At 41.4% G+C, this 72,089-nt stretch overlaps 1 protein-coding gene across 1 annotated transcript; it reads right to left on the reverse strand.

Annotated features, from left to right (window-relative positions):
* Positions 1–14,525: 14,525 nt before the first annotated feature.
* Positions 14,526–37,699, reverse strand: LOC126175243 (peritrophin-44-like). The gene is made up of 2 exons (XM_049921884.1): positions 37,672–37,699; positions 14,526–16,122 (listed from the first exon to the last, which is right to left on the reverse strand). The coding sequence occupies exon 2, from the start codon at positions 16,120–16,122 to the stop codon at positions 15,211–15,213; it is 912 nt and encodes a 303-aa protein (XP_049777841.1). The 5' UTR covers positions 37,672–37,699; the 3' UTR covers positions 14,526–15,210.
* Positions 37,700–72,089: the final 34,390 nt, after the last annotated feature.

Consider the following 72,089-nt stretch of genomic DNA (forward strand, 5'->3'; position numbering starts at 1 on the left):
AGTTCTGTGACAGAATAATTGCGTTCATCAGGTGACAGAATGCGACTTGCAAACGCGACGTTTTAAATTACTGTACAACCATCTTCCTCAATTTCCTGAAAAATGTGTACGCCTAAAGCGGTGTTAGAACTGTCGGTGGCAATGAAAAAATTTCTAGTAAGATCTGGATGTGATAAAAGTGGTGCATTCAACAAAGCTTCTTTCAGATTCACAAATTCAGAATCTGCTTGGCTATCCCAGGACCAAATAGTGTTTTTACCCGTCAATTGACATAATCTAGGGGTGTCTAAAGCAGAGTAATGAATAAATTTACGAAAAATGTTAATTAATCCCACAAAGCTGCGTAATTGTTTCTTCGTCGTAGGAACAGTAATGTCACGTAAAGCTTAAAGTTTTTCCGGGTCAGGCGCAATGCCTTTTGCTGAAATTACATGTCCAAGAAATTTTATAGAAGTTTTGCCAAAGTGCGATTTACTGAGATTAACTGTGAGTCCATGTGCACGAAAAGTTCGTAACAGTTGTTCAAGAATCAGATTGTGTTCAGACCAGTTAGCTTCTGCAATAAGAATGTTGTCTACATACGTTGTGATTCTGTCTTTTAATTCTGTCGGAAGTATAGTATTCAATCCGCGAATAAATGCTGCTGAAGAAATAGTTAAACCGAACGGTAATTTACAAAATTGATAAGTCACCAAAACAGAGAAAAGCTGTGTACTTTCTACAGTTCGGATGGAGCTGAATTTGCCAAAATCCCTATTTCAAATCTAATGTGGAATAAATAGCAGTAACATGAAATTCTGTAGAAGTTCTTCTAGTGTTTGTGGGCGATCTGTTTCATTAATAATAATCATTGATGTGACGCGAATCAAGTACGAGACGAAGTGAACCATCCTTTTTCTTAACAACATGGAGTGGGTTTATGTAAGGACTAACTGCCGGTTCAATAATTCCTTCGTCAAGCATAGCTTGCAATTTTTTCTTAACTTGTTCTCTGTGAATATACGGAATGGGATAATGTATGGCTTTAAATGTGTCGTGCTGTTTAACTTGAAATTCATACATAAAACCGGACATAGTACCAGGGACGTTGTCAAAAACTGGAGCTTGCTGGTAAAGAATTTTGCGTAATTGCGTGCGTTCTTCGTCTGTATTTGCATTGCTCTGTTTAACTTTATCAGAAATCATTTGCATAACGTCATAGCCGGCTTCGTCTGGAGTATTATAGTTGTATACGTACGTATCTGTGAACAATGTGGAATGACAGTCTATGTTACGTGATGCGGAAATGACCTCTGTACGATTAATTGTTTGTTCTTCTGCAGATAAAGAGTGCTGAAATTCTAAAGCCAGTTGTACATTTTCATCCTTTAACATTAAATAGGAGTTTTGAAAGTCGTGTTGTACCAGAAAATTCGTACCTAAAATAACGTCTGTTGTCAGTAAAGGAACAATCCAAAAATTTGAGTGAAACGTCTGACCTGCAATACAAAATGATAAATGTGTCTGTAATTTTACATCTACTCCTTTACCAGATACTGCTCCTTTTACTTTAGTTTTGCCTAATGGTAACGTAGGATTGGTATTCTTTTTGTTACATTCGTTGAAAGTTTCCTCATTTATAACTGACATAGGTGATCCAGAATCGATTACTGCTGAAAATTTGGATGATCCAATCTTTACTTCAATGACAGGGTGTGAAATGGTTTTTTGAATAACTGGTCTTTCCTGCAAAAGGGTGTCTCGGATGTCGTCAAAAGTAATAACATTTTCGTGAACAAGATTCTGTTTGTCAAAAGTATTGCTTGCGTAGCTGGAAGATGCAACCTGTACTGTATCTAGTCAAATTCTATCTTACGTGCTATTATTTGCGGGAGGATGCTGTGGCATTTCGACTATTTGTACTGTTCTGTTATTTCTTCCTGACGTATTACGTTCGGCATGATATCTACTGTCTGGTTCATTCATGATAATCTGTTGTTGCGGATAATTTTGTTGCTGGTAAGACCGACTGTTACGCTGAAAACTATGCTCATTACATTTATGTCTGTCATGATTATCATTGCTATACGGCGCGTTGCGATAGGAGTTGAAATGGTGTGTTTTCTGTACGTACTGATTTCCTTATTGCTGTGCGTTGCTATATGGTGAGGCCGACACTATACATGTAGGCGGCGAAACATTAAAGCTTGGTTGACTTTGCTGACTACATTGTTAGTTACGTATGCTAACCGACTGGTTTTGTTGATGTTGTTGGGAAAAACCTCTATTGTTACCAAAATGTGTTTGCGACTGCTGAAAATTTTGTACATACTGATGATTAAAATTTTGTTTGTTATTAAAAATACGCTGGTAGTTCCTGTCATTTCAGGAGTGTCTAAAGAAAACTGTCACTTTCGGTAAAATTTGTCATATCAGGTTTTCTTTACTCTTTCTTAATCCTAGATAGATCGATAGTTGAAGAGCTGTTTTGATAGATATAAGGGATAGTAGAAGAGAAGGCAGCAGTGCAGAAAACTAAAGATGAAATAGCACTACTACGGCTCGGGGCCCTGTGCACACTACGGCACATATTCATCGAAGTGTAATGAATCCCCTGAGGTCGATTACGCGCTACAATTAAATTTTAGTTTCTGCGTTACAGGCAATGGCGGTGAAAATTCAAAAACAAATTGTCGTATCCAGTCCAATGCTAGTTTCTGCATTACAGGCCAAGCTGATGAAAATACAAAAGCAAATTGTCGTATCCAGTCCAAAGCGTGAATCTGTGTTCTGCCATTATTAAGTACCTTAAATTTTTTCACGGATAAAAATTGCTTATAATCAACGTCATCGTCTCTGAATGTGTGAACAGGTTCAGGATTGCATGAGAATCTATTTGTCCGTGTCTGTTCGGATTCTAAGTCACATAGTCTCTGTACATTACCTAAGTTACACTGGCTGTGTGAGTGTGACAAATGTTCGGAATGTGGCGTATGCTGTGACGTGTTAAAGGCTGAAACATTTTTCATTTCTGTCACTTTAAAACGTTCGTCAATTTGACTGAACTGTTGTTCAAATTTCTGATCGACTTCCGTATCCAGAGTGCGTGAAACTTCTGCTGACATTAATTTAAACTCGTCGCGTATCTGTGTTGCGTTTTCTGAACATTGTTCAGTGACTGCATTAATTTCAACTCTAAGTGATTCTGTTGTGGCTGCATGTGTATTATTTAATTCTTGTGCAACAGATGTAATTTCTTCACTACTGTTCCTAGCACAAGCCTCAATTTCCTCACGTAATTGTTCTTTAGTATCATGGCGTTGCACGGTAACGGCTGTAATCTGTTCACTAAGTTGTTTGTTCTGTTCGTTAAGGTTGTCGTGTTTTTCATTCGACAGTTTGAAACTTTCATTGAGTTGTTTGCACGATTCAGTAAGTTGTTTGAAATGGTTGTCGTGTTTTTCATTAAATTGTTTGTGCTGATTGTCAATTTTTTCATTTACTTGTTTCAAATGGTTGTCGAAATTTTCATTCCGCGGTTTGAAACTTTCATTAAGTTGTTTGCAATGGTTATCTAGTTTTTCATTCATTTGTAGTAATAATGCGATAACTTGATCCCAGCCAAAATTAGCGGCTCTATTCTCTGTACTGTGTGATGGTGTAGGTCACTACACCGGAATCAAATAAATCTGACGTATTCTAATTACACTGCTCATTTTCGTTAGAAAAATTTATCTGTTCGTTACGTAATTTTTGCAAACCGGGTGTGTCAAACTGGGCAGCGTTCATTGTAATGGAACGTGCCGCGTCATCAATTGTCGTTAAATTAACAGAGGGCACAACTGAATTTGTTTGCACATCATTAGAATTAAAATCATTACTAGTGGTCGGTACGCTCTGATTATCTGTAATTACGGGATTATCCTTATTACACTGAGCGTCGCAAGAATTATCGGTCAAGTTATTCGAGTCGGCTATTTCACTCATTACACATCGCGATGTATTGTTAACAGCTTTTCGCGGGATTTTCACTAATCAAAATTAAGCACAAAATGAAACAAAGACGAAGCAAAAATGGAACAAACACAATTACAACAAAGAGCAACAAATTGCCGATGATCTGTGAAAGAAAGAGTGACTAATTAGTAAATGCGTTGCGCCAGATGCAAACTACATTTAAGTAAATAAGAGCAGATATATGACTACTTCTCAGAGATTCACAAAGAAATACGATCCTGGCCGGATGTCGCCAAGTGTAACCTCCCCACAAAAAAATTGTAATTATAATATTTATTATGGATAGCGATTCTAATTTTAGTGTAACCTCAGAACAAAATTGTTTCCCATTTATACCCTCCCTACAGAAATTCATTTACATTTAACCTCCACACAAAATTTGTTTCCCATTTAATGTAAGCTCGAAACAGAAAAATTCCTAAACCTCGTAATAAAAAATAAATTCAGTAACCTGGTAGAATTTGGACGACAGCAGCGCTGCGTCATGGCCCTGTAAGAGCATTCTGAATAAAAAGGAAAAATTCTTACCTCAATAAAAACGGCGAATATATCTGCTCTTATATAAAATTTTTCCGGGACAGCTCTGTGCAATGTTGGCCGATAGATTTGTCATTTATGAGAGGAAGCAACTGATTTTTCTTTTGCAACAATAGGAATGATCATGGATTGAAGAAATTAGTAAATTCTTTAAATTAAAATGAATGTTTGTTAGAAATTACTTTATATCACTAAGATTATTATTAGGACATTTTTAAAAGATTTACATGGGACTTCACATAACATTACTAGATATGCGCGAGGCTGCTTTTTACCTTATACAACACTACTCAGGCTCCGGCATCGCTGCACCGCGACCGGTCCAGCCAACATGATACACCAGACTGTACTGACAAGCGCAGACAGGCGACTGCTCGCTAGCAACAACTTACTGCTACTGCTACACAGTTCGTACTGCAGTCAACACTGCTCTATGGTCTCAGATTCTCTTATAGCTTACATATCGCAGGCAGCACATACCTCTTACAAGGTATTAACTTAACGGCTACTTTCGATGACAGAAAACTGAACACACAAAGATGTAGGGTTTCTTGCTGTCCAGCTCATGTATCCCCTGGCTTCAACGGCTTTCCTAGCAGGAAGCTCAGTAAGACCATACGGCGTAGACACCTGTCGGTCTCGCACGTTGACCTCGCTTCGTCCGCCTGCTGGGCGCCTACCGCTCTCTCTCTTCTTGTTCGACTAATTTTTATGTCTGGTGTGCTTACCAGGGTCGGCTGCTTGAAACCTTTTACATAAAAGTTAAAAATTGTAGTACTGGGACCAATATAAGAAATATTGAAGTCGCTGCTTCATTGAGCTCATCTTGTTGACCTCAGCGCTCTGCTGTAAACGGTGCAGGTGAACCTGATAACGCGCAACTTAATTGAAACGAGTGAAATCTGGTGTAGACAGATGGGATGCTGTTAGCTTCTTCAGTAAATCTTGTTCGTGCTAATAGCGTAGGTCGTGCAGCTGGTTTAGCTGTAGTTGCGCAGCTTATTGCAGCTGAGTCTGTTCTATGAGTTTTGACAACGTTCCTGGTTTGTGGAAGTGCAAATCTCTCGACGTTACTGTTACTGCTCAACTTTGCCCGTTTGGTATCGGCAAATACACTAAGCACCAGCAGGGTCTGTGGTTGATTCTGGTAGTATAAGCTGATATGTAATAAGATAGGTTAAGACCAAAGGAGGATTAGAAGTCCATCTCAGTAGCTGAGTGGTCAGCGCAGCGAATTGCTAGGAGAAGGATCTCAGGTTCGATTCCCGGCCGGTTAGGAGATTTTCTCCGCTCGAGACTGGGTGTTGCATTCTCCTTACGTTCTCATCGTGATAATTAACATTGCACTATTGACATGGCTGAATGTGGAAGTCAATAAACTGAAGAAAAAAGGATGATTGGTACCGTACTACAATGAAGACCCAAGACTTGAACAGTTGTCGGGTATCCCACCGGGTAGCGTCGTAATTTCTCCACAATATTTCGGCAGACGTACATGCTGCCATCTTCTGGTGGTTCCTGACGAATGCTGTGCTCTTCACCGCAAGACCGCTACGGTCGCAGGTTCGAATCCTGCCTCGGGCATGGATGTGCGTGATGTCCTTAGGTTAGTTAGGTTTAAGCAGTTCTAAGTTCTAGGGGACTGATGACCACAGCAGTTAAGTCCCATAGTGCTCAGAGCCATTTGAACCATTTTTTGTGCTCTTCATTCCGGCGCCCTATATATACTAGCCGTTACCCCCTCCACCGTTCCTCTCCTGGTGTCTTTGGTGCGCCCGACGCGGTGGCTACTGGAGGTGGTGGGGGAAGAGGCGCCTGTGTCTGAACTGGGGTCTGCTGTCTCCGCATCTTTCTCTCCAGGCCGAGTGCAGGGTTCAAAGCCTGACTAAGTTGAAGGCCGCTGTCCTTATTAATTAGATCGTCCAGTAGTTGGATTTCGATGGCCTCTTTAGTAACGCAGTCCCAGAAGAAGGAGGATTGACAAAGTATTTTTGTTTTTTCATAGTCCATAGTATGGCCAGTCTTTATACAATGGTCGGCCACGGCTGATTTAGTGGCCTGGCGTAATTCGGTATGGCGCTTGTGTTCGCGACACCTCTCTTCTACAGTGCGGACCGTCTCCCCAATGGATGATTTTCAGCACTGACAGGGAATTTGATAAACACCTGGTTTTTGAAGGCCTAGGTCATCTTTCACTGAACGTAGTGGAGACAAGGTTTTTGCAGGGCGTTGTAATACGCATTCCGCCGGCCGGTGTGGCCGAGCGGTTCTAGGCGCTACGGTCTGGAACCACGAGACCGCTACTGTCGCAGGTTCGAATCCTGCCTCGGGCAGGTTAGCTAGGTTTAAGTAGTTCTAAATTCAAGGGGACTGATGATCTCAGAAGTTAAGTCCCATAGTGCTCATAGCCATTTGAACCAATACACATTTCACATTGTGTTTCACCAGGATTCTACCGATTTTTCTTGAGGTGTTTCCGACAAACGGAATCCACGCCAATGACTTGTGTTCTTCTGTTTCTTCATCTTGTTCTCTTGGCGCAGTCTAAGTGCGTGTCTTATTTGCATCTGGTTGTACCCATTTTTCCGAAATGTTGTCTCGAGGTGCTGCAGTTGTGCTGGAAGGCTCTCCTGATCGCAGATCGATCGTGTCCTGTGAACAAGTGTGCGCAAAACGCCTTCACGCTGGGATTTATGGTGGCAACTGAAGGCATTTAGGTACAAATTGGTGCGTGTAGGTTTTCTATATACACTGTGTCCCATCTTGAAGTCAGGTTTTCGTTTCACCAGGACGTCAAGAAACAGTAGGGCAACATCCTGCTCCACATCCATCGTGAACTGTATGTTGGGGTGCAGCAAGTTGATGTGTTCGAGGAATTCATTTGAGCTGTCCCGTCCATGTGGCCAAACAACGAACGTGTTATCCACGTAGCAGAAGAAACAAGTTGGGTTTTGTTTGGCTTGTTCTAGTGCCTTCTCCTCGAAATTCTCCATAAAAAAAGTTGGCTACAACCGGTGAAAGCCGGCATCCCATGGCGACGCCAACTGTCTGTTCATAATAATTTCCGTCGAACATGAAGTATGTTGAGGTGAGCACGAACTCGAAGAGCCTTGTTAGGTTGTTGAATTTCTTGCTTATCAGATCGATGGAGTCTTTTCAGTGATACCCTAGTGAAGAGCGACACTACGTCGTAGCTAACTAAAAAGTCACTATCCTGGAGCCGAAGTTCTTGTATACGTTGCACAAAGTGGATGGAATTGGGGACGCTACCCGGTCGGATACCCGAGAACTGTTCAAATTGGAAATACGCCGGGAAAACTTCAGTTCGCAAGAGCCAAGACATTTCAATCATTGCCCATGGCAAGAGTGTATACCGTCTCGTGATGGTGCGAGCAGTATAAAATCAGGGCTGAGACTTATGAGAAATTACTGTAGAGAGGGAAAGACCTACACATGTAGAAACCACTGACATGAACGACTTTCACCAAGGAGAGATTGTTATGACACGTTGCTTGGGAAACAGCATCTTGGAAGTGGCAAAGCTGGTCTGCTGTTCGCGGGGTAATGTTATGAGAATCAATGGCAAGTGGTTGAAGGACAGTGAAATTAAGAATAGGCGACAAGGTATGCACGTCCACGCCTCATCGCTGAACGTGGAGGATGAAGTGTTTTTCGCTCCGTAAATTAGGAATGGCAGTGATCTGGGACATAGTAACCATCTTATACAACCGCTCGCTCGTAGAAAGGTCCGTACCCAAAGACTAAAAAGTTGCTCAAGTCTCACTAATACCAAGAAAGGAAACAGTAGTAATCCGGTGAATTATGGACCTGTATCACTTATGTTGATTAACAGTAGAATTTTGAAACGTATACTGCACTCGAACATAATGAATCACCTCCAAGAAAAAGATTTATTGACAAACAGCCAACACGGATTCAGAAAATATCGTTCTTGTGAGACACTACGAGGTGTTTATTGTCACGAGGTAATGAGCGCTATCGACAGGGGACGTCAAATTGATTCAATGGTTTTAGATTTCGAGGAGGCTTTTGACACGATTCCTCACAAGCGATTTCTAATTAAATTGCGTATCGTCTCGCTTGTGTGACTGGATTTGCGATTTCCTTTCAGAAAGGCCACAGTTTGTAATAATTGACGGTAAAACAGAGGCAACGTCTGACGTTCCAGAAGGAAGTTTTACAGGCTGTCTGTGGTTCTTAATCTACATACATGATTTAGGAGACAATCTGAGCAGTCTTCTCCGATTGTTTGCAGATGATGCTGTCATGTATCGTAATGTAAAGTCATAAAATGATCGAAACGAACTTGCAAAATGATTTAGACCAATATCTGTGTGGCGCAAAAAGTGGCAATTGATTCTATATCTCGAAAAGTGCGGAGTCATCCACAAGAGCACGAAAAAGAATCCAGTAAATTTCAGTTCACGATAAATTACACAAATAGAAAGGATGTAAATTCAGCTAAATACTTAGGGTTACAGTTATGAATAACTTAAGATGGAACGATGATATAGACAATGTTGTGGCGAAAGCAAACTGAAGACTGCGATTTATTGGCAGAACACATTGTAAAAGGTCAACTAAAGAGACTGCTTACACCGCGCTTTTCCGTCCGCTTCTGGAATACTGCTGTGCGGTGTGGGATCCGCATAAGGTAGAACTGACGTAGGTCATCGAAAAAGTTCAATGAAAGACAACTAGTTTTGTACTATCACGAAATAAGGGACAGAATGCCATGGATATGATACACGAACTGGGGTGGAAACATTAAAACATTAAAACAAAGGCGATTTTCGCTCCGGCACGAAATTATGATAAATTTTTGTTCTCCTACTTCCTCCTGAGAACATAAAAAACATTTTGTTAACGCCCAATTGCAAAGGGAAAAATGATCATTTTAATGAAAGAAGAGAAATCAGAGCTCACACGGAAAAATGTAAGTGTTCGTTTTTCCCATGCGTTGTTCGAGAGTGGAACGTTAGAGAAATAGCATGAAACTTAACTGTGAACCGCAGAACAGTCGTGTAGATGTAGATTGTACGCGTACAGTGCTGGTACAGGTACAACTGTTTCCGAGCACAACGTCCAGCGCGTGTTGTTAATCAGGGGCTGCACAACAGAAGAACTATGCTGGCACAACGATGCAGTCAATTGCTGTTGCAGAGGGCACAAAATCATCGAAATAGGATCGTAGATCAATACAAACGCGTCGCCTGCTTGGATGATCATGGTAATATGAGGATATGATATCTTTCAAGCGAATCGCTGCTCAAAACAGGCACCGCGCTGCAGACGTAGGCCAGTGAGGTCAGTATCATGCTATGGCGGACATTCACCAGGACTTCAGTTAACAATCGCAGGCACCATGACAGCTGTGGAGAACGTGAACACTAATACGAAACGGCTACGGGGTCATCCTCTTGTAGGGAAGCAGCCTACTCACGTCGTAATAAATTCACATCAGTCTTTCCATTGTGTGCCAGCCGAGTCCGCTGTAACTAGCTCTGACGTCATAAATGTTGCGCAATACTTTAAAAATCAAGTAAATAACCTGAAACGTTTCTGGCATGTCAGGAGTAATACTAAATCAATATGTGTTGAATGTCAGTTCAATAACTTTAATCATTTTCAAAATTTGGACGTTTTTCTGTAAAAATCATTGGCGCAACAGAAAAGAGCTAGAGACTTAAAAATTTATATTTAGATTCCTTTTTCATAATAATTTAATAGAAACAGTACTTTGGATCTCACAAATTAAGAATTTAGTTGAAATTTAATATTTTCTGGTTTTTGTCTTAAAAATTAAGGAAGCAAGATAGATTAAGTAGGCTAATAAATAAGGCTAGGATGTTTATATTTAAGTAGAATGGAGATACGCTATAATCATAACGATGTGAGAAGTTTCAATTGAATAACTATATAACTATAGCGATAGCGTATCTCCAAAGGGCAAGTTCAGAGCTCATCTACTGCGTGTAGTGTAATTAAATTAATTCTCTCGCCCAAAATATTTTACTTAGCCACGTCAGACTTTTATTATGATTACTCACCTGTGTGCTGAATGTACATTTAAATTGAAAGCTTCATCGGCCATCAGCAAAAGAAGCTATGATTTATTTAATGACTTAAAGTGGTGCATTACTAGCCCAGCGACTAGTTGGGAGAGCCGATTTGATCAGGCGTTCCCTTAGCCGTCCGCACCGCGGCTTTATATATAAGAACGCTGCGCGAGGAAGCAAGGCCCCAGTTCTCTCCAGACGCTGAATAGCACACCATCTGTGTCGGGAGTCGCGTCGCGTCGCGTCGGTACCATTGCTATAAACAGCCTCGGGTGCCGTATTAAGTTACTCGGGATACGCGTAACCATGAAATCGTTTTCGAGTGAAGTGTAAATTCTGGGATGACTTTAATTATCTATCTTCAGTTTGCGTATGTCGTATTTTCACGTGCCGTCGAGGGACAGGCATTATTTAGCGTGGCGTTTGATGGGCATATTCATCAAATTATGGCGAGCATTCATTTAAACATTTAATTTGGACAGTTATAGTTGCATCAGCGCATTAGACTCTGAACTGCTCTGTTAGTCAGGTTGTGTGGATTCTTTTTTTTTCCATCTGTGACTTTCAGAATACAGAGAACGTTTTTTGACGATCGTTTTTGATTATGAATCCTAGACACTCTCCTAATTCCTCAGAGCTATAAGCTGTAGCTATAAGTGTATTTCTCAGATGAAGTGTGCACTAGGAATTCTAATTACAGGCTTCACGTTTTGCTAATCACTTTCTGGTTGCCAATATTGTAGTTAGAGAGCCAGTGTTGAGAACGGCAAAAGACAGCATAAATAATAGGAACATTTTAAAACAAAATAATTCCTCCCGCCACCCCACACTCTGTCTTGCGCTCTCATGCGGATGCTGTATGGAGGGTCATCTCACCGCAATCCCGCCAGTTCTGCAGACTTTCCAGACCGTGTAGCCACTACTACTCGGTCAAGTAGCTCTTCATTTGGCATCACGAGGCTGAGAGCACTCCTTACCAGACCTCACACTAAGGAAAAAACCATGGCAGCACCGGGAAACGAACCGGGTCCTCCGATTGGCAGCCATCTGCGCTGGCCACTCAGCCGCAGAGGTGAACTTTTGCAAGGAATGGACAAAAATATGGGAACACCAACTTTAGCACACCTAATGCGGTGTAGGAAAATATTCGGCATTCAAATCAGCTTCCAGTCATCTCGGAATAGGTAAAAAAGTACAGGTCCTGTATGACTTTCAAGGAATCTTCTACCATTCTTACTGAAAAGTGATGCCAAGTTGAGGTACCGATGATGGAGGTCCGTGGCGATCACTCATCCTTCTCTGCAAAGTACACCATAAACAGTGAGATCTGTTAACTGTGGTGGCAAGAGACACGCGATGAATCATTCTCGTGCTCACAAAACCAGCCCTGGATGATGCACACTGTATGAATAGGGCCCGTCGTCTTGGAACGCAGCATCACCATTGGAGGACAAACATTGTACTATGGGTCGAACTGATTAGCCAAAATGATCACGTAATCCTTGGCAGTAATAACACCTTTCAGAGTAGACGTGAGGCCCATGGAATACAAGATAAGGCTGCCGAAATCATCACCGAATCCCTGCTTTCTTTCACTCTTGGGACGAAACCTTGGCCGGAAGTTTGTAACATTGTGAAACAAAATTCATCCTACCAAATTACTTTCTTCCATTGCTCCATAGTTGAGGTTTTATGTCTTCGACGGAACGTTTTCCCGTTAAGGGCATTTCAGTGATGGTGAGTCGGTGTGGAAACCCAGCTCTTAATGCAATTCCCTACTTACGGAGCTCCCTTGGTGTTATTTTGGTGCTGAAAGGGTTCGCGAGAGTTCAGTTCTGCAGCAACTTTTGCAGCAATCGTCCCTTTATTTTTTGTCAAAATCCTCTTCGATGACCGTCTGTAACGTTCACACAACATATATTTTCGTCCAGAATGTGACTTAGCTTTCCTATCTGCCATATAAATCTTCGATTCTGTGGCTCTTGAAGCACCAAAAAATTTGTTACGGAAGGACCCACCATATGAGCACCAACAATTTGCCTGCGTTCGACTTAACTCCGACAAAACGCACTCACAAGTAGACCACCGTTCTTACAACATCTAACACTAGCAACATAGTGAGGGCATAGCACAGGCGCCGTTCGTCGTCAGATACAACAGAACAACCTGAAGGCTTGGACAGCATCTGCATTTATGTTCAAGCATGCATTTCTCACGCTGTTTGTATATTTTTGTCCATCCCCTGTATTCCGAAACGAAGACTATATCTTTCAGCAAAATAACTGTCCGTGTCACAGATAATTATCTTTCGACAATGATTTGTAGAACATATTAGAGAACTGAAATTGATGTAAGGCCCCCAAATTTGAAGTCTCTGAACACGATCGGACACATTTCAGACGCTATTGTGTGACAGGTTCGCGCCGGGAAACCGCCGGCCCATAATTGCGTGACCTGTTCATAGACATAAACGCCGGACACTTATGGGAACTTTCCACGCACTTCTGGAAAGCATGCCACGCAGAATCGCCGTTGTGTTGAGTTCCGTGAGTGGACCACCAAGTTTTTAAGGAGGTGACGATAGTTTTTTGGCTCATCAGTGCTGCCGTCTTCGCTTAAGACGTTATACGAATAAGAGCACAGCGCTACACTTGGAACTACAAAAGGTTATCACCCCGGCCTCCTCTGTCAAAAATATTGCAGTAAATTCTGTCATCGCCGCGCGGGATTGGCCGAGCGGTCTACGGGCGCTGCAGTCATGGATTGCACGGCTGATCCCGGCGGAGGTTCGAGTCCTCCCTCGGGCATGGGTGTGTGTGTGTTTGTCCTTAGTGTAATTTAGGTTAAATAGTGTGTAAGCTTAGGGACTGATTACCTTAGCAGTTACGTCCCATAAAATTTCACACACATTTGAACAAATTCTGTCATCGGATCTATTACTTTTCTTTTGTTTAAGAATGACTAATATCTGATCGACGTCGAAGTATCCTAATGTTTAATTGGGTGAAAATCGATTGTTCACTGAACACGTGGACGTTATGATTAGCTGCAGGTCAGTTGCGCACTAGGCAAAGACATTTCTGTTTACAAAAGGTCCAAAGAATCATTTTTCAAGTTCATAACGAACTACTCCCAATTTATAATGTGCCTCATAAAATAATCTGCGACAGGCTATTGATAAGCTGAAATGTGTTTCGTATATTCTGATACTCAAAAGTTTTGAATATTTTTTTCCAATACTCACAGTCAGCAGTGCTGTTTCCAACTGCTAAGCGGTCGATATTAGATTAAGCCAATAAATTATTTCATATGAAACTTAGGGAAGATGAATCCATATCAAAATACTACAGCATAACTTAGGTATGAGAGTTGATCTTCATGCTAAGAGAAGCGTCATAGCGCAAACGAGAACTACACGTAAATGTTCAAACTGCAGTTAAGATTCTTGCGTCAAATATGTGGGACAGTACGTACTCTTTTAAATCAGCAGTTGAGGAGAATCCAGTAATACTCTCAAACTGCCTCCGCCATGTTCATTTATTATAAGTTAGTAAACAACGGAAGCTCCTTGTTGAAAATAAGGTAGATATAAACATAAATTTCTTGAGACTTTTATAGGATTACCGGATATGAATAACTCAAAAATACGAACCTTTCTACATTATGTCATACATTTCCTGAGAACAATTTCTTCTGCAAGTATTAATTCTGTAGATTTCTCAAAAAAAGAAAAACAGTATAGCTAATAAGTAAGAGTATCGAACAGTTTGCGAATGCACAAGATCTAAGCGGGTGCATCTGATGTGGTGAAAATCAACAGTCAAAACAATCATCTAGAACTAATGTGGATTGAGCAAGTGACATAAATGAAATTCGGTCACAGAGATTAGAAAAGCTGATATGTCTCTCTTTTATTACTAAGGTAAACAAATTACATAATTTTTGTTACACATGTTACGTTATGATTTAGATTTATAGGCTAAGGCCATAAGATTGTACCCTGTGAAGTAAACTATGTCCTGCTAATCGAATTATGGAGCTGGAACAAATGGAAAATGAAAACATATTTTTGCTTAACAAAGAAAAGGAGAAGCAATATTGATATTTAAGGAAGTTGTACTGGCAGAAAAGGCAATGTAAATGTGAGTCGTGAGTCGTACCTACATAACTCATTCGATAAGAGGACTGTCTGCAGTAGGCAAGGTTCCAGGTTCGATCCCTGGTCCAGCGTACAGCTTTTTCTGCCAGGAAGTACCCCTACTTCCATGTATTCGTAGTTTAAAGAAGATCAGGTACCTGTGACGGAAGGTATAGGAGGCATGAAGAGAAAACTAGGATGTAGGAACAGGTTAAAATGTGGTTTGCATCCTCCAATGTGATAAATAGTTATCACATAAATTGTATCGTGTATATACAACGAAATCATATCAAGCCACTAGAATTGGCGTGCCTTCAGTCGCCTAAAGCTGGGTAGCTACAGAGTTACCACGTGCAATATGTCGTCATCAAAATTCCAGAGTAAAATCTATGCTTCCTGACGTTGCAGTGAACGGTTGGAAATAGAGCTCAGAGGTCCCAATTCAACGACCAGGAACATTCAGACCATCCTTTTGGAACAGCTACCCATCATGCAGCCACCGACAACACTATCAAAGTGGCTTCCGTCTGGACAGTCGATGTGCGTTGCTTCTAGGTCGCTGTCACAGTAATAGTATGAGCTACAGCTCAACGGATCCGCGAAGAAGCCGCTGGAGGGGCACCTGAAATCTGAGCTGCTGCTTCCGGGGCAGACTGTTGTGCACAATCCCATCACGCATCCTCCAACCGAGCTGTCAAAGTGACTACCATCCGGACACAGAACATGCGTCTGGACATAACCCGACCCATCTCTGGAGCAGTAATAGTATCGGGAACAATTGGCTGGGTCAGCGAACCAGCCCTCTGATGTGCAATAAAACCCGACACAGCTGTGGTTATATGACAAGTAGTACTGATCAGGACCGCATTCTCCCAGATCTGGTGTCGCACCTACGCCACTGCAGTGATAGAAAACGGAACAGTTTTTTTCATCTCCATAATAATAAGTACCGTTACAGCTGGAGCCCCCAGCTGTTGAATTATTAACTGGGCAGCTGACTGAAATATTGCAATTGTCACATTTACTAACATTGAAGTACGACCCTGTAGCATTAATAATACACACGAAATACACAGACGGATTTTCAGGCGAAATAGTTATAGCACCATTAATACTACAGGGAAAGGAACAGTTGGGTGGTTGCTGAGTGAGGCTGCAGTTGCCCTGGCACGAGTTGTAGTAGGTTCCGGCAGGACACGGAGTGATGGTCTGCGTGTAGCTGCCGTCGGCGTTGCTCGTGCAGTCCATGTAGTAGCCGCAGTCCGTGGGGTCGGGGAATCGACCCTCGGCCCCACAGAGGACAATCGAGAGCGCCTTGGGTCCTGCTAGCTGGCAGCAGGCGAACTCTGGAAGCGCCGCCAGCGCCATCATCTGTTGAGGACAAAGAATCTACTCAGGAGGGTTCATTGCGAGAGAAACGAATTCTGCCTTCTAGGTATGATAATAAGAGAACGGGACCTGTTATACAAAGTTACATCTCACACATAGCAACGATTACTCAATGATATCCATACAGCTGAGAACGATCAAAAAATGAATAATAATACGAAATAATACACTGACGGAAAAAAATCGCAATACCAAGAAGGGCTTGTGAGACATAACCTAAAGTTGGTAGGTGTGATTCAACATCTGAAAGATGATGTCTAAGCAGTTTTCAGGCCAGTCGGTTTGTAATGGCGTTATTAGTTCCAGTATGAGGATGCAAATCATGTTTGATTTAAATACACGTTGTAATGGTCATGAGCCTCAGTTACCTTTGAGATACGACGCGGTAAGTTGAGAATGTCGAATCGAAACACCTTTCAGGCGTCTAAATTTCCACCTGTTATTTTATTGTGAACCAGTTTCGGCTGTATATTACGCCACCTTCAGGTCTCCTGACTAACGTACAGGAGGATTTCCTCCACTGGTCCAGTCAAAGCAGGGACCAGCATTCAGTGACTCGTGTCCGTTGATTGTGGACGCTGTGACTCCAGCGTTCATCACTTGTTGACGAAAAAATGCCGTGATATATAGCCAAAAGTGGTTGCTCAATAAAATAGCAAGTGGAAATTTAGACGGGTGAAATGTGTTTCGATTCGACATTCTGTACTGAACAACCGAGGTCCGGTAACCATATGTGAAAAGATGGACATACAGTGATAAGCTGATGTCAGTCAAGAATGCCGTTAAGGCGACGAAGAGGCCATTATCAACACCCCACTAAGTCTGAATGTGCAATATGGCTACGAGACATTAGATGTTCCCGCTACAATAATGCAGAAAGATTTGGCAGGAATACAGCCATTGATTATGATTGCTGGCAGCGCTGGTCACGGGAATGTACGGTCGCAAGAACACCGGGCTTTAGGGGTCCACATGGCACAACCGAGAGTGAACATTATCTTGTTCGGTGTATGGTTCTGTTGCATCGTACTGAATCTACAGCAGCAATTTCAACAGCAGTTAGCACCAGAGGAACACAATAAACTTTACAAAACGGCTACTTAGAGGACAGCTCCGAGCCAGACACCCTGTAGCGTGTGTTCCACTGACCCCTACCACCACCATTTGGGACTTCAGTGGTGTCAAACGAGAGCTCCTTGAAGGGCAGGTTGTTGTGTTTTCTGTTGAAAGCTGGTTCTGCCTCGGTGCCATTGATGGCCGAGTTTTGTTTAAAGGAGGGCAGTTGAGGGCCTGAAACCAACGTGTCTGCGCGCTAAACGCACTGGACCTACACCTGGAGTTGGCCTGCGGTTATCCCACACACCCTCACTGAAAATCTCTGCGTCAGTCTGGTGACTTTACCTTTTGTGTTGCTATTCGCGAACAGAACTCGTGGGCGTGTTTTCAAACAGGATAACCTTGCCTAAATACCGCTGTTGTAATCCAACACGTACTACAAATTGTCTACATGTTTCCTTGGCCTGCTCGATCACCAGGTTCGTCTCTAGTCGAGCACATATGAGACATCATCGAATTACAACTCCGGGGTCATCCACAAACAGCATTAGCCGTCTCTGTACTGACCGACAAAGTGCAATAGGCATGGAACGTCGTCCCACAAACTGACATCCGGTACCTGTACAACATAATGCATACACGTCTGCATGCTTGCATTCAACGTTTCGTCGGTTACACCGGTTATTAATCTACTACCACCATTTCACATTTGCAATGCCTTACGACTCGCTTACAATGTTAATCATGTGTTACCTAGACAAATGTTTTCCCTAAATTTTAATTTCTTTTTGGTGTTGTGATTTTTTTCCTGTCAGTGTATATGCTGGATTTGATGAAAGCCAGTTAAAAGTATGTGAGAGCACAAAGTAAAAATTAAGTCTGAAAGTACTCCTGCCAAAGGAAGTTCGTAGTACGCGGCAATGGCCTACTAAGGAACGGTTCAAAAACTTCCCTGTAGTTATCGATGTGGCCACGCAGTCTGAGGCGCCTTGCCACGGTCCGCGCGGCTGACGCCGTCGGAGGTTCGAGTCCTCCCTCGGGCATGGGTAAGCGTAAGTTAGTTTGAGTTAGATTAAGCAGTGTGTAAGCCTAGGGACCGATGACCTCAGCAGTTTGGTCCCGTAGAACTTACCACAAATTTGAAACTTTCATTTTTTTAAAACCCATATTTATTTGAACCTGCCCACTGCATTGATCCCTTGATCCCTCTCAACAGTTTTTACCTCCAACACTGGAGCAAAATTCGTGGCGGGCTGCATCGAACCAACGAAAAGACTAATGACTCTAAAAAGAAAACTTACTATGTAAAAGGAGTTGATAATCTAATAATCATGCAGAACTGGAACGTGATAGTAAGAGAAGGAAAAGAACATAGAGTTATGGGAGCATAAGAGATCCACAGTGGAAATGCAAGTAAAAATGAAAGTGGAGTAAAACTAAGTTCTGAAAACAAATTTGTTTTAGTGATAGCGAATATACTGGTTAAAAATGACAAGAGGAGGAAGTAGGAAAACGCCCGAAGGATTCCAGCTGGATTGCATGATGGTCAGAAAGAATTTCTTAAATTATTTATTACATTGTAGGGCATATACAAGGCTCGGATCCCAATTTAGTAATAAAGAAGAGTAGGTCGAAATTTAGAAGAATCATCAGTGAAAATTAATGGGAAGGAAGTGGGATACTGAACAACTGCGGAATGAGATACGTTTAAAGTTGTCTACGGCTGCGTATACTATGATAATGAATACCACAGTATTTAACGGCTCGTGCCGGAGTCATCTAGCCACTTTGCCGAACCAGTCTGGAGACAAAAACTGTGGCTACAGTTGTATCCGTAAGGTATAAACAACAGAAGGATGAATATGCTTCCATCTGGACACCACTGCCCCAGTTTGTTTACACTCCAATACGACTGTGGCGTTTCATCACATCTCATCCGGAAAGAAGTAGCTCGACACTGTTCAGACAAGCTCGATATCTCAGCTGTTACTTCACACCATCAAATACCGACCCACTTTCAAAGAGTAGTCTTTCATGTGTAGATAACTCCACGGACTGCATGCCTACCAGCTTACGTGAGGTAGTTTCAAGCAACAATTCTGTGGTAACGATGCACTTAACTTTTGTGCCCATTGTTTTGTGGATTTTTGTCTAGTTTACAAGATTTATACCTGTTTCACCCCAATAACAAAAATTCATTGAGGCAAAAATATATTACACTTACAGTTACCATGAGCTATTGCGTGTTATAAGTTAAATAAACGAGACAATTTCTGACTGTTGCCTGACATCTTTTCTGTGACACGCCTGGCGCATCGCTGAGTCAATGAAAGCCTTTTTTGTTATGTTATCTATCTTTTACATAGTTGGGAGTTATGTTATTCGAATGTGGGGTAGGTAGTTTCTTAACCATCGGGTAATTCCAGTTAGTCTTTAACATCTGAATCAATGTTGAGAAGCTTGAACTAGAGAAACATCTTCCCTTAAACGGAATGTCGCTAAAGGAAACATGTAAATAGAAATGGTAAAAGCATTTTTAGAATTGTTGTTTACAGTTGCCCAGTGCACTGGTGCTGTATTTACGACTGGTATTTAGAGTAGTGGAACTAAAGACCAGTCCCAGATCTATGATCTATGTTATTTCCTATATCCTTTCCTTCCCGGGCCAGAAACTTAATAGTGGCAGCCCCCCCCCCCCCCCCACACACACACACTTTGTAAGTAGGCTGTTTATGTTTTCTTACTGGCAACGTTACGTAGCGCTCTGTACGAAAATCACAGGCTGTGTTGTGTGCAGTCTGTGGCTAGTTTGCATTGTTGTCTGCCATTGTAGTGTTGGGCAGCGGCAGCTGGATGTGAACAGCGCGTAGCGTTGCGCAGTTGGAGGTGAGCCGCCAGCAGTGGTGGATGTGGGCAGAGAGATGGCGGAGTTTTGTAATTTGTCATGAACTGCTATATATATTATGACTATTAAGGTAAATACATTGTTTGTTCTCTATTAATATCTTTAATTTGCTAACTATCCCTATCAGTAGTTAGTGCCTTCCGTAGTTTGAATCTTTTATTTAGCTGGCAGTAGTGGCGCTCGCTGTATTGCAATAGTTCGAGTAATGAAGATTTTTGTGAGGTAAGTGATTTCTGAAAGGTATAGTTTAATGTTACTCAGGGCCATTCTTTTGCAGGGATCTTTGATAGTCAGATTGCGTTGCGCCAAAAATATTGTGTGTCAGTTTAAGCACAGTCTTGTATAATTGTTCTAAGGGGACGTTTCATATGTCGACCCTTAGCCGAGGATACCTCACTGGAATCTTCTGATTTTTTCTTGTAGTTTGTGTAATTAGTGTAGATTTTGTTTATTGCTAGCACGTAATTGTAGAGAGAATCTCCTTTGTACTTGCAGCCTTTCATTGTTGTACAGTAAAACAGTTGTGGCATGCATGTAGATTTGCACCAAGTATTTCGCAGCTGCAATTAACTAGATATTATTTTCAGTACTATGTTAATGTGTTCTCTTATTTTTGCTCTTCAAATTGTGCTTTTCTGTGTTGTCGTGTGAAATATTGTGACAATAATGGCGTGTGAAAAACGTAATACTAGGCTCCAAAGTAAACTGAGAAATGACAGTGAAGACGAAAGCAGTGTGTTAGCGCCACCATGTAATGAATTAACTAATATTCAAAGTATTAATTTGGTAACTGTGCATAGGAAAATGGAGTGGGCGTCAAATAATTGTGTAGACAGTGAAACAGGTAGTGAACAGGGAAGCATTATCGATCGATCGGTCGGCAACAGCTCGCCTCAGGAATCGGGAATGACAGAACACAATATTGCAAATACTGTAGACTCAGGTTTTGGGTTCTCATCGTTTTCTCAAATGAGTCAAGACACATTTTCTGCTTGGCAAAATGTGAATGTTGCCGGTGCAAATTCACTGCCGAAAAGCACTGAGGAACATGTTTCAGACACCAGTGCACTGTTATTACAATTAATGCAACAAATGGGACAAAAGCTTCAAAAGTTAGACACAATGGAACAAAATCTTCTAAAGTTAGACACAATGGAACAACACCAGAGACAAACACAGCAACAGTTAGACACAATGGAACAAAATCTTCAAAAGTTAGACACAATGGAACAAAATCTTCGGAAGTTAGACACCACACTTGAACAAACACGTGAAGATTTAACTACTGAGTTACATAACATTGAATCGAAATGTCAAAAAGTCTGTAATGATGTAAAAACACAAATTTGTGAGCATTTTCAACCTATTTTTTCGCGGCATGAAAATGCATTACAGAATCACGAAGCAGCCATAAAAGAACTGCAAACCATTGTTCATGAAAATCATGAGACCTTGTGGGCTAAAATTGACTCAGTTGCATCTACCGATTCGGTTACGCAACTTGCAAAAACTCAGGAAAACTTAAAGGACACAGTAGATTCGATTTCAACACAAATGGACACTCTGAAACTTGGTTCAGAAAAAGACACTGAGGAAATGTGTTCACTATCGGAGAAAGTAGCTGAACTTTCGGATCAGGTCACTAACTTATCTGCAAAGGTAGATGATGATCTGAATGACACAAGACCTGTAGCCATCACTGACACAGAAGAGTATGAACAAATTAAGAAATTCAAACAAAATCAGAATCAAATTAATACGCAATACAAAAGAGAAATGCGGGAAGTACAAGATCAGTTGGCACAAGTAATACAAAAATTTCATATTTCAGAGGACACTCGTGCTCCAACACGGGAAGAGGAACTTAGAAATACGGAAAAGCCACAAAATAATAACACAGGGCATTTCGGAAATTATGAAAGAAATTGGCAAGGTGCACCAAATTTTGAGATGGAACCGCCGACACGACGTAACAATGTCCGATATGCTACTCGCCGTCACGATGATTTTGACTATAAGTTGTTCATTAGTACACGTAAATTCAAAACGTTTAAGAATTCTGCCAACGACATTCATCCACAAGCGTGGCTCCATCAATTCTCTCATTGTTTTCCTCCCAACTGGTCATTGGAGCACAGGTTAGAATTTATGTATGGCTACTTAGAGAATGAACCAGCTGTAAGAATGCGATCAGTCATTCACGATTGCCACAGTGAAGGAGAATTTTACCATGCCTTCCTCTCAGCATATTGGTCTCAAGCCACACAAGACCGAGTAAAACATGGCATCATAATGATGAAACATTTCGAACAATCTGAATTCTCCAGTCTTGTGAAATATTTTGAAGACATGTTGCACAAGAATCAGTACCTGTCAAACCCATACAGCCCCTCAGAACTCATCCGCATTTGCTTAATCAAATTACCTGAACATTTACGGCATATTATTTTAGCAGGACGTTGCAAAGACGACATTGAAGCTTTTCAGGGGCTCATACAAGAACTGGAAATTTACACTGACATCCGCGGAACGCGAAAACAGGAGCACAACAATTACAGGTCACATCTGTCACATTTCCGCAATAACAGAAATAATAACTGGACGCGACAAGGCTATTCTCATAACACAAATCGTGACCAAAACAGACACCACCCGTATGACAACCATTGGCAGAGTAGTAATAATTACAGGGAAAGATCACCTCTCAGCGGTAATGACTATCACAGAGACAATCAGAGAAACAGACAGTATGGGAACCAAAACAATTATTATTACGGGAGACAGAATAACTTAAGACGCAACAGTTCAGCGCGCAGTTACGATTCAGGGAGAAATTCTCCACCACTTAACCGACAAGAAAGAAACTACAGGAACTACTGACATGACGACAGACGATGTGATCGTAACGACAGACCTGAATTGCATCAGAACTGGCGGGATTTAAACATGGCAGGGCCCTCTCGGCAAAGTGAATTTGTAGAAGTTAGGTCTCCAAATCTCAATAACAACGCGTGCCAACAAAGAGACAATAGGCAATGACTCATACCGCTGGCAGCCACAAAACGTACGGTATGACACTAACGACGCAGCTGCCGTAGCTAGTAATTACGTGAAAAAGGAAGACATTAGGGACATCTTACTCCAGGAACACGCCGTAAAACACAACAACATTGCATATCCTGTGATTCACATTACTGTAAATGACGTAAAATTTACGGCAGTACTTGACTCTGGCAGTCCCATTTCAGTAATTAGTGGAACAGCTTTTAGCAAATGCAACAAATCGAATGACTGCCCCACACTTCCGTTACGTAAAATTAAATTACAAGGTGCAATCTTTGGAAAAAGTGTAGATGTACGCCAATAAACCAATTTAGAATTCTTTTGCCAAAGCCACAGTTTCTCTATGAACTTTCTTATTGTTCCATTATTGTCGACGGAAATTATATTGGGAGTAGACTTTTTGAATGAATACAAAGCAATCTTAAACTTTCACGATGCTGAAATAAGTTTAGAGAAGGAAGGTAAGTCAATAGCTTTGAAATTTGAAGATTGGATCAAACCATGACGAGGAAGTTAATCGGCTTTACCTTCTGTTACACTACAGTTCAGAATTTTCCACAGAACTAGACACTAACAATCACTCTGCAAGTACCGACAGGGATGATATCGACGGCATATTTGAAATTAATGAGTTAATTCAGAATAAAATTCAAACAATTGAGAATTGTAATGAAACTGATAGGCAGGACCTTTTTGAGATTTTACAAGCACATTCCACAGTTTTTACTCACAAAACAGGAACAATCAAGGGATGTCAATACCAATTTCGTGTTCGTGAGCATACTAAATTTTGTGTTAGACCATACGTAATTCCAGTACATTATAGGGACCGTGTTAGAACAGAAATACAATCTATGCTTGACGAGGGCATTATTGAGCCTGCAGTAAGCTCATACAACAATCCATTACATGTTGTTGAGAAGAAAAATGGATCGATCAGGCTTGTCTTAGATTTGAGACAAATCAATACTATCATTATTCCTGAAACAGACAGGCCGCAAACGTTGGAAGAACTTCTTCAAAATTTTAATGGTGTAAAAGTGTTGTCTTCCATTGATCTCAGATCCAGCTTTTATCAGATCGAACTTCATCCAGAATGTAGAAAATACACAGCTTTCCTTTGTTTCGGCGTTTGTTATCAGTTTCGGAAACTTCCTTTTGGTTTGAACATTTCTTCGGCAGCATTCATTCGCGGGCTAAATTCCATATTACCTGAGTTCTTAAAACGTCACATCACCTTATATGTGGACGATATTCTGATAGCAGAAGCTTCATGGGAACAACATAATCGCATCCTCAACAGTTTGTTACGTATTTTTGCAGAATCTGGAATTACAGTTAACTTGGAAAAGTCTGAATTCGGTAGGTCAAAGGTGAGGTTTTTGGGACATATTATTTCTTCTGGAGGCATTCAGCCGGATCCTGAAAAGTTAGAAGCAATCAGAGCCATTCCAGTTCCATCCACAAAAAAACAAGTCCGCAGTTTTCTAGGTCTCGTAAATTTTTACCGTCGTTTTCTGAATATGCAAATTCTAGTTACACCAAAACTTTGTTCTCTCACTGGAAAAAATACTATTTGGAACTGGGACGAAGAAGCACAGTTGGAATTCAATTCTTTGAAAGAAGCGTTACTTCACGCGCCAATACTAGCTCATCCAGATCTGTCACAAGATTTCTGCCTTAGCACGGATTCTTCTAAAGTTGGTCTTGGTGCCCATTTATTTCAAGAAGCCATAGAAAATGACATTACTGTTCAGAAAACCATTGCTTTTGCTAGCCGAGTGCTAACAAAATCTGAAAAAAATTATTCCGTTACTGAATTAGAAGCTTTAGCTATCGTTTGGGCATTTAACAAATTCCATTTCTTTCTTTCTGGTAAGCACGTAAAAGTATACAGTGATCATCGTGCATTACAATTTCTTATGTCTTCAAAATTAAATCATGACAGGTGAAAACGTTGGGCATTGTTTCTGCAAGAATTCCGCTTCACAATAGTCTACATTCCCGGCAAGGAGAACATTGTTGCGGACGCACTGTCACGCGCACCGGCTGGGCTTGAGAAAAGTAACACAGAAGGCAATCTCGAGAAAAATTTCAGTATTCTTTACATTCAGAAAGTCGCCTTTGAAAACTTCATCACCACATCTTTAAAGGACATTGCTCATGAACAAGATAAAGATCCGATTTGGAAAGACATCAAAAGTAAATGGCATGAAAAGACACACACACAGGTTCGGCATTATTATCTGGTTAGAAACAACATACTGTTCAAACGCTGCACTGTTGATGACAAGCTATGAGTACTTTGCATTCCTGACGATTTTGTTAATAAGCTCATTTGGTACATTCATTTCAGCTATGCACATTTTGGCCCACGAAAATGTTATCATATTCTTCGAACGACTTGTTATTTTAACAATATGGAAAAGAGAATTCGAAGAGTCTTGTCTATCTGTAAACTTTGTCAAAAGGCGAAACCATCTACTATCTCCCATCGTGCTCCGCTGTTTCCTATCATTCCTTCTAAATTAAAATAATTTGCTGCTGTTGATCTTTTGGGACCGCTTGTCACAACATCTAATGGATTTTCGTACGTTCTAGTCGCTGTTGAACTTACTTCCAAATTTGTTTCTTTCACTCCGTTACGTAAAGCCACTGGACGGTCTGTATCCAACGCCTTTGTTAAAAATTTCTTACGTGAAGTTGGACACGTTAGTAAAGTCATTTCAGATAACGGACCGCAATTCAGATCAGCTGTTTGGTCACGCATGCTTCGGAATCATAAAATCAAACCTGTTTTTATTTCATTGTATTCACCACATTGTAACCCGTCTGAACGGATTATGAAAGAAATCAATAAGCTTTGCAGACTTTATTGTCACAGAAATCATCAGCATTGGGACAGATATTTACACTTATTTCAAAATGTGCTGAATGAAATGCCTCATGATTCCACTGCTTTACCACCTACTCTTGTACTAAAGAATGAAGAACCTCCGAACAGAATCAGAGAGCTTGTACCTTTCCCGAATACACGTAAACTTCGACACAAAGACATAATTGATTTGGCTCTTAAAAATATAAAATCTGCAGCAAACAAAAGGAGAAAACTACACGGTAAAGCAAATGCAAAGAAATTATATATTGGTCAGAAAGTTCTCATTAAAGCTCATTCATTGTCACATAAGAAGAAACACTTGAGTCACAAATTCTTTCTAGTTAACAATGGACCTTACAGAATCCCACGTATACCACATGATAATTGCGTTGAAGTTGGAACTCTGCGTACTAGGAAGAGTAAAGGATTGCACCACATTTCACATGTGAAACCGTTTATTGAAAGATAATCTGCTTTTTAACTTAGTCTTTGCCATAAAATTTTTCACTTTACATTACTAGTATGTTTTGTCAGACTTAGAATCTGTTAATATACAACAATGTTTGAAGTTAAATATCCAGTCAAGAACCAAGAGAACTTATTTAAACAGAAATTACGAATGCATTGTTATTGAGAACAGACGACACAGTGTTATTGTGTGTGTACATTCTTGCTTGTTAGTTACACGATTACGTAACGACTATAAGACTTACATGCTTAGAACATATACTGGTACTGCTAACGAGATTTTTATGCAACATTTTGGTTTACTTGAAAATACATTCTGGATTTAAAGTACGTTATGTGAGATACCAGATGACACAGTGATTAGTTTATGTAACAGCTACACGATTTTATCACGACGCTACTAATGAGTGACAATTTACAATGTTGCTTTTGCGGTGTATCTGTTTTATGTCTGCACAGCTTTATGTATTATTCGGGAAAGTAAAACATGTTTTACATTTGTGGTATAGCTACAATGAGACAGCCTTTTCCGTAGCACAACAATACGTTACATTATAGTACTTTCTTGATTACGGTCAGGTACGTAATAACTACGATATCTATACGCAAAGATTTTCACTTTCGTTTATGATGAGGTAAGTACATTGACTTCTGCAGAACTTAGCTTTCGGAGGACGATAACTACGACACTTCCACAGAGATTATCTTACAACAAGACGCACAGTTTAGCGCTACAGTACACGTATTTGAGTCATTAATTTTGTACTTAAAACATTTATTTTTTAAAGATATTTGAAGTACAATGATACAAAAGTTTTCCGTGATACATTTCATTCCATTGCTGTAATTTGTAACACCAGAGGGTATAATTACATTAATCCTCAGGGGGGTACACGCCTGCTTTGTGTACCATGTGTTTGGCAAGCACAAGGAGCCCTAGCTAATATGGTATTTGCTTATACAACTTTACACATCGGTACCATATTCCTCTAATACATAAATTACACAGCTATCTGATCAGAATGAGATTTTCACTCTGCAGCGGAGTGTGCGCTGATATGAAACTGCCTGGCAGATTAAAACTGTGTGCCCGACCGAGACTCGAACTCGGGACCTTTGCCTTTCGCGGGCAAGTGCTCTACCATCTGAGCTACCGAAGCATGACTCACGGCCGGTACTCACAGCTTTACTTCTGCCAGTATCTCGTCTCCTACCTTCCAAACTTTACAGAAGCTCTCCTGCGAACCTTGCAGAACTAGCACTCCTGAAAGAAAGGATATAGCGGAGACATGGCTTAGCCACAGCCTGGGGGATGTTTTCAGAATGAGGTTTTCACTCTGCAGCGGAGTGTGCGCTGATATGAAACTTCCTGGCAGATTAAAACTGTGTGCCCGACCGAGACTCGAACTCGGGACCTTTGCCTTTCGCGGGCAAGTGCTCTACCCTCTGAGCTACCGAAGCACGACTGACGGCCGGTAGTCACAGCTTTACTTCTGCCAGTATCTCGTCTCCTACCTTCCAAACTTTACAGAAGCTCTCCTGCGAACCTTACAGAACTAGCACTCCTGAAAGAAAGGATATAGCGGAGACATGGCTTAGTCACAGCCTGGGGGATGTTTCCAGAATGAGATTTTCACTCTGCAGCGAAGTGTGCGCTGATATGAAACTTCCTGGCAGATTAAAACTGTGTGCCCGACCGAGACTCGAACTCGGGACCTTTGCCTTTCGCGGGCCAGTGCTCTACCATCTGAGCTACCGAAGCACGACTGACGGCCGGTACTCACAGCTTTACTTCCGCCAGTATCTCGTCTCCTAGCTTCCAAACTTTACAGAAGCTCTCCTGCGAACCTTGCAGAACTAGCACTCCTGAAAGAAAGGATATAGCGGAGACATGGCTTAGCCACAGCCTGGGGGATGTTTCCAGAATGAGATTTTCACTCTGCAGCGGAGTGTGCGCTGATATGAAACTTCCTGGCAGATTAAAACTGTCTCCGCTATATCCTTTCTTTCAGGAGTGCTAGTTCTGCAAGGTTCACAGGAGAGCTTCTGTAAAGTTAGGAACGTAGGAGACGAGATACTGGCAGAAGTAAAGCTGTGAGTACCGGCCGTCAGTCGTGCTTCGGTAGCTCAGATGGTAGAGCACTTGCCCGCGAAAGGCAAAGGTCCCGAGTTTGAGTCTCGGTCGGGCACACAGTTTTAATCTGCCAGGAAGTTTCATATCAGCGCACACTCCGCTGCAGAGTGAAAATCTCATTCTGGAAACATCCCCCAGGCTGTGGCTAAGCCATGTCTCCGCTATATCCTTTCTTTCAGGAGTGCTAGTTCTGCAAGGTTCGCAGGAGAGCTTCTGTAAAGTTTGGAAGGTAGGAGACGAGATACTGGCGGAAGTAAAGCTGTAAGTACCGACCGTGAGTCGTGCTTCGGTAGCTCAGATGGTAGAGCACTTGCCTGCGAAAGGCAAAGGTCCCGAGTTCGAGTCTCGGTCGGGCACACAGTTTTAATCTGCCAGGAAGTTTCATATCAGCGCACACTCCGCTGCAGAGTGAAAATCTCATTCTGAAAACATCCCCCAGGCTGTGGCTAAGCCATGTCTCCGCTATATCCTTTCTTTCAGGAGTGCTAGTTCTGCAAGGTTCGCAGGAGAGCTTCTGTAAAGTTTGGAAGGTAGGAGACGAGATACTGGCGGAAGTAAAGCTGTAAGTACCGACCGTGAGTCGTGCTTCGGTAGCTCAGATGGTAGAGCACTTGCCCGCGAAAGGCAAAGGTCTCGAGTTCGAGTCTCGGTCGGGCACACAGTTTTAATCTGCCAGGAAGTTTCATATCAGCGCACACTCCGCTGCAGAGTGAAAATCTCATTCTGGAAACATCCCCCAGGCTGTGGCTAAGCCATGTCACCGCTAAATCCTTTCTTTCAGGGGTGCTAGTTCTGCAAGGTTCGCAGGAGAGCTTCTGTAAAGTTTGGAAGGTAGGAGACGAGATACTGGCGAAAGTAAAGCTGTGAGTACCGGCCGTCAGTCGTGCTTCGGTAGCTCAGATGGTAGAGCACTTGCCCGCGAAAGACAAAGGTCCCGAGTTCGAGTCTCGGTCGGGCACACAGTTTTAATCTGCCAGGAAGTTTCATATCAGCGCACACTCCGCTGCAGAGTGAAAATCTCATTCTGGAAACATCCCCCAGGCTGTGGCTAAGCCATGTCTCCGCTATATCCTTTCTTTCAGGAGTGCTAGTTCTGCAAGGTTCGCAGGAGAGCTTCTGTAAAGTTTGGAAGGTAGGAGACGAGATACTGGCGGAAGTAAAGCTGTAAGTACCGACCGTGAGTCGTGCTTCGGTAGCTCAGATGGTAGAGCACTTGCCCGCGAAAGGCAAAGGTCTCGAGTTCGAGTCTCGGTCGGGCACACAGTTTTAATCTGCCAGGAAGTTTCATATCAGCGCACACTCCGCTGCAGAGTGAAAATCTCATTCTGGAAACATCCCCCAGGCTGTGGCTAAGCCATGTCACCGCTAAATCCTTTCTTTCAGGGGTGCTAGTTCTGCAAGGTTCGCAGGAGAGCTTCTGTAAAGTTTGGAAGGTAGGAGACGAGATACTGGCGAAAGTAAAGCTGTGAGTACCGGCCGTCAGTCGTGCTTCGGTAGCTCAGATGGTAGAGCACTTGCCCGCGAAAGACAAAGGTCCCGAGTTCGAGTCTCGGTCGGGCACACAGTTTTAATCTGCCAGGAAGTTTCATATCAGCGCACACTCCGCTGCAGAGTGAAAATCTCATTCTGGAAACATCCCCCAGGCTGTGGCTAAGCCATGTCTCCGCTATATCCTTTCTTTCAGGAGTACTAGTTCTGCAAGGTTCGCAGGAGAGCTTCTGTAAAGTTTGGAAGGTAGGAGACGAGATACTGGCAGAAGTAAAGCTGTGAGTACCGGCCGTCAGTCGTGCTTCGGTAGCTCAGATGGTAGAGCACTTGCCCGCGAAAGGCAAAGGTCCCGAGTTCGAGTCTCGGTCGGGCACACATTTTTAATCTGCCAGGAAGTTTCAGCTATCTGATCATTTAACTGAGAGAGACAAATTTTTTTTATTACATCAGTGACACATGTTTACGCAATTACAGAGTTGGATTACTTCACACTGACGAAATTGTATTTTGTCTGTACTGTGTGAACTATTCATATTTTTTCGGAACCATTGTGATACTATGAGAGCTTTGAATGATGTATTTGGTATGGGATTATGATTTTTAAAGTGCGTTTGAGGCAGATGACACTTTTGACATCAGCAGAGAATTTTTTTAGGTATTGAAATTATTGCAAAAAGCTATGACGTTTTTGAGAGTTGACTGAGGTGTTATGATATTATTATGATGACGATGTGTATTATGCTGCTGAGATATGTTTATGATCAATAAGCTGATGCTGTATGAGGAATTTGATTATGCTACGTATTTATTATGATGAAATATTGAAGAAGTGTCTATGAATATGTATACGTGTTATAAAGCAAGGAATAATGAGTAGTGATTAGGGACTCTGATTTGTGGAAGAGGATGTTGGAAACCAAGAACCGTACTTTAGAATTATGAAATGTGTGTACATGTGTGAATGTATTACAATGCCGAGGAAAAATTTTTTGCACACTGTTATATTCATAGGATTTTGTTTCTACACATTTGTAACGTAAATTTTCGACCTGTGAAATTTTCATATGAGACTGTCACTGTAGCGGAAACTGGTGTCGTAATCATTTCTGTAAGAAAGTTAAGTGACCACCTGCACGTAATGCGTCATGGGCACCCAGCTGGGCGACAGTCGCCTGGAAAAAAGCCATTAGCGTGTGCCCCTTTCATAGGTACAGGTGGAAAAAAAAGGGGAGGCCATTATCCTCGCTATGGACGTTCCTTTGTAGAAAGCATCGCAAAAACGACATGGTCGAACTTGAAAACATATGATTACACTGTGGAGCTCTTAATTTATGATATTTACTGAAATGCCTAATGAAATGACGAGAAATATTTTTATGTCTATACACCTGATTATGACTACTGTTTCTCTAGTTGAGAGATTTTTCTACTAACTTATGAAATGCCTCATGACTACTGAATGATGTTCTTATGCTTTACTTTGTACATAGTTGCTTATTTCATTTGATATCTGGTTTCCAGCTGTCTTGCAGCATTGGTTTCATAAAATAAAATTAAATGCATTTGTTAATGTGAACACTTTCTGTCAACAGATCTATTAAATAATTATTTTATGACCCACATTCTTCGAAAAAGGAGCTCTTGGAATGGAAAGAACATTAAGAAGGGACTAATAACAGTAACTGCATATATCATTTTCTTTTCAAGTACTTGGTAATTTCTTTTGTAGAAATAGTTGTGGTGCGCCACTTTTATTACATAGACATTAAGATGTGAATATACATTTCCCTTGTCTGCATTATTGTCTCTAGTGTAATGTTTTTTTTTGCTTGAGCTATGTTATGTTTAGATATAAGATGCTGCTGCTGTTTGCCAGGCATAGTGCTACTAAATTTCACTTTGTATTACTCTGTTAAGCTAGTTTTACTACTGATTTATTTTTCTTGTTGCTGCACATTGGCTCATATTAGTTGTAATGTTGCATTTTCTCTGTTAATTTAGATTTACTGCTGCTGCCAAATTGAATTTTTTTGTCCTTGATGTTCGTGTTAATTGTTTTGTGCTGCTGCATTGCCTCGTCCCTTAGTTTAGCATCTGAGCTCAGTAGATTTAAGTTAGCTTAAGAGGGGGTAGACTATAAGAGAATGAGTTGCGATTAATTGGAAGAAATGCATTGAGAAGTTATACAAAAAAGTACAGAAAGCAGGTGTAGGTAGGATTTTCTTGGAAATAAATGATGAGGTAAATAATGAAAAATACATAATGGTGTAAGAAAATTGTGAATATATAAATACAGAAAGCATGCTTGGATAGGATTTTTTGGTGGAAACAAATGTTGAAATCAGACGAAAAATCTATGGAATGAAGTTTTGGGTTGGACTGCAGTACCAAATGTTACACTGAAACCAAACCCTGCCATTTCCTCTTGTGTTATTCTGCTATATGTTTGTGTACTCTTGTATATTTGTGTTTTTCCTGTCTTTATGTGTTTAACTGATATGAGTTATGTTGTAGAATTTTTCTGATAATATGTTATTTTCTTTGTAAAGATGTTTAGACATTATTTATTCTATTCTGTTTTAATGCTCATGTGTAATGTTGATGTTTCCAAAGTTATACTGATCTTTTATGTATGTACTCATGTCATAATTCCTGTAACACTGATATATACGTTATTTTGATTCTTTTGTAAAGCCTGTACTACAAATGTTATCTGTATTGCTATGTTCTTTAATGATGTATTTTGTACCTTTGTAATTGTATTATTATGTTATAAAATTGTAATTGACATCAGTTCATCATATTATTAACTTTTAAGTTCCATTTCACTGCACACGTTTCTGTTGGTCATAGTATATGGACAATATGTGAGAAGTAGGGACTGTTAGTGTTTGCACGTGTGTTAATTATTCAGCAAGGGACTGGATAACAGCACTGCTGGTTCTAAGGACAATTCCAAAAACTTTGTGAGTGTACAAGTGGTGGTATATGGACTTGCTATACTGTCTGCAAGACTTCTAAAGACAATTCCAAAAACTTTGTGCATGCACAAGTGGTGGTTTATGGAATTGCTATCTTCTCTGCAAGACTCTTCGATGGTGATTGTGCACCTGCACAGTCGCAGCAGATGGCTGCTGGCCATCTGTACAAGGACTACAGTGGGTCTACACCTGTGATGACTCACCAATATCATTATTTCTACAAGGACTGCAGTGGGTCTGCACCTCTGGTGGCCCACCAATACCATATTCTCTACCAGGACTACAGTGGGTCTGCTCTGTGATGACCTACCTACCTATATTCTTCAAAACTTCGACTGACTCTGCTGTGGGTTTGCTCTGTTGTGGCCCATTACCTGTCTGCATGTCAAGAGTCAGCACTGTCTTTCCGTTGGAAGGACAACACTACTTCGTCAAGATTGCATGGAAATCCACTACTTCTGTGTGCAGTTTCTTTTACTAATGAGACTTTGTGAAAAAAAACTGTAATTACTATTATGATGAATGATCAGGACTATCTTTATGGACTGTGAGAAAATTTTAGCTTTTGACCAACATTGTATCAATAAGTGTGTGCATTTGATATCTTTCTTACTGTAATTATGAAAAATTTTATCAAATCATTATTGGCCACTGCCCAAAACAATTTGTAAAATTTTTTGTGGGGAGCATGGGGGCTATGTAAGTAGGCTGTTTATGTTTTCTTATTGGCAACGTTACGTAGCGCTCTGTACGAAAATCACTGGCTGTGCTGTGTGCAATCTGTGGCTAGTTTGCATTGTTGTCTGCCATTGTAGTGTTGGGCAGCGGCAGCTGGATGTGAACAGCACGTAGCGTTGCGCAGTTGGAGGTGAACCGCCAGCAGTGGTGGATGTGGGGAGAGAGATGGCGGAGTTTTGTAATTTGTCATGGACTGCTATATATATTATGACTATTAAGGTAAATACATTGTTTGTTCTCTATTAATATCTTTCATTTGCTAACTATCCCTATCAGTAGTTAGTGCCTTCCGTAGTTTGAATCTTTTATTTAGCTGGCAGTAGTGGCGCTCGCTGCATTGCAGTAGTTCGAGTAATGAAGATTTTTGTGAGGTAAGTGATTTCTGAAAGGTATAGTTTAATGTTACTCAGGGCCATTCTTTTGCAGGGATCTTTGATAGTGAGATTGCGTTGCGCTAAAAATATTGTGTGTCAGTTTAAGCACAGTCTTGTATAATTGTTCTAAGGGGACGTTTCAATTTACCACCCTCTCACTCAAATGTTTGAGATAGGACGTGAACAATTTAAAAGAGTCAATTTTTCAAAAATATGTTCATATTATGCCGGCCAATGTGGCCGAGCGGTTCTAGTCGCTTCAGTTTGGAACCGCACGACCGCTACGATCGCAGTTTCGAATCCTGCCTCGGGTATGGATGTGTATGATGTCCTTAGGTTAGTTAAGTTTAAGAAGTTCTAAGGTCTACGGGACTGATGACTTCAGATGTTAAGTCCCATAGTGCTCAGAGCCATTGGAACCATTTTTTTGTGCATTTTATAGCGCACATCTTCCTGAAGAGTTTGTCACGTGTAACATATATATTCGAGGGAACGTAAGACATGTTATTATGTCATAAGTGTGCCAAAGTGCAGTGCCACGCCTCTTTATACAGCATTCTTCTACCACACGTCACTACATTTCCGTCTGTGGAATTTAGTGTGTGTGTTTTGTAACAGAAGCCGTTAAACCCATATTCAGAAAAGTGGAAATTAAAATGTCCTGTGGTGCCTCTCCTACTCCCAGTTGGCCGCACTGACACCCTACCCCCCCCCCCCGCCCCCCTAAAAAAGCTCACAATTAATAGTAGGCGGGATTATTTGTAACCAGGAGAACAGGAACTCTTTAGACAATCTGCACGCACTCTTTGTTGCGTGTTGGCTAATAACTTTCTCTTTTAAGTGACATAAAATTAGACATCGGAAAAATATACTAGTAAAGGCAAGAGACATGCAAGGCAGTTCAAATTTCTTCAATCCTTAGATGCCAGAATTTTTTTCTCTCTAATCTTGCTACGGTTTTACACGGCTTGCCTTCCTTTCTGCTGAAGAGTCTATTACCTCATCAAACGTTTTGCTACATGAAAAATTATAATGTCGTCGTATTATATTGAAAAAGCTGCTAATACAAATAGTATCCAAGAGTGGTGTGGTTTTTCTATTTGATTCGACTATTTTGACACTGTCTGCGAGCTAAAACGAAATGGGCCTTTCTAGTATTACATCAGTTGCAACATACACCAAATAGACGAGACTGTTTTGGCGCAAATAGCCATTTTTATCTATCTCATCTACACAAATAACACGACAGAATATAATTCAAGAAGTACCAATATCAAATGGCTGTTAGGCCTATTACAAGCAAGAAGTCTTATGTTAGGAAATAGTTTCACATTTCATTCATATGCTCCAGCTTCTTAAGCATGAGATCGAGAAGTAACAGTAATAGTATTACGAAATTTTTAATCGTCATATTTTTCCATACAATTTGTGTGATTCCCCGTTTCTTCTCCTTCCTTGTTCTAAGAAACAATCTTCTCCTCACTAATATTGTAACTATTCCTGTCATTGTCAAAACTTATTCTCCGGTTAACTTCACTAACCCCGCCAGAATCACCGGTTTAGTTATCCCACGTTCATCCTCAGGTTACGCGTTATTACGCGCTCATAAAATGCGGTTTCCGCGTTATTCCGAGAATAGAACTTACGCTGTTACTAACCGGGAACTGTGCAACTCGTCCCTAGTAGTGCAACAGTCTGGCAAAAATTTTCTGACAAAATTTCGTTTTCTTGGATACACCTAGAAGATAAGATGTAATGTTTCTTACCTGTTGTTCTCGGTAACACCCGCCAGGTTAGACGAGAGTGCTAAGTATGCTGCTTCCTGGGCTCGGCTAGTAGCGCCGGCACCGGATCGAATCTACCCGGCGGACTAACGACGACGGCCGATGAGCTGGCCAGCCTGGATGTGGTGTTGAGGCGGTTTTCCGCATACCACTAGGTGAATACCCGCCTGGTTCCCACGTCCCGCCTTAATTACACGGCAGGCAGACATCTGAACACATTCGCTCTTTTCTATGGATTACACTAGTCGCAGAGATTTGGGGTACACTAATTCCTTCCCGAGGGGTATGGGGTGGTGGCAGGAAGCGCATCCGGCCACCCCTTAAAACTAATCTTGCCAAATCCGATTATCCATGCCGACCTTGCCTAACCGCGGGAAAATGGCACAAGCGATAGATTCTTGTTAGTCGTTTATTTCCACTCTGGTAGACTGAATCTATGAATTTCGCTAGTAATTATAACAACGTTTACCATTCGCACAACAAGTCAGCCACATAAAAAACAGCGAATCATATTTACCCGTTCGGATCTATACGGCTCAGATGGTATAGCGCGGTCCCCTTTTGTCTGCGGGACTGCTCGTGATCGCCGTTTGAAACCAACTACAGGGCTAGTTGTAAATAAAGCTGGAGGTAATTTTTTAAGACAAATAATTAACATACATGTAGCTGTCAAAGAGTGTAAACAGCTCGCGGCTTTCTCAGGTAGTGCAATGAGACACGTATGTTATTTAGTAACAGTTTAGTAGTAAATTTGTCAACCAGTCCACGTAATATTAATATTTCTAATCCTGTGCATAACCAACAAACATCAAGCTGAAATAAGACCACATGTCTCGAGTATGCAGGTAATTCGATTATCTCTGCTATAAAACCTATCACTCCCATTCTCTACGTGAGTTTTGTCACTGTCAAGACAGTGGAAAACCGACAGTCTCTCACAATAAGAGTCCACAAAGGCATTCAGTCACTTTCACTTATTTCGCAAGTGTTTGGTTAACTGTTGTGCACTCAGAGAGCCAGAAGTCTCAATGTAGTGCGAAGGTCGTCAGTCAGAGAAGTTCAGCATGTACTGTTACATGTGCCAGAAATTTGCTTTGCACAAGAAATGGCGGTGAGATGTAATCAGCTCATAACAAATAGTATATTCTTTATCAGCCATTCTCAGCGTTTTGCATTTTTTTAAGGAAAGCGTGAACATTTCTCAACGACAGCACCCGGAGAGGTGGTGTAGTGTTATACGAGAATACGAGTACAGTAGTTTGAGCACCAAACAACCCGTGTTTAGGTTTTCTTTAATTTTCCTAATTCGAGAACAGTTTATCTGAAAGCGTAAAATTAATTTCCATCACAGATATCAACATATGCTCCGTCTCTGACGAATTCCGCGTATACAATGCGCTAAAACTAATCTTTCCGTTCCCTCCTGTGCCGATAATGAGAATGATTGCAATCGAGAAGTGCACGTAATAAGTGCAGTATGTATCTGATTCACTGACTCATACACACACACACACACACACACACACACACACACACAGATACACACACACACACACACACACACACAATCACACACACACACACACACACAAACGTATCATACCACCTTACACTCATGCTGATGCAAGCACTAGTTAACAAGAGAATACAGTTATAACTTACAGCTAAAACTCTTAGTACAACAGCCTTGTCTCCTGCCATTATGTGACTTGCACAGTAAACACGCAGTGCGATATTTTCGAGCAATATATATATTCACCTGTGCTTCTAAGCACGCCTCTCAAAAGATAAGTGATAACACGCAATCAGCAGTTGAAGTGTTTTCTATCAGTTGAGTCCGACATTTCGGCCACATGAAGCAGATTTGTAAACAATTCCAATCACTAGAAACGTCGATAATCGGGAGAGCCTGCAGCCTGTTACAGATCATTACACTCGTGGTGTATTAACAATATCTCCTCCCACCTCCTGTAACCAGAAGTGTGACGTCATACGCCGACGTTTTCCTCAGAAGTAGCCCAAATAAACAACAGATTCTTAGGAAAATAATGAAGTTAATCATAAAAAAAATAGCCTCAGCAAATTTTTTACATACTCAGTTTGATACCATAGAGATGCTAATGTTCGTTTCACGATATCGCTTTACTTTTAAAAACCTCAAATTCCATAGTAAATGTTTAAAAGTTCTCCTTGTCCTTGTTCGGGTTTATCTATAACATAACTTTTCCTTTTTTCAAATTGTGTGTGTCCGTGTTTACATCTTTCACGGGATATCGTTTTTTTCAGTTACGGTTATTTAGTCGCTATCGTTCCCGTTTTTAACAAATAAAGTTAGAAATCAAATATGAAGCTAAGAAATAATATGACATATTGGTTTGAAATCGAAAGAGGAGGTAGGCGGAGTTTTCTTCTTCCGCCAATTCCGTTTGCCATCATTGCATATCGAAGACTTAATAAGGATGAAGAGAATGTAGGAGTAAGCGCAGGACGCCGGAATCAACTGCATCTTGATTTGCTGACCACATGGTACTGCTAGATAATAAAGCAACATCTCTTCAAAGAACACTGTTCACAGCAGAAGAAGAATTCAAAGATTATGGAAAGAAAGTCAACATCAAGAAAACTGTGATGATGAAAGTACTTGACAAAGCGGATATGGATGTAAAAAGTATACTAAAGTCAAACTATTCACATTGTTCGGCACAAAATTTTGATGAATGGACGAAACAAAGTAAGATCAAGATTTATAATGCCGAAGCAGGTTTTCCAGAAAGGAAATTTGTCGTGCAAGAAACTGGGGTTAGGGTTACATAGAAAACAACAATGTTCGATTGTGACTCCGCCGCCTTGATGAAAAACACTTTTATTTTTTATTTATCTACTGTCTAAACTAGTTTAAACGACAAATATTGATCGCCATACCAGTGGCTTCTTGATTCTAAAACATGCAGAAATAATATATTAATAAAACATTGTAAAATATTATTACAAGTGTATCGTTTTGTTCCAAATACTGTTTTCGCGATTATTGTCGTAATACCGTATCTGATTTTCTATACGTCACAGCATGGTATTATGACTGTTGCCACTGTTTCCTGCAGATTTTCTACGTTACTTTTTTTTTCTTCTTGTTGCCGTTTTTCTGTGGCATAGGCGTACACCATGTCATCTGCAACTGTATGAGTGTCTGTTAGAATACAAATACAAAAACGTGGACTTATGTATGTCAGCATTAAACAACTTTGATTGCAGCAGTGTTGTGGATACAGTTTTGGAGTGTACTAGTTTGTTACACAGTTTGTAGTGAACTCACATTCGTTGTATGCAAACGCAGATCAACGGAAGACTTTCGTGATAAAATTATTGTTTCTACGCCATGCCAGGCACTCCCAGTATAGCTCTCCAAAACTTAAGGAAACGACGGTGAAACTACACCAAACAAACATGATCCTCAAGTACAACAAAATCTGTACATCCAACAATATCATTTGTAACCCTATTCAAATTAATCGAAACAATATGTCACCCTCAACACAGTGTGCTAAACAAACAGCTGAAAGAGCTTGGCTGAAATATGAAATTTGCTCCCTTTACTAAAAAAAGAAGATAAGCAAGAATTGAATGTCATCTTGTTTAAATTACTCTTAGACCAAGCAAACCAATTCACCAGCTCCTCAATATTATGTGACGTAAAGGAAAGAATAAATCACCGCACACTGTCGATAATGCGAAAGAAATGATAAAAACAGGAACAGAAACTAAATAAACTCATGAACAGAAACAGGTCTGAAACCAAGAGACACTCACAACTCACTTTCCATGAACGTTTGATTAGTTTCACAGACATAACACTCGCAAAAACAAAAACACCAACTACTTCAAAATGGTCACAAATACAATTAGAACACTCACAGAACACATAAAACCACAGAAAATGTTATTACTGAGACTGAGAATATTATAGGGCTACAAGAAAAAAAAAAGAAACACACCTGACTTCAGCCTGCGCGTAACAAGAGAAATAGTGATAGAAAAAGTAAACCAAACTATCAGAAAGAACGAACCACCCATAAATACAAATAAAAAAAATCTGATGAGAAAACTGTAAACAGTATATACAAAAAACTGAAACGGCATAATGAAATCGTCAGCAATGGAGATAAAGGAAACTCTCTAGTGTTAATAACAGAGACAGAATACATTGAGAAAACGGGAAAATTACTGGAAGAGAATAAAATATCCAAGCTAACCAGTGACCCTACACAAAATAGGAGAGGAATTAAAGAGTCTCTTAAAAAGCATCACACACCCTAACACAAAACACAACAAAAATAATGACACAAAATACACTCCTGGAAATGGAAAAAAGAACACATTGACACCGGTGTGTCAGACCCACCATACTTGCTCCGGACACTGCGAGAGGGCTGTACAAGCAATGATCACACGCACGGCACAGCGGACACACCAGGAACCGCGGTGTTGGCCGTCGAATGGCGCTAGCTGCGCAGCATTTGTGCACCGCCGCCGTCAGTGTCAGCCAGTTTGCCGTGGCATACGGAGCTCCATCGCAGTCTTTAACACTGGTAGCATGCCGCGACAGCGTGGAAGTGAACCGTATGTGCAGTTGACGGACTTTGAGCGAGGGCGTATAGTGGGCATGCGGGAGGCCGGGTGGACGTACCGCCGAACTGCTAAACACGTGGGGTGTGAGGTCTCCACAGTACATCGATGTTGTCGCCAGTGGTCGGCGGAAGGTGCACGTGCCCGTCGACCTGGGACCGGACCGCAGCGACGCACGGATGCACGCCAAGACCGTAGGATCCTACGCAGTGCCGTAGGGGACCGCACCGCCACTTCCCAGCAAATTAGGGACACTGTTGCTCCTGGGGTATCGGCGAGGACCATTCGCAACCGTCTCCATGAAGCTGGGCTACGGTCCCGCACACCGTTAGGCCGTCTTCCGCTCACGCCCCAACATCGTGCAGCCCGCCTCCAGTGGTGTCGCGACAGGCGTGAATGGAGGGACGAATGGAGACGTGTCGTCTTCAGCGATGAGAGTCGCTTCTGCCTTGGTGCCCCAATGATGGTCGTATGCGTGTTTGGCGCCGTGCAGGTGAGCGCCACAATCAGGACTGCATACGACCGAGGCACACAGAGCCAACACCCGGCATCATGGTGTGGGGAGCGATCTCCTACACTGGCCGTACACCACTGGTGATCGTCGAGGGGACACTGAATAGTGCACGGTACATCCAAACCGTCATCGAACCCATCGTTCTACCATTCCTAGACCGGCAAGGGAACTTGCTGTTCCAACAGGACAATGCACGTCCGCATGTATCCCGTGCCACCCAACGTGCTCTAGAAGGTGTAAGTCAACTACCCTGGCCAGCAAGATCTCCGGATCTGTCCCCCATTGAGCATGTTTGGGACTGGATGAAGCGTCGTCTCACACGGTCTCCACGTCCAGCACGAACGCTGGTCCAACTGAGGCGCCAGGTGGAAATGGCATGGCAAGCCGTTCCACAGGACTACATCCAGCATCTCTACGATCGTCTCCATGGGAGAATAGCAGCCTGCATTGCTGCGAAAGGTGGATATACACTGTACTAGTGCCGACATTGTGCATGCTCTGTTGCCTGTGTCTATGTGCCTGTGGTTCTGTCAGTGTGATCATGTGATGTATCTGACCCCAGGAATGTGTCAATAAAGTTTTCCCTTCCTGGGACAATGAATTCACGGTGTTCTTATTTCAATTTCCAGGAGTGTAATTCTAAAGGTCCAAGCCTTCGAAAGGTCCACAAACCTCTTATCCCAGTCAGGCCTGTGGTGGACTTCCGAAAAGCCCCTTCTTACTTACTAGGGAGATACATGCACACATTCCTACAGAAAACATATACATACACAAACAACAGTAGCCTCAAAAATTCAGAAGACATAACAGAGAAAATTAAGAACATCAACATCCCCAGAAGAGGAAAACTGGTATCTTTTGACATTACGTCCATGAACACAAATATAACCACAGAAGAAACTATATTATAGAACAACAGCTAATAGGCAAGAAATTCCCAGACATACAAATGAATGAATTTTAATGCATTCTTAGGCTGATCAGGGAACAAAATTACATCACTTTCAACAAAAACTTTTATTTGCAACAACAGAGGTTACCCATGGGGTCCCCCATCAGTGGAACTTTAGCCAACGTTTTCTTGAATCATAATATAGAGAACACAACATTGAACAACATTGTAAAACAAGGATATAACATCATTTACTAGCACTCATCTCTCAGATGAAACACAAAACAAGATAGAAGAGCTATACAGTAACATCAACACAGTACACCCCCAAGTCCACTGCACAACGTAAACAGAAAAAAGAAACAAGAAACTAAATTAACTGGATCTTAAAATTATAAGAAACGACACTTGACACTCATTTTCCATCTACAGAAAACCCAGATCCACAAGCACTATTATCCATAGCTCATCCAATCACACGACAGTGCATAAATAAGCGTTTCACACAAATGGTCCATAGGATAAACATAACTCGTGTTAAACCAGGAAACTAAACACAGGAACTAAGTGTAATCAAAGAAATTGCTATTGAGAACGACTGAAAACTAGACACCATATACAATCCCAACAACAAGGTATAAATCAAACATAACAATAATAGCCACCCACTCAAAAGCATAACCAAAGTATCTGAAAACCCAGAGGCAGAACATGCAGACAACACAGCAGACCACGCCACAGTAGGAAAAAGAAACATATGGTACATAAAATAGACAACATTACAACAGCACATAGAACAGGAAACATATTAAAAAAGCAACAGATTCCAATACTATTCGGGACAAACAACACAGTTCAACAAAGGCTACGACCAGGCAATTGAATCATTGTCAAATTCAGCAACAGTTGTTACCGAAAACTAACGACAGAAGAAAATTATTACATACAAAACGCTGTAGTGGAAGGGGAAAAGGCACAGAGACATAAACAAGGAACATAAATCCTCAGAATTTCCACTACAATTTACATAACCTTCTAGCAATATTCGACACATTTCTCGCGACACACGTGAACAGCAAGATGGCATAATGTTTTGGATTACAAGAAAGGTACTAAAGTCATGTTTCTCTGTGTCAAAAAGCTGCAAAGCCACCCAACGAACTTTAGTACAAGACAAACTATGTAGCAACCTAGTACGCACCAAAACTGTATCCACAACATAACAGCAACATTAATTGTTTAACGCTGACATACATAAGTTCACGTTTTTTGTATTTGTCTACAATATTTGGAACAAAACAATACACGTGTAGCAATGTTTCACAGTGTTTTATAAGTATGCTATTTCTGCATGTTTTAGAATCAAGAGCCCACTGATGATGGCGATATTTGTCGCTGAAACTAGTTGGTGAATAAATAAATAACAAAATAGTTTTGTATCAAGGCGGACCCATAATCGCTTGTTGTTGCTTCGTGTGGAGTGTTTTTCTGTACGGGTGTGAAAGTTGAAAACTGAAGACGAGAGAAAGCGACAAAATTGAAGTGTTAGAAAGTGTATCCGGAGAAGAATGAGGAAAATAAAATGTGTGAATAAAGTGAAGAATGGTGAAATACTGGAAACAAAGAAGTGTCCAAAACATGATTAATGAAAGGAAAGCAGACTGGCTGGGATATACACCACAAAGAAAAAGCAGTTTTGATACAAGTTATCTAAGATACATTTGAAGAACAGAAGAAAATAGGAAAGAGAAGAACAAAAATGCTGGGAGAAGCGAAAATATGAAGATACCAGGCTAGGAAGCAAATAGCCAGGAACAGCATCAGACAGAGACGTTAATAGTGTCAGGAATCCACCATTAACCAGAACACCTTACGATGATGATAATGTTCCCAGTACTTCGACGTATTTTCAATGGCTATTTTAACCCAAGGTAGTACCCGATGGAAATTAGGATCGAATATTAAACCCTTTTAAAAATCATATGTCACATTTAGCAGCTGAACAGACTGAGAGGTGATAAAAAATGAGCACAAACAGTACAAAACGCTATAACATCTTCGAAAACATAACTACGAATCATACAAAGCTATGTTTTATGTGTTCTGCCGTTGCGATTATTACGAAACATAAAAAATTATTTAAAAGTTACTTCACGAAATAGAGATGCTGATATACTACCATAGTATCGAATTATTCTTCAGTTAGGTAATGTAGGAAATGGGGGGGGGGGGTGAATTGTAGGGGTAGACCAAGGCTCGATCGACTACATTAAGCATGTTCAAATGGATGTTGGCTGCTTCCACGGGAGAGAATAGCGTAGAGAGCTGTACCAAAGCAGTGTTCGGATTGAAGACCACAACAACAATTGTGTTTCGCGAAAAAATGGAATACTGTAGTAAATTTGGAAGAGGGGCTACTATGCATTTGTTGCACAATTCAACAGATTTTTATTTCGCGAATTACTATGAATCGAGTTATAACGGGGGGGGGGGGATTTGTTTCGAATTAATGAGCAATTAAATTGCAGGTAGACGCTGTGTTGGAGAGGAACAAGTGTCTTGCGCAGTTATGTCGTCAAACCTTCTACTGGCCATCGATGTGAATGCCGAGAGCAATATGGGCAATACTCAGAAGTAAGTGTTTTGACTACAGCCAGATTATAGGGCTGATCGCAGTGGGACACTTGCAACTTCGAGACTGTGGGATATATATGTGCATATGAATCGAGGACACGAAGTTGTGAATCTCCATTCGGAGGGAAACCATCACCGCCCGGTTTCATTGTCTTGGGAAAGAACATGTTGACTACTGAGCTGGGCGTCAGCTATCGTGGTCATAGCGGAATGGCAGTCTACAGCGTCAGTTCAATGCAGGATAACAACAGCTAGTGAAGAAGTAACCTAGAAGTAACCTTGAAGTATTGTATCACTGTGTGGTACAGAAAGCAAAATGAAGAGTAGAATGCACCTTCATACAAGTGTAGTACTTCGCGCCACCCCTTTCTAGTAGCAGAGGTTAGAGATGATACTAGCAACGTCGCCACTAAACACTCGAAGCGTTGAAAAAAGTCGGCTAAACTGTTGAAAAGCGGGGTATAGTGGTACGGGACAACGACAGGATATGTATACGTCGTAGACCGTATCTGCCAACAGCGAACCGTGCAGGCAGTTTTAAAGGTAGTCTAGTATTGGGGATGTTAGCATAGGCTGAAATTCCGCTCCTAATAAGTTGGCCATCGTCTCTCATACGGAAACGGTACAGGGTACAGAACTCCAGGTTTTGACCTAGTGAATCTGTTTGTTCGCTTGTGGATCCTTGTAGGCGACCTGAACCTTCAGCGAGACAGCATAAATCTTGACGCTCTCAGATTTTGTGGCAATTATACAAACACATCATGAACATGAGGCTGTTGTATTGCTCCTAGGTTACGTGATCTGAATTTTATAGAACATGAATGTGGCCCTATCGCTGAGAAATCTATGTGTTGCACTCAAGTCTGACCACTCTCGTTTTAGGGACGCTGGGATTTTTGTGGTTGGACACTGAGTGTACTATATTCTTGAATTAGTAATTCCACCTTCACTGCGACAAAGTCCCCTACTTTGTTTAATTGATTTGAAAATGGGATAACAGAAATGTTAATTCCTAGCAGTGGTCTTTCAGAACCCGTAGTCGTTGCTTTGTACGTAGCTCGGAAACGTTGCCTGGAGTTACCGCCGACAAAGTTTTTAACCACGGACATTGCTTGCCCTAGGCGGAGATCATCGGCCAACTATCACAGTCGAAATCATTTGAAGAGAAGACAACGGAAACGTTCTAAGTGCCAAATCTAGCCTCTGTCTGGAGAATGAAAAGACAGTCTATTTCTGTTTTTATACAACTGTTGTGTATCCACGAAGCTGTGGTGTTCTGGTACAAGAGGACCGCATCACTGCAAAAATTATAACACAAATTTGATAATAAATACTTTATTAAGAAAGCTTTAAGTGCCATAAAAGGAAGAGTATGGTTCTAAGTGCCAGTTAAGGAACTTTTTAGAAGATAATTCTTGAAAAGAAGAAGCTGCATCCAGCCACCATCATCTTCAGACTGCTGTTCATATTTATATAACATTTGTTATTGCTTACAATAGCTGTTGGCTGCTTTTTTTGTTAAAAAATGTACTGTGAACCTCAACAACTGTCTTAAGACGAACCTGTCAGTCCGAAAGAGCAATTTGAGGAAATAAATAGCACTGTTGACACTGGCTGGTTGCTGTTTTCTTCTTTGCAAGAATGAAGTCGTGTTTGGTACACAGCCACGGCTTCAAAAATGCGCAGCCACGGCCTCTAAAATGCGTTTTTCACAATAGCGGGAAGAAAATATTTGTTCCAGGTGCCATTAATAGTGAGGGAGTACGTTTTATTCGTGGTAATACAAGTACAGAAATTTAGCATTACTTTTTTCACTAGTTGAACTGGATTTAAAAAAAAAAACTGCTTCACATATCTTTTAAATTTTGTACCTCAAGAGGGAAGCACAACTTGGATAAACGGCCTTGCGTCATCCTCTAACATATTTTTGACAAACTTCCACCAAGGTTTGGCACGTGGATCAGGTCTAGGGACATTCAACAGAGTACCGAAAACACAACAGCATTGAAAACATGGTTTCTGGAAAAAAAGTCAGAATGTTTTTCATTTCCACCATTCATGTCGTCACATGTAAAATACTCCACTTGTCATGCTTTGTTTTAACAAGGACGGCATTACAATGGACAGCCAGTAAGGACACATCACTCTGACTTCAAAAGTCCATGCAAATCAATCAACCAATGCGCGCAACTCTCTTTCTTATGTTGACATGGGCAGCTTTCGTACACGGACGAGGAGGCCGTTTCGATCACCCTCTTCTAAACAATGTGTTAGGGCAATTGCCTCGATCCAGCTTACGATAATTGTAACTGATCCTTGCATTCCCATGAGGGAGTTCTCAGTCATGAAATGAGGCAATATTTTCCCTGAGTGAAGACAAGAAGAAAGATGAACCAATATAATAAATTAAAAATAACAGAATTTTTGGAAGTGATGTCTCGGTCTACTGCGTGCCCTGACTGACCCGTCCATAAGTGAACTGTGGCTAAAATATGCAGGTAACAGTACTCAAAAGGATCACCACATCGTTAACTTCTTGACTCTTAAAATTTCGTAAAAGGTGGTTAATCGACACAAATTGTACCTAACTCTGTCACTGGTTTTTATAGAATTTATACGTTTCAGAGTTTCAGAGTGCAGACGGAACACACTTTATGAAAGCGTATTTAATATTCCGGCGCTAAAAAATATCAAAATTCATATAATAACTTATAAAACCCTTAGTTCACTTTTTAGAAATTTAGTCAAACATCATTTCGCCTTATCTACCATAACTAAATGGTAGAGAACTCATAATCAGTATAGTTAATTTAGTGCCAAATAATCGCACAATAATCGTGACGTCATGCAGTTGCGCTACATGTGGACGGCAGTAACACTTCATTTCTCACGATCGACTTTCTTGTCTCAATTGAGTACTCGAGACAAGTGAGTATACTGCAGCTCCACTATACTGAGTCTCGCGTGTTTCGGGTGTCATTTTCGTTTACACGCACCGACAAAACTGCGTGCGGTGTGAGAGCTGTCTGCTGAACTTTGGCATCTGAATGGTGAAAGTACGGTTGAGAGGGACATTCTTTTACGAAAAAATCGAAAAGTGTCAAAAATGTAGGAACAAGCAATTATAATAGTGCCTATTACGATGGAAGAAGAATTCATAGTGGGCGTTCTTGTCAAAATCGTGCGGTAAATTTTTTGCACTCCTTTGAACTAAAAGAATAGGAAACTTCTCATCCAGACATTCAAGAATTTAATTATATATTGACCTACTCCAGGAAATATTTAGTTGCAAACATATCAAACAATATCTAGAATGCGGTCACTAGTGCCTGTTTTGCTTTCATTGTCTCCTGTTTTCCTGCTAAGTGCCAAATAATATCGAAAATTATTCTCTCGCCCAATAACTCTGACTTTTTCATTGTTGAAATAGTTCTCATTAAAAGATTTTTATCTGTTTTTGTTATTATTTAAGCGTAGTGCAGGCTTTTTGTCCATAACAGGCAAATATCCTACTGCTTTCAGATATTTTGTCTTTCTCTTAGGAGAACACTAGCAGGAAAACCCACCAGGAACTTGTGTAACTTTTCAATGTGTGTTGTGACCCGGGCCAGGGTCGCGTTGTAATCAGAAGGTTGGGCAAAGAGTGAGGATCAGTGGTTCAATGCACGCCCCAAAGACGTCAGTGATGCTGGGTTATCTCTAATAAGGATTACTGATCGTACAGAGTTTGCAAAGGTATAGCGTTGTTGAGACCTGTAGGCACAGGCATATGCACACAAGGCCACGGAGGAATGCTAACGCCTCGTCAGCTCGTCGTGACGTTGCCACTTCAGGTCAGTGCCACTGCTGTGTGTGGTGCTGGCGACGGTAGCTGGCTAGGAACAAACGACACACACGGACGTACTTTGATGATCCAGTACAGCGACCACCTCAATGTTCTTGATGACAATCCGTCATGCAGTCTGGTGATGTCTGTGAAGACTACGCTCCGGTCACCCACCACGGATGGACCAAGGCTGCAGCAGATGCTCATGAGACAGCCAGAATGTTGCACGTACACGCCTCACCTGGTTGGTGCAGGGATGGCAACTTGTAGATCATCTGTGACGACCCAGTAGTGGATATGAGGTGCCTGTTCTCCACTCTTCTCATCAGCATCGACCCAGTAGGCAGCAGTGACATACCATGGCAGTGGTGTACACCAGGCTGCCTGCCTCTTGGTGTTGAAGTCCACAAGCAATTAGGAGGCTGTCCATCATCAGTCAGCATGTCACGGTTTGATTGAAACTCAACAGATTGTATTCTATCTGGTTCTAATGACACGGACTGAATGGCAATACGACAAATTCTGTTCTTGAGCTCTGAAACCCTCTCTGTTTAATGGGTAGAGCCTATGCCTATATGACGCAGTGGCTCTGGTTGTATGAGCGCATTTGTCTCCATTTATCAGAACCATCTTTTGTTGGGTTGTTTGGGGAAGCAGACCAGACAGCGAGGTCATCGGTCTCATCGGATTAGGGAAGGACTGGGAAGGAAGTCGGCCGTGCCCTTTCAAAGGAACTATCCCGGCATTTGCCTGGAGCGATTTAGGGAAATCACGGAAAACCTAAATCAGGATGGCCGGACGCGGGATTGAACCGTCGTCCTCCCGAATGCGAGTCCAGTGTTTAACCACTGCGCCACCTCGCTCGGTATCAGAACCATCGGCACTCCTTGCCTCACTATGGCTAGATCAGTAATGATTCTAAGTCGCCAAGCGCTGTCCTTTCTGTCTGCGTTTGAGAGTGAAGTGGCGCTCGGGCACGAAGTTACATGGTGTTGCATCACATGAGATACCACCCAACGGACATCACAAAGTTGGGAATGGAATTGCAAGTTCCCGTTAAATGCCAACAGTTGTTGCGCAGGATCTGGTGGACCCAATAGTGCGCGCCCACTGAGCCACACATCCAACAGCTCCGTACGACGAGCACCCTCTGCTGCTGCAATATAGAATGGCCGGTGGCAGCCACGCAATACGCTCGCACTTGGAGCCGCATCGTTACTTGACACTGTGGAAACTTCACCTAGTTGCGGCTCTGACACCATCATTAGGCCATATTTCAGAAAGCCTCTTCCTTGTTGACACTGAGAGCTGGATTCTGTTTCTTCTAAGTAAAGCTTTTGTTTACCGTATTTGTTCGTTTGCTCATCATTTGTACTCATGTCCAGCTTTCCCATAACGACAGCTGCTGCGCCACTCTGTAGCATGCCTTTCCTTACAGTTGTGTACAAAGTAACAACACAAAGGGTTACGTCACAGTGCGTTATGAAGTAGTACAGCAGTACTTTCATTTCTGTCTGCCCTGTTCTGGGGTCTTTTGCAGCGCCGGTTCGCCATCTTGATATAATGATTGGCACATCGGACCGGTGTTAATCTACGCTGTTCCGAGCTCGCCTGATTTAAATTTAAAGAAAATTTTTAAGCCTGCACAATAAAATTATTGTGGTGTGCAACATTTCCCCATCATTTCAAAAAGCTCGTCCCTACCTTTACTCCTGTTTATCTCGTATACTTTCTCTAAATCTGAATACGTAACATGAGGGTAAACCTTGTTGCTCTCGGTGGCTGGTTACACATAGTGTTTCCTTAGACTGTATTATCATTCTAAGGTTTGAATTTATTTATATGTGCGCTCTCTGATCCTTATTTCCTTTTTTACCAGCTACACTAATTTTTAATTATCTTGTTTTACATTTTTATTTGTTTATTTAAACACTCAATAGATATCTGATGCGTCGGTAAGTCTGGAGGATGGGTACTCCTACCCCTGAGACAGAAGTAAAGTATGCAAAATGCCTGCGGCTACCACATATCGTCGTCGGCTCTCCAGTAGTTTTGAATATGTTGCAAAATTTCTCCCATAGAAATTTTGCCTTGCTGAGACGCTGTCAGTGTGTTCGACGGGTGCATAAGATCATAATTACTGGTGTTGGTAGGGTAAGTTGGATTTTGTGTTGGTAGTAACTCAAGTGGTTCCTCTGATCAATACAGTAAAGAGGGAGTATATTGGAATACGGTCGAGTTCATGAGCATAGCTGAGATGCGGAAGTCTTCCCCATATATCTCACAAGTCGTGCCATTTACAAAGATATTTCTATCTCATGACTCGAATTTTACCATGCCCTGAGATTTCCCTTCTTGAAGCAGTTCACAGTTACGGTTTCTGAGATAAAGACTGAATGTATCCAAAGTGCCGCTCTCTTTTGAAAATGAGGTCGTGCTGCCAATATTTCTTCCCAGTGCTCTGTTGCCTTTATTCCCCCCCCCCCCCCCCTCCCCCGAGAATCGGTGACATCTCGCCTTTCTGTACGTCAGTACACACTTCTCTGGCTGGACGAATGGTGGTAGTCTCCCTCAAACACTCATTTAGGTCGTTCAGTGACATAAAAGCATGAGCTTCTCTATAATCAGCGATAAATTAACACCTCTTCATCTGAACACACTTTTCCACCGGTATCTGTCTTACTGGATAAGGGTAAAATCGATACTGCATGTGCATCCCTACCACTGGTAGTCGAACTAACACGTCTAACTTCCCTCTGTCCGTTTTTGCTTCTACGTTTGCTATGTGGTAAAAGATAGCTCTTCAGGGAAATCTTTGTCCGCCCCCGGTAGCTGAATGGTCAACATGACGGATTGTCAGTCCTGTGGGCTCGGGTTCGATTCCCAGCTGGGTCGGGGAATTTTCTCCGTCCAGGGACTTGGTGTTGTGTTGTCCTCATCGTCTTCCTATCGCCCTCATCGGCTGCAGGTCGCCGCTGTGGCGTCAAATTGAAAGACCGGCACCCGGCGAACGGTCTGCCCGACAGGGGGCCCTAGCCATACGATTAAATAAATAAGGGAAATATTTCCTTGCTGGCGGCAACCCTAACAAGAATTGCCGTGGTGACAATAATATCGAACTTAAACTGTACTTTTACTGCCTGGAAGACTGCTTCCTGTAGTAACCCTAGACCATTTCTTGCATCACTGAAACGCTACACCAATGCTCGTAAGAGTCTGGCTATTGCTAGTCTGGTATCTAATAAGCTCAGCTGTTCCTGTGGTTCTTAATTGCTGAATAATGTTTTCATTATGTCCCGGGTGTACTGAACTAACTCCATGGTTTATTCAATGGTTAACCTTATTGTCCATCGGTGATTTGTTAACAACACTTCTTTCTGTCGAGAAAATAACACACTTGCCTTCAAAGGTTAAATGCGAAATCGTGCATTGTTCTTCCGTTGATGCCGTGCAGCAACTTCAGGATTATCACAACCCATCTGGTGGCTCCTAGTGATTCGCCACCGAAGGGAAGAAACTTTCGTCATGCCCTCCCTTCCGTAGTAAACGCGTATATACACTAACACAACGAAGAAACAATGCATGCCTACTATTGAAAAATAAAGACTAATAGTACAACTATGAATGCATTTGGCAACAACAGAACAACTCATTGATATACACAATAAACCTGAATACTATTATCTTTCACATGACATTAAAGCGTAGGGGAGACTACGCGCATCCTGCTTGTCTACCACTATACGATTCTGAACTTTCCTAATCCTATTCATGTTCCTTGACTCCTCGTTGGGACTTGAGGCAATGCATACACCACTCCTCTGTTGGGTTAACTACATTCACATGAACGATACATGCTTGACTTGGGAACTACACATCATTACTTGATAAGCCAGCTTGGCGTCCTGATAACGACCCTGATACTTAGTAAAATTTTTTTCGTCCTTCCCTTACGCATCTGGCGGTTGGTGACCAATACCTATTGACCCACTTGAGATTGTTGTAACCTCCCATCCTGCGTGGGCTACCCTGCGCTCAAAAGCTTTAATATTGACTCGGTTTACTTCTACTCTACCTCTTGTATTCTATTGGCAAAATTATTAACAGATTCACAGTCTGATCATTACTGAGGTATCATGATATCAAAGGGGAAAGCTATTTTTCTGCTCATATCGCATCAAAATGCGAAAGTACGCACTTTAGAGATATATACAGAAACTACATGTTCAAAACATGTATCCCAGTATGTATCATTGTTATTTACATAATAAATCAACATTTTAGAGACTGTCTTAACCATACTTTCTGTTCTCCCATTAGTCTGTGGATGGAATGGACTAGTTCATAATTTTGGGATTAGAGGTAATTTACTTAACTATTTCATCAAGGCTGAATAGCTAAGGTATCAGGTACCCCACATTAAGTATCCTGCTGTTAACTTAAGTTAAGTAAATGCTATTGTTCTACCCTATTGATAGATTTGCCACCATTGCTAAAAACTTCGAAAAATGGGCTATGTTTGTCAGTACATAGTTATTTCCAGTGGGTGTCCTATTGAAAGGTCCTAAAATATCAGCAGCAATCATTTGAAATAGTTTAAAAGCCTCTGGTAGTTTTTGCAAAGGCAGTTCCTGATGACTAGGATCAGATCATTGTGCACAAGGCCCACTGATCTTTACATATTGTTCAACATCACGTTTTCTTGTTCGCCACCAGATTCTTTCTGCTACACTCTGTCTGTTGCTCGTCGTCCTCCATGACCAGACAACACAGAGTCGTGCACATGACACAGCACTTCGTTCTTGAACATCACCAGAATTGCTATGCATGGTCTGCATTTCGTCATACTGCAGAGCAAGCCCTCATGTATCACAGTCCTTGTGGGCCACTTGTGCTCTTCGCCACTGCATTAAACTTTTGCCTAGAACATACAGCACTGCAACTTTCCTACTTAGCATCTCAAAATATGCATCCTTCTAGCCTAGTTTTGTGGACCAAATTGTAATCAAACTCGCTAAATTTTAGCACTGACTTTGTTAATCTACTTGATAGTTCTTTTAGCCCTAAAAATCTTTTTGAGGAGGCGTGATCTGTGGCGACTTTTCACTTTGGTCCCTTTAAATAGCAATAAAACTTCACTATCTCATATATTACTGTCAACATCTCCATTTTTGTTACGGAGTAGCTACATTCGACTTTGTGAAATTGCCTCGACACTCATATGTAGTAGTAGCAGTAGTGGTAGTAGTAGTAGTTTATTCGTCCATAGATATCATTTTACAAGGATACAGGATATGTCAAAGTATTTAAAAATTTATATCAATTTAAAATAAGCCAATTTGTATACACATATATTTACAGATTTCTAGTTAGAGACAATCTTAGATTTACTCCCGGCATACAATACTTTTTTTTTAAGAAAAAGCTTATTAAATAATGTAATGCCACATTGTTCACTCATATCTCACTATCAGTCACTGCACACACTATACACACATTGCTTCATAACACTTCACTCACTACACACACACACACACACACACACACACACACACACACACACACACACACACACATACACACTGGTGATCTCTGGGCCATTTTCTGTACCACAGCTTCCCATTTGCTATCCTGAAAAAACCGAGTCAGCATCCCTATATAATGAATGAGCTCAGAAAGAGGAAGAGGTCTTAGTATTGTGCTATGCATAGCTTGGGGGTAAGTATTTCTAGAAAGGCAATAAAGAAGGAGAAAAACATAAAGAGAAGGTGTCATGTGGAAAGTTGGATGTTTTATAATCATTATTATTGTTATTTTATTTTTAACAAACCCTACTCAGTTTTAGCTAAGTAATCGTTCAATGTATAAAATGTATTGCATAACAGGTACTTTTTGGCTGCCTTTTTAAATAAGTGTATTTTGACAATTACTTTAATCTCTTTTGGTAATTTATTGCAGTTTTATTCCTTGGCAGAAAATGCTGTTTTGAGTTTTATGTTTATTTTTTCTTGGTAAATGTAAGTTGAGTCTATCTCTTTTTGCATGGTGATGACTGGTAAATGCATTCACATGGAGCAGTTAAAGTCCCCAGTGTTGTGAACAGATTTTTACAATGAGCTTCACTAGTATTTTTGGTTATTATTCTTATGGCACTTTTCTGGAGTTTGAAAATTGTGTTCATATTTTGTACATTCCCCCAAAAAATTATTCCATAGCTAAGAATTGAGTGTACATGTGAATAATATGTAATTAAAAGACGCTGCATGGTACACACTGATGATAGGATTCTAAGGGCATAACATGATGATGACATTCTCTTTGCAAGTACCTTTGTGTGTTCACACCACTTCAACTGATAATCAATATTAATTCCTAGAAATTTTGCATTTGTTACACAATCTATAAAGGTGACATCTAAATTTAATTTAACATTGTCATTTTTCCTCTTCAAACTGAAATTCATGGCATTAGTTTTCTTTATGTTCAATGCCACTTTATTACTTATTCACCAATCATAAACTTCCTAGAGAGTTTCATTTGCTTTCTCGGCAAGAAGTTCTCTTGTTGTCTCAGTGACTATAATATTGCTGTCATCAGTGAAGAAGATTTTTTCACCATGAGTGACACTACTGGGAAAGTCATTGATGTATATCAGGAACAGTATTGGTCCTAATATGCTGCCTTGTGGAACCCTTATATTAATGTAGTTTGGTTCTGATAAGTGTTTTACTACATGTTTGGATCTATTTGAAGTATGTGTTATCTCTGCTCCTTGTACCCTATCAGTTAGATATGATCGAAATCAGTCGTTAGCTACCCCTCTTATTCATAATGCTTCTAACTTATTTAATACAATCTTGTGGTTGACTGTATCAAACGTCTTAGAAAGATCCAAAAATATGCCTGTGTCACACTCATCGTTATCAAGAGCATCAAGTACAACTTTTGTGAATTCTACAATGGCTGACTCCGTATTTTTGCCTCTTCGGAAACCAGACTCTGATTCGCTTGAAAGATTGTATTTATTTAGGTATTTCATTAATCTGTCTCTTATAACTGCTTCTATTATTTTTGAGAATGCTGACAGCAGGGAAATGGGCCAGTAATTTTCTGTCTTCTGCATTACCTTTCTTAAGCAAAGGTACAACTCTTGCCTGTTTTAACTGCTCTGGAAATGTCCCTGATGTGGATTCATTTATTATATTTGTTAAGGGACCTTGTGTTATCCCTATGCATTGTTTCAGTACACACACTGGTACTTCATCTAAGCCTACGGACTTTTTATTTTATAGTTTTTGAATTGTTTTACTGACTTCATTCTCTGTGGTTGGAAGTAACATAATTGTATTTAGTGCAACATTATTTACAGGTATTATATCTGTTTGGGGCAATTTTTTCTGTAACTTCTCTGCAATACTTAAAGAATGCTCGGTCACATAGTTTGCTAAGTGCTGTGGATCACTTATTACTTTATCCCCCTCCCTTATCAGTATGTTATTCTGCGTTTGTTTGCCTCTCTCCGTTTCCTTTTTTATAACATCCCAGACTGATTTGCTTTTATTCTCTGCATTATATATTATTTGGTCATTAAATGACTTTTTTGCTGCAATCAGCACGTTCTTATAGATCTTTTTGTACCTATGATAGAAATTTAAGTATTCAGGATCATTGCGAATCTTTTTCATGGAACTGAGGTGTTTAAATGTTTGGGAAGAGTTCTGAATACCTGCTGTTATCCATCTGTTTTTGTGCGATGTTGAACAGACAGGCATACATTTGGAAATGCGTTTTCAAAGTTCAATTTAAACAATGTGGAGAATTTAGAGAATTTCATATTCACATTGGTTTCCTTATACACTTCATCCCATCTCTGTTTTTCTCGTTCTTTGGAAAAATCTTTTATTTTGATTTCTGGTTGATGTCATTTGTAGGCTTGTAGTTTAGGGAATGATTCGATGCCTGACTTTACTGTTGTTATTTGACAGAGATGGTCTGATAGTCCGAGATCTTTTAAAGCTACATCACATTTTCCCCTGTCCATATTTATGGCCACATGCTCAATTACTGATGAAGTCGTTGTGGTAATCCTTATTACACTATTGACCAATAGGGAGATTCCAAAACTTTGAAGGATGTTTATGAAGGTGCTGCTGGATTCATTTATGATTTTAGTGTTGATGTTAATGTTCCCACACGGAATTACGTTGACCTTTGTACATGAGACTTTATCTAGAACTTCTGTTAACTTATTGAAAAAAGTGTCCACACTACCACTGGGAGAACTATACACACACGGAATGATTAATTTCTTGGTGATATCAAGCCCTGTTAATTCAACAGCTGATATTTCAAAGTGTTTCTCTTCACTTACAGTACTGAGGTCATGTCTTGATTTGAACTGTGTTCCTTTTCTGATATAAATGCATGATCCTCCACCCCTTGAAGTAGTTTTGCAGTAAGAATTTGCCTTTTCATACAATGATAATACTACATGTTGGATTTATGTGTCTCTCCACTAGTGCTCAGTAATACAAACTACTGTGCAGTTCAAAGATTGGAGCGCAACTACTAATAAGTGTATTTTATTTTTCATTGATTGCATGTTTTGATGGAGGACTGTTAAGCCTGTGAAATGCCCCATGTTACTCTTTCCAATGTTTCTTTTTTCTTTGTGACGTCTGGTATATGTGACGTTTGAGGTGTTAAAATCTGTCTTGTGAGTAATTTTTTCAGTATTTTTTAAAGCGCTGGAGATACTCTTTAGGCAGGGGAACCTGTTGTCTGGATTTATCCTAAAAGAGACCTTCTTTTCCTACCTGCGACAACAGGTATTTTGAAAGTGGTCATTACTGCGTGCTGATGTACTGGCTTAAAAAGAAACCAACTGTCCCACTGCTGGCATTACGGGAGGTGAAAAACTAGTACTGCACCAAGAACTAACGCTGGTTTCAATGCTGCAAATGCTGTTCGAAATTCTACTCACCAGTAAAATTTCATGCCCTTCCTCAGCAACACAGTCAAGGGTTCTGCTATCTGTGGAAAATTCTTTGCAAGTTTTTAATAATACTTGCATGAACTCAGGAATGACTACAGTTACTTTGTTGTTTGTAGTGCTGCAAGGTTCAAATTTCCTGTGTTAGTTGAGGATCAGTTTCAACAACTTTCCCCCTAATCACATGCTCAAGGTAATTTACCTGTGTTTGCACAAAATTGCACTTGTCTCTACACTACGCATCGGATGTGCAGATCACAACATACTGAACATATCTTCCAAGCATTTCACATGCTCTGGCACATCCTTCGAAAATACAGTGAAATCATCCAAATATACCATTCCAGTTTCCAGCTTCAACCAAAGTAGTACTCCATTCAATAAACTTTGGAATGTGATTGGCCGGTTTTTCAGCACACACTGTATCTTTTTATACTGGTAATGTTCACGTGGCTCTATGAAAGAGGTCTTTCACCTATCTTCTGGGACTACCTACAAGTGTTGATACATGCTTGTCAGATCCACCATTGTAAAATACTGGCAATGTCCTAGGTTCCCTAATGTTTTTGTAGTTCTGGGGATTGGAAATGCAACCGTCATGATCTTTCCATGTAGGTAGCAGTAATCACAACAGAATCTGTTCTTCCTGGTTCATCTGTAGACTTTTTCATGTTGACAACGTTAGTGTTCTACGGCTGTCACTGTGCTCTATAATACCTTTCGCTAACTACTGATTTATAAACTCTTACACTATGTGTTGAAGATGTCTTGCTATTCTGTACAGCATCCTATAAACCGATGTACTGCCTGCTGTAGCTGTATGGAGCTGGGTCAGCGTTGTTGCTGATAATGGACCTTCTGTGTTAAATAAATCGACAGGCCACAGTAACAAAGGCTCCATTGCAACCACTGCCTTGAAAGTGACCCAGTTTTCCTCATAACTCTGCCTCATTAATAGTTTGCTTGTGGCTCTGGTCATCAGTCAACTATCAACATCATCCTTATCTAATGTCGTAACCATTAAATGCCTCAACAGACGAATCACGTCCCTCCTGAAGTTATTCAGATTTACCAGAACTATAAATTCACGATTATGTTGGTAACGTATGCTTCACTTCTCCACATAAGTAATGTATTCTATCCAGATCTTCACACTCCTTTAGTGGCTTTACCATACATAATGTTTCCCCCAACAAATCAGTATCAACTGAAGCCCACAATAACTTCCCCATACATGCTGGTATTTAGTCATAACAACCAAGATTTATGGGTGTATGTTCTCAGTTTAATTACCTGAATTGCAGCAGTATCCCCCAATGAAAACAAAATATCACTCAGTTCTAATGTACATGTGAAAGTTCGATTTTTGCATGATGTCAGTCGAGGAAATCTAGTCCAAGAGCTACTGAATTTCCTTCTCCCTACGTATGGCAACACTTCCATCTACTCCAGGAAGACCCCAATTCCGATACTGAAACTGAACAACGTCATACCTAACGAACCTACACTGATATCATCTACTCCACCTAATTTATAATGTGGGGGACCCAATCCCCTCCTGTCTATGAGGTCCAGACTGACAGCTGACGTGCGCACACTTATCTTTGCCATAGAATTATTTTCTTTACCTTTTTACCCTTTTTACATAGCCTGACAACCAGCGTTCCATTTCAGCATATATTTCTGGAATACAAAACACCAGTGAAAATACATAAACCAGCCGTACAACTCATAAACAATAACTAAACTCTAAACTTTACATTGCATCGCCACCCACCGAATTCAGAACAATCTTATGCCAATGCCTGTACTGCCTACAAATATTACACATAAATAGCATAGTATTGTTACATGGTAGTTCATGCCCTAAAGGCTTACAAAACATATTCCGAACTTGTATTAACGAACTTCCCTAACATTCCCTTTAACACTGATAAGCCCACAAGTTCTTGTGGAATAACAAATGACACTTCAAAGGTGCTGTTGATATTTCTGTGAATTGACATGGCCCACAACAAATTCAAATACACTGCAAAGGCGCCCAATGGAAAAGAAGCTCATTCATCACAATATACTGTGCTAGTGTTGCTAGAAGGCTCTGCAGACGTAGCTTCACCATCAATGAAGTCTTGAAGTTACAGCCAATTCCACCACCAGTATTGCTTGTCAGAACTACTTACAACCTGGGACAGGGGTAGCGTTGTATTCAGGAAGTCGAGTGAAGAGTAAGAGTGCGCAGTTCAGTGAATACCCAGTGGATTCAGTGATACGACATGGACAGAATAACAGCACGACGGATTGTGTTCTTGAGCACCGTAAGCCTCTCTGTTCAATGGGTCGAGCCCATATCTATGAAGCACTGGCTCTGGCACTGAGCTCATTTGCCACCATTTACTGTAGCTGTCAGCGCTCCTTGCCTCGTGGTGGTAATTTCAGTAATGATTCTAGGTTGTTCTGCTCGGTCTTTATTGTCTACGTTTGAATTTATAGCTGCTCTCGGGCCCGAAGTTTCGTTGGGTTAGCTGACAGTGCCGTGTTAAGTGATACAGCGGTGTTGCGTTTCTGTCTGCCGTGTTCCGAGGTCTGCTGAAACGGCGCTGCGACATGTTGACACAATGACACACACAGCAAATATCTGCAGTGAAGAGTGCGAAATGTTATAGATTAAATGTTTGTAGTTCAATAGCTCATCACTATTTTCAGGAATGACAGTTCGGAAGTGTTATTCCCCGATTGTTTCTCCTGGGCAGCAAGAGTTGGGAATGAGGTCATAGCCTTGGGGCCCAGGAGCAAATATTTGTACCCAGAGTAAATTTTCACTCTGAGTCACAGTGGGCGATGATTTGAAACTCTCTGGAATATTAAAATTGTATCGTGGGCCGGGCTTGGAAATCGAAACCTCCGTCTTTCGCGGCCAGCTGCTCCACAACGGGCTATACACATTCAGCTCACGACCCGATCTTTCTCCTACCTTCCAAACTTTGCAGACCTCCTGCATACCTCGAGGAGAAGTGGGAAAGCGGTATTAGTGGAAGTAAAGCTGAGGAGGCGGGTCGTGAGTCTGGCCTGCACAACTCATTCGGGAGAGCAACCGACCATGAAATGTAAAGGTTTCTGTTTCGAGACCCGGTGGGCCACATTTAATTCGCTATGGAATTTCAAATACTTGTTCATGAACGCATTACGCAGGGCACACGGGAACAAAACAATCAAATCAAGTAAACTGCGTTACTGACAATAAGTAGTGCACGATGAAAAAAAGACTATCATTGTTCACGAATATCATTTCTGAGCCGTCGCTAATTATGATAAAGCTACAATATTTTGAAGAAAAGACATATCAACACTAGAAAAAAATTAAAAAAGTAAACAGCCGATTTGGTGCTAAAATATATTTTCTTCAATACTGACATCGTTTAATAAGTTAGTGTTCAGAAAAAATGATTAAAACAGTTCCGATACGGAAACCACACATTTAGTACAATTGTAACTAATCCACTGTGTCACATGACTCCAATGCTACTGAGCACAAGTTGTTTATTATTGGGCTCTGGAGCGACACACCGTAGTCTCTAAGAGGTGGGTCAAGGAATCTCTTGGCAGTCGACTTGATCTTAAACAAATAACACTCACCGTTATCACCTTTTAATCCAGCTACGTGTGACATCTTTGACTGGAGACAAAGGAGGAAATCACGAACGGCTCTTGAGCTATTTTTTCGTTTGCGAAATCATTTACTGTGAAAGTTTCGTCTGTCTGTATAGTCATTCTCACGTCATTAACTTGCTTGGTAGCAACATTCACCTATTTTCTGTTTCTCCTAGGGGGAGAAACTTCCCTATCCTTCAAACCGTCCGCTTTCCACATACCGAGAAAGTGCAGTAGTTGCAGCATCTAAGTTAATCGTTTGCAGCTACTGTGAGCGCCACTTACGGAAATAATAAGAACAGACGAAATTCACGTTCCAGATACGTTGATGATTTTAAAATCTGATAACTGGGTGTAAAAGAAGGAAATAGTTATATATACTATACTGCAACTACCAGACCGACAGCAGCTCAGCAGACAGTAACAGTAAGTACACTATGCAAACAGCAGCTCCCTACGTATCACCGAGGCTAAGTCAATGGAGGGAGGCTTGAGGCTTCTGTAGAGCGAATGGGTAGAGTGATGGGAAGATCTATAAAAAGAAAAAATCAATAAAAAAAAAACTTGGAGGTAACTTCAAAATACAGAATATTGGATCGCGAGTAATAACGAGAGAGAAGAAAGAATCCTTAAGTCCTTTAACAAATTTCGGCTAGTAATGGCTAACGCGAAGTTCATGAATCAGGGCACGAAGAGCTATAAAAGGCCAGCATACACAAAAGATACCAGCTGGAATACATCATGTTGAAATAGAATGCTAAATCAGGAGTAAATGATGAGTTAGCAATGAAAAAGATTCAATCGGTATACAAAAGGAGACATTTACAAGCCCAGAAATTAATAAGACAAATTTAGGTATAATAAAGGTTAAATGCGAAGAAATTGAGATAAACAGAAGAAATATTTCATTGATTAACGAAAAACGGAACAAAAATGTCCTGGAAATGGTGAGAGTAAAGAAACAGAAGCCACTTAGGAATGAAAAAAATGTCAGATGCAACCAAGGTAATGCGAAATTCCAGCAGGAAAAAGGAATAAATCTAAATTGACGGGGTCGTCGGACAGACAGTTGAAGCATACAGAAAAGTCAAAAAATCTTTCAGAGAAATTGTAAGCAAAGACACCAATATCAAAAGGGCTAAGGAAATCCAAAATTAAACGCACAGGAGAAAGCGGATGCGAAGGAACAGACATGTTAATAGGATTTGCCGACGTAGATAGCCTCAAAAACTATCAGAATACGGTGCAGGGAAAGAGCGGTAACATACGTTACGTACAAGAACAAAAGGGTGACAAAAAGAGCGAGTGATAAAATGTGGTCGAACTGAAAGGGATAAGGCTGTTGTCTTCCTCGTCCATTGTTGATTATTTATATCGAAGAAGCTGTGAAGATAATAAACAGAAGTTTCACTAATAGGTTTAAAATTTAGGGTGACAGAGTACATGTGACAAATTTCGCTGATGATACTGCGGAACTTGTTGAAAGCAATGAGCAGTTGAGTGAGCACGGAATGAGGTTTGAGAATAAATCAACGAAAGAGGAAAGTAATTAGCAACACAACTGCGGCAAAGCTAACATAAAAACTTGGGAGCATGTAGTGTACAAAGTGAAGGAATTCTGCTACCATACTGTAAAGGAGACTGCGAGAAGACGGGGGACATAAATACTAAAAGAGTTGCTATGCATCGAGAGAGGTGCCGAAATGGTAAGACACGGGACTCGAATGCAGGAGGACGGAGGTTCAAAACCACTGCCCGGCCATGCAGATCTGTGTATTCCCTAAATCACTTAAGGCGAATGCCAGGATGGTTTCGCTGAAAGGCAGCTGCGACGTGCTTTCTAAGCCTGTCCCATAGGAGCTTGTGTTCCATCTGTAACTATTTCTTCACCGACGAGACGCTGAAAGCTAATGTTCAGTCCTTTGAGTCACACTCAGTTCTTCACAGTATGTGCGGTAATAAACTGAATGTCAGGTAAAAAAAAAAATACAATCAAACTTAAACAAAATGCTGGGCCTACTGTAAAATAAAAGCTGTTACGTGACTCGTTTCATCGAAGAGATTGAATTTGATTTGGTTAGAGACACATTTCTGACATCCTTGTAGGAATAGTGACAAGAAACAGAATGACACATTTTTAGCGGTATTTTCGCATTTTCTACATTTTCTTTCACAAATTTGCGTGTAGTGAACTATAGCTTCTCGGTCGAGGTAAATATTAAACATAGATATCAGATGCTACATTCATAATTGGGTCTGAAGAGAGTTGTAGGTATCCAATCAGGATCTTGGAAAGGAGTGGGACTGTTACCTTCAGGTTAAGACAACCGTATGTAACTCGTATACTAAATCCAAAATACGTATCCCTGTTTTCCAGCGGAAAGTACTTCTCGCTTCACAAGTAAGTTACAGAAGTGTTCGCTCTGTGCCTAAACAAATTTGACACACACAATCATATTAAGTGCAGATAAAGCTTCATACGAAAGGTTATCAACTAATTTAGATAAGAAGCTGCTAACTAAGATAATGGCTTTATTTAATCTAAAGTAAATGCAAAACCAGTGTGAAAGTTACATTTAACGGTAGGGGAAATGGAGCCGTCTCGCCACTAATCAGTGAAATAGAGCTAGCGGCGGTAGCGGAGTTCTTCTGTCGCGGCGTTACTCAAGAAAGAGTGTGACGTTCTTGCCTATTTACTGGCGTTTGGCAAGACTGGTGCTGCGTCAGTGAATAGCTAGAAGAGAGAAATGTCATAACAGCGATAGCTTCTCCCAGTACTTAAACTTAACCATATCTCTTGCTACAAAAATTAGACGAATAACATATAATTTCTTTTTGTACGTAAATAATTATTTTCCGTCACCAAATTAAAAATATCCTGTTAAGCATGGTAATGTAATGGACAAACAGAAAGCCAACACCCATCACAATATTTCAATTTCAAATATCAGCTAGCTCCGCACATGGTGAAAAGACTGAAAGAATATATGAAGACATAAAAGAAATTATTTAGATAGTTAAGGGAGCGGGAAATTTAACTGTGTTGGAGGACTCGAAATTGATAGTAACGAAAGTAAGAAAAGGAAAAGTAGTAAGTGAGTATGGACTGGGAGCGGAAAGGAATTAGAGAGGAAGCAGCCTGGTGAACTTTGCAGAAAGCATAATTTAATCATTGTTAACAGTTAGTAGGAGAATCGTCGAAGTAGATTTTATTCATGGGAGAGCCCTGGAGACACTTGAAGGTTACAGACTGGTTATGTAATGATGAGACAGAAACGTCAGAACCCTAGTTTAAACTATAAGTCATCTCCGGTGGCAGCTGTGAACTCTGGCTATTATGTATTGGTCATAAATTGTAGATTAAAGCCTCAGAAACTGAAAGAAGGTAGGAAATTAAGGAGATGGGGCCTGGATAAGTTGTAAGAGCCAGAGACTGGTGAGAATTCCAGAGGGAACATTATACCATACAACGACTGACTACAGCAGGGCAAAGGAATAAGGTAGAATACGAATAGGTAGCTTTGAGAGACGTAGTAATGAAGGCAGCAGAGGATCAAACAGATACAAAGCAAATGCATAATAGAAATATTTGCATATCTCAGGAGGTACTGAACTTCACTGAAGAAAGGAGAGAATACAAAAAAAAATATGACGCAAAAGAAGCAGCTGAAAGGGAGTAACGATGCACAAAACGAGGTTGACAGAGAGTGCGGTAAGGAATGTTGCTTTACTCTGTGGCCTTTTTTGTACATTTAGCAGCCTATATTGCTGAAACATGAAAAATCGGTAGTGCACATCTCACTTACAAGGAAACATCGGTAACTTGTCTTCACATTTTAAAGAAGCAAAGCGCACGTGTAAGATATCAGAAACAGTGATAGATCCCGTTTAAACTTTGGGTCGTTTTTAATAACACACAGTTATGGCCTTGTGAATACACATCTTTAAAACGTCGCGCATACCGGCCATTTTCCACTCACTTTTCTCCACAGCAACTGCTTAACGCCCAAGAGCAAAGTACAGTACAGTGGAATGAAAAATAAGTTGGCGTCCATAGTGTCAGCAAACCGACAAGTGATAGTGCGGCACCCACAGGGTCAGTACGGAAGGTTGGTCAAGTTTGAACGTCTACTCATCAAACAAAGAGATCTCCTGAAAGTCGTGGATGGTAGGCACGATGATATACTAGTCATCAATTAAAAGAAGAAGTGCAGGTTGCCACTTCAGTTGTTTCTATATCGACGTGGAAAGATTATGGAGCTTTCTTTGGGCTGTACTTTATACTTTTCCGTGTCGTTGCAGTAATAATAGACAACTCCATGGATGAAGAGACCCCAGTTATAGAGTGAAATGCTTCTTTACATAAGGATTAAAATGAGATAATGAGGATACGCTTTTACCAATCATATTCGTCCATCAGCTTCATTGGTATAACGGGGCAGCGATGGAAAAACAAGGATGTATGTTATGACGAAGCTTGCTCTGATGATGTAATTTCGTTGGATACCACTTCGCCCTTTCCGTAATATAGGGGTGTAGGAAAAGACCTGTCATCTTTTGGAAAATTGGAAAGAAGGGAAACCTTTTCTTCAGGGCTGTCGAGAGGAACTTTAAATTATTAAAACACGGAGCAGAAAACACAGTAGGATTTGTACGAGGGTCGTTCAAGAAGTAATACCCCACATTTATCTTCTCAGAGCACATTTATTGTTACGAGACATAATTTAGTGCTAATGTACATCAATACGTCTTGTCCATGTCCTATTTTTCTACGTAGTCTCTATTACCTTCTATGGCCGTACGCGAACGTTGTGGAAGAGCATGTACTAAATGCTGGTAAAAGCTTTTGTCCTGTAGGCGTAACCATGTTTTCACTGCGTGACTGACACTCTCGTCATCTACAAACCTATGTCCTCTAGGATGTATTCCAATCTCTGTCTTCCTCTACAGTTTTTGCTTTCTACAGCTCCCTCTAGTACCATGGAAGTCATTCCCTCATGTCTTAAAAGAAGTCCTGTCATACTGTTCCTTCTTATCAGTATTTTCCACACATTCCTTTCCTCTCCGATTCTGCACAGAACCTCCTTATTCGTTCCCTTATCAGTCCACCTAATTTTAAACATTCTTCTGTAGCACCACATCTCAAGTTCTTCGATTCTCTTCTGCTTCCGGGTTTCCCACAGTCTATGTTTCACGACCATACAATGTTGTACTCCATACGTACATTCTCAGAAATATCTTCCTCAAATTAAGGCCGGTATTTGATATTAGTAGACTTCTCTCGGCCAGAAATACGCTTTTTGCCATTTATAGTCTGCTTTTGATGTCCTCCTTGCTCCGTCTGTCCCTCGTTATTTTACTGCCTAGGTAGCAGAATTCCTTCACTTCATCTACTTCGTGACCATCAATTCCGATATTAAGTTTCTCGCTGTTCTCGTTTCTACTACTTCTGATTACCTTCGTCTTTCTTCGATTTACTCTCAATCCATTCTTTGTACTCATTAGACTGTTCATTCCATTCTGCATATCATGTAATTCTTCTTCACTTTCACTCAGGATAGCAATGTCATCAGCGAATTTTTTCATTGATATCCTTTCACCCTGAATTTTAATTCCACTCCTGAACCTTTCTTTTATTTCCATCATTGCTTCCACGATGTACAGATTGAACACTAGAGGCAAAAGACTGCATCCTTGTCTTACACCCTTTTTAACGCGAGAACTTCGTTCTTGGCAGTCCACTCTTATTATTCCCTCTTGGCTGTTGTACGCATTGTATATGACCCGTCTCTCCCTATAGCTTACCCCTATTTTTCTCAGAATTTTGAACATATTGCACCATTTTACATGGTTGAACGCTTTTTTCAGGTCACCAAATCCTATGAACGTGTCTTAATTTTTCTTTATTTTTGCTTAAATTGTTAACCGCAACGTCAGAATTACTTCTCTCGTGCCTTTACCTTTCCTAAAGCCAAACTGATCGTCATCTAGCGCCTTCTCAATTTTCTTTTCCATTCTTCTGTATATTATTCTTGTCAGTAACTTGGAAGCATGAGCTGTGAAGGCAATTCTCGCACTTGTCAGCTCTTTCCGTCTTCGGAATTGTGTGGATGATGTTTTTCCGAAAGTCAGATGGTATATCGCCAGACTCATACTTTCTACACACCAATGTGAGTAGTCGTGCTGTTGCCACTTTACCAACGATTTTAGAAATTTTGATGGAATGTTATCTGTCCCTTACTTGATCTTAGGTCCTCCAAAGCTCTTTTAAATTCTGTTTCCCCGTAGAGAATCTGAAAGCGGCCCAAAGAGGTGGAAGACCGAGGGTGCCAGGTCTGGACTGTAGGGTGGATGACACAATGATGTCCAACCGAATTTGGCGATGTGTTCCCGGGTTCTCGGTCTCGATCATTGCAATTCCAATGACCGACCACTTTAGAGCTAATTGTCGAGTTGTGGTGCAGCGGTAAGCACGAATAGCGGCATCCACACACTCCAGCATGTCTGGGGCAGCGGCTGTAACAGGACGTCCCGAGCGTGGCTGATCATGGAGCAGGACAAATGAATGAAAAGAATAGGTGTGGCACTAAACAGGAAGCACAGCGTCTTTTAACTAGTAACATTGCTGATTTGCCTTATTTTATTTGAATTGTAAAGCTGACACTGTTAAAATCAAGAAAATTTTCAGGAGTTGCGCAGTTCTTCAACGTGACTGGCATTATTAAATTACAAATCGAAAATAACTAAGTGCATTACACAATAATTATTCACTTTCTTAGGTTTATTCAGTTTGATTTACGTATAACTGCTGCAGGTTTACAGAGCGAGAATACTGTTAAAATCATATTGAATGTACACTCATGTGCAGAAGAAATAGAACACCTTGAACGACTAGCGATAGGTCGTTGATGTTCACAGGTGCTACACATTAATACGTTCTGCAGAAATGATGAGCATTTGAACCACTTTGGAGAAAAGAGAAGCAACTGGTTGAATATGAAGAGCTCTGATGGAAAACCAGTTCTAAGTAAAGAAGTGGTTTCTCCAAAGGTATCTTTAACTTTCTTTCCACTAGAAATATTTGCTTCTATAGACTCGCACTTTTGTCCATAGAAATTCCGTTATGTGGAAAAGATAGACTTCTGCTGACAGTCTTACCGAAAACCAAACTGCTTTTGCCGGATGATCTTGGGCTGTCTCAGTTTATCCGTGATCTAACAGAGGAGGAGATGATCCATTATCTTCGGTTTCATGGGTAGCAAAATAAATGGTTTGTAAAGGACCACTTGTGAGTGGTATTTCTCAGGCTCAGTAGTAGGAACAACCTTTGCTACTTTCCACCTCTCAGGAAAGTGGGCGACTGAAGATAACTGGTGACGATTCTAGTCAAGAGCATAATAGGTTTACGTGGCAGATGCTGCAATTCCACGTTTCCATTGAGGTCTTGGCCAGGTTGTTTTGCGTCCTGCAAACGATCTTTTTTCCGTGGCTTCACCTATAACATTCGATCCCGAAGTGGACTTTGTCTCAAATCGGCTACCAGTTGTGCTAACCGCTCTTCTTCCTGTTGTATCTTCGGGCGTTCATGTCTGGCCAGAGGTTGTGCAATCTGCCATTCGTGAACAGTAGCGTAGAGCTCTGCTTTGGCTAGTGGACCGTAGAGGATCTCGTCTGGCCCTCGTATCGCACGTTTATTGGGACTAGGCTGTCGATGGCGCCCAACGAGTTCACACTCTTATTTTGTAGATAGGAGGGATTGGGTCATTCTATTCTCCCATCATACTTGCCTCCATTCCGCTGCCATTTACCGTAATTCTCGCGGCAGGTGATGCCTTTCATTCCTAAGAGTTGGGTATGTGTGCTTTTCCTATTTTTTTCTTGCTCCGATTGCGTTGAAGCCTTAACTCCTGAAAAAGGGATGGAAACGTTTCATAAATGGGGTTTGGCATCAAGACAACAGTGGAATCCCTTTTGATTAAAGTCCTACTTTTTTTCTTGAGCAGCTGGATAGCTCTACCGACTTAATGTGCAATGTCCACATTCAAAGTTGGTCGGACATTGTTTTTTTTTTTGTGAAATCTTATGGGGCTTAACTGCTACGGTCATCAGTCCCTAAGCTTACACACTACTTACCCTAAAAAAAAAAAAAGGACAAACACACACACCCATGCCCGAGGGAGAATTCGAACCTCCGCCCGGACTGTTATTTATGTAAGTGCTGATTTATACTCATTTCACCAATGTTGTAATTCGAGGTTGAGTTGGGAAACGTCCTCTTTTAACAGACGCTATGGCCGATAATTAACAAGAAGGAAGGTGTTTGATAATCTTCAATTATAAATTAGGCTAAAAAAATGGTTCAAATGGCTCTGAGCACTATGGGACTTAACTTCTTTGGTCATCAGTCACCTAGAACTTAGAACTACTTAAACCTAAGTAATCTAAGGACATCACACATATCCATGCCCGAGGCAGGATTCGAACCTGCGACCGTAGCGGTCGCGTGGCTCCAGACTGTACCGCCTAGAACCGCATGGCCACTGCGGCCGGCTATAAATTAGGGGTTAGGTAATTAATCACTGCAATGTCCAAAATATCCGCCGTCTGGTGTTGGGAGTATGGGATCTGTGTAGGTTGTGGCGGTCCATGAACAGTCACTTACAGATCATCCTTCAAGTCCTTTATGATCGATGGTCGAACTCAACGCCGTATTCGTAAAGTTAAAATGGTTGCCGAGCAGTGTTTTCTAAAATATGTGGAATACGTTGGCGCAATTAATCGGGAACGATGTATTTATTCTGTGGAAAATTGGCCGCAATGAGAATAACATTTCCTACAGTCGTTTATAAAGTCACAGCCCTTGGTTCCAAGATGACAAGTTTCCTTGTTCGTTAACCGAATTGCAGCTGTACGTGTAGACGGCTGGAGTGAGGCAGGGGTTTGGCGTTGGTAAACGTAGAGTAGCTCCTGGTACGTAGGACAGCGTTTCAACGTGGCTGAGTGGTGTCAACAGTTTTGCTAGTTACACTTCGCCTTCTTCGGAATGTTGCAGTCATGTTAGTGGTGGCGTCCTACAGAGTTAACACACTGTGGCGGGTGATGGTGGTTGTTTGCCGTGTGTTTGAAGAGCTGACACTACTCGCACTGCTGACGCCCTTCCTTTAGTACAAAATCTTCGTCCCAGATTCGAGTAAGAGCACGTATTTGAAGCCCATACATCGTATCACTGTTTTTGTCTTTGGTCGGATTATCAGTAAACTGGCAGTGGCCGCAAATCTTTTATTGATTCGTTCCTTTGTACACTCCTGGAAATGGAAAAAAGAACACATTGACACCGGTGTGTCAGACCCACCATACTTGCTCCGGACACTGCGAGAGGGCTGTACAAGCAATGATCACACGCACGGCACAGCGGACACACCAGGAACCGCGGTGTTGGCCGTCGAATGGCGCTAGCTGCGCAGCATTCGTGCACCGCCGCCGTCAGTGTCAGCCAGTTTGCCGTGGCATACGGAGTTCCATCGCAGTCTTTAACACTGGTAGCATGCCGCAACAGCGTGGACGTGAACCGTATGTGCAGTTGACGGACTTTGAGCGAGGGCGTATAGTGGGCATGCGGGAGGCCGGGTGGACGTACCGCCGAATTGCTCAACACGTGGGGCGTGAGGTCTCCACAGTACATCGATGTTGTCACCGGTGGTCGGCGGAAGGTGCACGTGCCCGTCGACCTGGGACCGGACCGCAGCGACGCACGGATGCACGCCAAGACCGTAGGATCCTACGCAGTGCCGTAGGGGACCGCACCGCCACTTCCCAGCAAATTAGGGACACTGTTGCTCCTGGGGTATCGGCGAGGACCATTCGCAACCGTCTCCATGAAGCTGGGCTACGGTCCCGCACACCGTTAGGCCGTCTTCCGCTCACGCCCCAACATCGTGCAGCCCGCCTCCAGTGGTGTCGCGACAGGCGTGAATGGAGGGACGAATGGAGACGTGTCGTCTTCAGCGATGAGAGTCGCTTCTGCCTTGGTGCCAATGATGGTCGTATGCGTGTTTGGCGCCGTGCAGGTGAGCGCCACAATCAGGACTGCATACGACCGAGGCACACAGGGCCAACACCCGGCATCATGGTGTGGAGAGCGATCTCCTACACTGGCCGTACACCACTGGTGATCGTCGAGGGGACACTGAATAGTGCACGGTACATCCAAACCGTCATCGAACCCATCGTTCTACCATTCCTAGACCGGCAAGGGAACTTGCTGTTCCAACAGGACAATGCACGTCCGCATGTATCCTGTGCCACCCAACGTGCTCTAGAAGGTGTAAGTCAACTACCCTGGCCAGCAAGATCTCCGGATCTGTCCCCCATTGAGCATGTTTGGGACTGGATGAAGCGTCGTCTCACGCGGTCTGCACGTCCAGCACGAACGCTGGTCCAACTGAGGCGCCAGGTGGAAATGGCATGGCAAGCCGTTCCACAGGACTACATCCAGCATCTCTACGCTCGTCTCCATGGGAGAATAGCAGCCTGCATTGCTGCGAAAGGTGGATATACACTGTACTAGTGCCGACATTGTGCATGCTCTGTTGCCTGTGTCTATGTGCCTGTGGTTCTGTCAGTGTGATCATGTGATGTATCTGAACCCAGGAATGTGTCAATAAAGTTTCCCCTTCCTGGGACAATGAATTCACGGTGTTCTTATTTCAATTTCCAGGAGTGTATATATTACTGTACCGTGGTCGCAGGGAATCCTTTTTCTTGGATTGCTTTCACCAATTCGTCCTTTGTGATTCGTGCAGCGATACCCTTCGGCAGAACGTTCCACAGTTTCTTTTCAATTGATTGATATGTAAAGAAATTGTTCAAATGTTTCTTGTATTTATGTGAATTGTGCTATATAATCGGACATTAAGAAGAATACATTCCACAAATACAGTGGATAGCAAGA

Source organism: Schistocerca cancellata, chromosome 3, assembly GCF_023864275.1.
Source record: "Schistocerca cancellata isolate TAMUIC-IGC-003103 chromosome 3, iqSchCanc2.1, whole genome shotgun sequence".
NCBI lineage: Eukaryota > Metazoa > Arthropoda > Insecta > Orthoptera > Acrididae > Schistocerca > Schistocerca cancellata.

What these genes read in the sequence shown, in the direction of transcription:
- LOC126175243 (XM_049921884.1), bottom strand. Translation starts at nt 16,122, where the DNA reads ATGATGGCGCTGGCGGCGCTTCCAGAGTTCGCCTGCTGCCAGCTAGCA.